Genomic DNA, 71,640 nt, shown 5'->3' on the forward strand with positions numbered 1-71,640 from the left:
CTTATATCTATTCCCTATAACCCTAGCGTCATCGAACCTTAAGTGTGTAGACCCTACGGGTTCGGGAACCATGCAGACATGACCGAGATAACTCTCTGGTCAATAACCAACAGCGGGATCTGGATACCCATGTTGGCTCCCACATGTTCCACGATGATCTCATCGGATGAACCACGATGTCAAGGACTTAATCAATCCCGTATACAATTCCCTTTGTCTAGCGGTACTATACTTGCCCGAGATTCGATCGTCGGTATCCCGATACCTTGTTCAATCTCGTTACCGGCAAGTCTCTTTACTCGTTCCGTAACACATCATCCCATGATCAACTCCTTGATCACACTGTGCACATTATGATGATGTCCTACCGAGTGGGCCCAGAGATACCTCTCCGTCACACGGAGTGACAAATCCCAGTCTCGATTCGTGCCAACCCAATAGACACTTTCGGAGATACCCGTAGTGCACCTTTATAGCCACCCAGTTACGTTGTGACGTTTGGCACACCCAAAGTATTCCTACGGTATCCGGGAGTTGCACAATCTCATGGTCTAAGGAAATGATACTTGACATTAGAAAAGCTTTAGCATGCGAACTACACGATCTTGTGCTATGCTTAGGATTGGATCTTGTCCATCACATCATTCTTCTAATGATGTGATCCCGTTATCAATGACATCCAATGTCCATGGTCAGGAAACCGTAACCATCTATTGATCGACGAGCTAGTCAACTAGAGGCTTACTAGGGACATGGTGTTGTCTATGTATCCACACATGTATCTGAGTTTCCTATCAATACAATTCTAGCATGGATAATAAACGATTATCATGAACAAGGAAATATAATAATAACTAATTTATTATTGCCTCTAGGGCATATTTCCAACAGGTGCAACATGCACACTGTGCAAGGCAGCGGGTGCGAGAGGTGGCAGCAGCCATCGTGGCGGATGTTGGCGAGGCGGAGTCACACTCTTCGACGCTGTGTATGGTGCACGGCCACCCCGGACGCCGCAAACCTGTTGTGGTGCACGTAGCTGGTTCCGACCACGACGAATCCATCATCGATCCCACGTCCACCGGAGACGTGCAAGCGACATGCTCCGACAGGAAGAGTAGCATGGTAGGCAGTGACTCGAGTCATGTTAACCACTATGTGTCTCATGTCCTACTCTATCTCGCCGGTGACCGGAGCAACACCTGGCATGACATTTTAACATGGATGGCGAGGAGGTGGGGTCGTTCGGTGGGAGGGAGGAGATCGACCAAGGTAACATGAGGGATTCCCTTTTAATGTTAGAGATATGCAAGATATAAGATTTTATTTTTTATTAGGAAAAATTGTGACTGTGATGCAATAGTAGAGATAATAATAGATAAGAAAATGATGTATGGCACGGGATTAGCAATTTGTTATTGAGAAATAATTGATTTTATTTTGGATGGTTATTGAGACAATTTCTATGGCTATCTTTTAGAAAAGTGATTGCACATATATGGTGTGAGTTTTGAAATTATTGATTTACGTAATATTTACGTGATTTAGTTGAATCGGCACCTACCATGAAAAATCAGAGTTGAGAGGTGGTGATGGGAGGTGAGGCAAAAATAAGTGAAAATAAACCATGTATGATTACTTCCAAACTTTCTGATTTATGATCGACGAATGGCAGTCATTAACACACGATCTAGTAACTGATTTCTCCCAATAAACACGGGATTTTATCTTGCGTCGTTAAAGACACTAAAGCGCTAGCTAGCTAGGTCTGATTGATTTGGTAAAGATTGCAAAATCAAAATATTGATTTCATTCCAACTATTACTTAATCTGTTCTATTCGTTGCCGGCATAAATACACGCCGACAGTCACGGTGAGGGTGAGGGTGAGGTGACAGGTGAGTAGGACCGACGACAGTCACGGTGAGGGTGAGGGTGAGGTGAGTACGACCGACGACAGTCAGTCATATGGCGATGCATCCTCAGGCTGCTCAACTCCTCGCCCTCATCCTCCTCCTGTCTACCGGAGACGGCATCCTCGCCGTCGGCACTCCGTCCACGATCATCACAAGGACATGCGCCGCTGTCGGCCGATCCGGTGGGCAACTGGGTTACGAGTACGACTCCTGCGTGGGCGCACTCTCGGCCGACCCGGCGGCCGCGTCCGCCAAGGACACACGTGAGCTCGCCGTCGTGGCCACCAGCCTCACCATGGCCAACGTCACGTCGACGGTGCTCGTCGTCGAGGACCTCGTCAAGAACCTCGGCGGCTGCCTCCGCTACTACAGGGAGATGAACAGGACCCTGGAGGGCGCGCTGGGTGACCTCCGTGCCGGGCGCGTCGAAGCGGCGTCCGACAAACTGTTGGAGGCCAACCAAGATCCCGACAGGTGCGACCTGCTCTTGTTCGAGGGGAGCGCGAACAAGAACCCATTGGGCAAGGAGAACATCTACGCCGACTGGCTCTCCCAACTGGCATATGCGATTGCTACCTTGCCGGCGCCGGATCCTCGGCACCGACGTCAAGTTTAACTCTTGGTCTCATGCGGCTTATTAATCTAGCTACGCAGCTAGATGGTGATTGATTTGATTTCCCGTTTTTCGATCGATCGCATAAAATGAAGGAAAACGCTTGTGTGCGGCGCGCCTGCCGAACTCACGCGCGCGGCGCTACACCCACCAACGCCAAAGTGCCACGTGTTCTGCAGGCCCACGCACATCCCTTCCTTGTTTCTCCTCTCTCCCGCACGCTCCGCCATGGCCATGCTCCTCCTCTCTTCCTACGCTCGCCGCCATGGCTGCGCGCTCTCCTACCACCCCCCTTCCACTCACTCAACGATAACCCACGCCCCACGGCTCTGCCAAACGCCCTCATCTCCATGGCTCGTCCAAGCTACCACAAGGCCGACTGGACACGCGCGACACAGGCAAGGGGCATGGTTGCATCCAGCACGGCTGCGAGGTGCGACCCAGCGCGCGATGCAGCTGCATCTCGCACGGGTGGCGAGCTGCAACGGTCACCATGGGCTAGCTGGGGAACCTTGCTCACGTTTGCTGCAACTGTTGAAAGAAAAAGCTTCAACTGTGCAAGGGAAAAGTTTCAACCAGCAATAGAGAAAGCTTCAACAGGGCATTGCGCAGTGGAAAAAACTACAAATGTTGACAAAAAAAGCTTCAATAATTGACAGGTAAAGTTTCAACCGGCGATAGACGAAGCTTCAACCGGGGCACCGTACAATGAAAAAAGCTACAACATTGACAGAAAAAGCTGCAACTTGTATGGAAAAAGTTTCAACCGGCGTTTTGATAAAGCTTCAAATCGGGCACAATGAAAACCAAAAAAGTTTCAACCATTTGCCTGAAAAGCTTCAACTGTATGTGAAAAGATTCAACCAGCATTTGAGAAAGCTTCATTCGAGTACAGCGAAAAGGAAAGGGCTTCAACCATTTGCATGAAAATCTTCAACCATTCGCCTTAAAAGCTTCAACAGTATATGTGGAAAAAGCTTCAGCCAAGGGAACGCCGATGGTACGAGCAGACAATGGCGAGAGGTGCGGCCGGCAGCACGGTGCTGCCGCGACGGACGCGCTACGGCAACGGGGGCGGGGCTAGGTACTGCAAGGTGAGAGGCACCGGCCGTCTTTGCGTTGTTTTAGCTACAAGGGGTGATGGCGTCCCCTTGGAACCGGGCGACAACCGGCAACAATGCGGAGGGCGGCCAACTGCGATCTGTCAGGGGGGGCGAGGGACGACCTGCTGCGAGGTCTGCAGCCCGGTGGGGGCGGCGCACGGTTCGGGAAAATACACAGAGAGGGAGGATGTGGGGATCTCGCGATGGTGGAAGATGAAGACGACGACGGGCGTGGGCCAGCTGGCAAATCGAGCGGTCACACGCACGCTAATCGTAGAACTGCGGTACGACCAGCCCAAATTTGGGCCGGTACGCCGCCTACCACTGCCCTAAACTCTATGTGACAGATAAGGGCATCTCCAGCCGTTCGGCCCCCCAGGGCGCCTAAATAGAGCGGCCTGGTGGCGTGCCGGCGCTAGTTCGGCCCTTGGGGGCGACCTAGCTCCCAGTCACGCCCCCAAGCGCCGGCCCCAGTATGTGGGAAATTTGAACTAGGTCGTTCCCGCTCACAAAAGACGCCACAAATCCGGCGATCGGACGTAGTCTGGCGTTACAAAAAACAGAGCGCCGCACGCTGCAAGTTCGCGTGCGCAACGAATCACTCGGCGGGGTCGGCTCCAGGCGTTGGCGGAGTCGGCATGCGCGGGATCGGCGGTGTCGGAACTGCTTCGGTGCTGGGCTGTGTCGGCGCGGCTTCGGTACTGCTGGGCGGCGATGTAGAGGCGTCGTTCGGGCTTGGCGTCCGTGTGGCCGTGGGCGCGGGAGTTGGCGTCGTCGGCATCGTCGGCGTTGCCGTCTGCATCTGGTTCAGGATGAGGCCGCGCTCCGCCATGTACCACGCCCTGAGCTGCTCGTCGTTGCTCTGGAGCATGTCCGCCCCTCCCATCAGAAAAGCTATGTTGGTGTTCCTCTTCTTTGCGGCGACGTTCGTCCGGAGCAGGTCGACGTTGGTCTGAAGCAGGTCGAGCTTGATGGCGCTGTTCGTCATCAGCGACGACCACCGCGCCTCGGTCTTCTCTTCACGTAGGACGGCCCGGGCCTGGGCGTCGGCGAGGCAATGCTCGATGGACTTCTGCACTCGCGCGGTTGCCGCGTCGGCATTTTTCCCCTTCTTTGCCAATTTGTGGCCATCCGGCCGCCCCTCTGACGCGCCCGGAGTCGTCGCGTCCGGCTTGTATGTCTCCTTGGCCTTGTCGAGGGTACGTCGGACTTCCGCCCACTTCTCGCACTTGTCAATGCGCTTGTAGACGTGGAGGTACTTGAAGTCGGCGTCGAGGTTGTCGCGCCGATCCATGATGAACATGCGCAGCAACTGCGCGGAGGAACAAACAGTTAGCGGGCGGCGGGCGTAGACGACGAAGAGATGCGGGCGAACGGCGTGCGTACCTGATCCTCAACGCTGGCGCCGCTCTCCGGGCGAGCCGCGACCTCCTCGACGATTCCATGCCATTTGTTGCACGCCCCCTAGATATGCCTCCAATGGTTCGCCATCGCCTTGGAGCCGCGCTGCATGTAGATGCCTTTGAAGTAGGGGTCGACGAGCTTCTGCTCGTCGAACTCGGCCTTGATGCGGTCCCAGTAGGTCTCGAAGCTCTGGTTCGTGCCGGTGGTCGGGTCGAGGCAGACGACTTTCCATGCTTCGGCGAGGCATTCCTCCTCCTTGGACGTCCACTTGATGTGTGGTTCGCCTGGCCTAGCCGCCCGCTTCTTCTTCTGGCGCCTCTTCGTCGGATCAGGAGCCGGCTCCTCCTCCTCCTCCTCGTCCTCCTCCTCCTCCTCGGGTTCCTGCGCTTCGTGCGCGTCCTCGCCGTAGACGTAGCCGAGCTCGGCCTCCATGTCGCCGCTGAGATCCACTACCTCGTCCTGGGTGGCGAACCCGGGAGACGCGGCGGCCGCGGTCGATCCTGTCGCGATGATGTCGTCCATGTCGGCTCTTGTGTCGTCGGTGTCGCCGAGGTGCGAGAAGGGCAGCGGTCCACGACGGAGATGGGGCGTCGGTGTGGACGCGTAGGCGGGCGGCGAGTAGTTGTATGGAGGGTACTGCACGCCGACGAAGGCGGGCGAGGGTGTGCACGTCGCGGGGTGGCCATGGGGGAAGATCACGTTTGGGTTGAACCCACCGTGCGCGTCGCCGTCGGCGTAGCCGGGCGACGACGATCCCCATGGAGATCCGACGCCTTGCTGTCCCCAGGGCGCGTACTGGGCGTGGCTGACGACGGGTGGATTCATCATCCCCGCGTGATCGACCGATGAGGAGGAGGACGCCGCGCGTGCCGCGTTGTCGCGGGCCTTCTTGGCGATGGCCCTGTTCCGCCGGTCGGTGGTGACTGCGTCACGTCGCTGAACTTCCACCCTCCACTCGGCGTTCGACATGCTCGGTGGCTTCAATGGCGGCGCCCTCGGCTTCCTCTGCTTCGGCTGGGCCACGGTGCCAGTCGTGGTTGCCGCCGCGCGCGGCATGGCGTACTTCTTCGACGGCATGGCGGCGACTGGAAGGCGAGCGGGAGGGGGTTTGGTGGGAGAAAAGGAGGGAGTGGCGGGAGGAAGGCGAGCGAGTGGGAGGGATGCGAGGGAAAAGCGTCAAGAAACGACGGGAAAAGACCCTCGGGTCGCCGCCAGGGCGGACCCACGCGCCTTTTTCGCTTGTGCCGGCTCCCCAAGCGCCCCTCAGGGCGTCGGGTTCGGCCTGGGTCCACAGGCATCAGTTTTAATCCGAGCCGGCGAAAAACGGGCTTCTGGGAGCGCAACTGGGCCGTTTTTTGGCGCCGGCACGGCAAAACGTCTGAGAAAGGCCTGTTGAGGCCGCGGCTGGAGATGCTGTAACATCTCATATTTGTCTCAAAAAAAATAACATCTCATACGGGGATTGTTACTCGTTTCATATTTTGTCTCAGAGGCAGCATATGAGTGCCCCTACTCCCTGCACAGTGCGACGAAGAGACGTGGAAACGCCCACGCAGGCGCACGCCTGGGCCAGGCCCATGTCCGGCTTTTTATTTTCTTTCAGAATTTTTTTTGTTCATTTAAAAATCATCATGATGGTCAAAAATATTTATAGCATATTTAATGTTTTTTTAATATCAGTACAGACACAAGCGCTCATATACACGCGCATACACTCACCCCTATGAACACACACGTACACCCTACCCCTATGAGCACCTCCGAAAGACTAAGCAGTCACCATTGAATGCGCATCGCCGGAAATTCCTGGTGGGCTGGGGATACCACAGTCCCTTTAACCATCCAACCACAGGTTAGTTTGTGCATATTTAATGTTGTCCATTGTGTATTTATACACATTTTGTCACATATCTATAAAAATATTCGTCGCACACGTATCTATTTGAAAAAGGTTGTCGCATATTAAAAACAATATTCTTCGTGTATCTAAGAAATGTTCATCATATATCAAAATGTTGGAAATGTGCATCACATATCTAAGAAAATATTCATCATGTTTTTGTAAAAAGCGTTGCAAAAATGGTTATCACGTCTTTAAAAAAATTATGTATAGAAAAGGAAGACATAAAAAGAAAAAAGAAAAGGGTAAAATACTCGAAAGAAAATAAGAAGATAAAAAATTGTAAAAAAACAAAAGAAGCCAAGGAAAAATTAATAAAAGAAAAGTTAGTAGCAAAATTAAAAAAAAACGGAAGGGGCGTGCTAAGCGTCAACCTTATAATTTGGGGGGATAATCAATCGCCCCATAAGCCATCCGGTCTACTCCTATCTATGATCCCCACGCCACCAGACATTTCAGCCATCGTCCTCCCACCACCGTGCGCGCACAGGGGAGAAATAGTCTAGGGCAGCGAACTCTAGCGAGTGTTGCGCTTGCTTTGCGGCAATTGGCGGCGATAGGCCTGCAGCAGGGCGCGTCCGTAGCGGGGCTCCTACAAGATGAGTATCAGATCTTGGCTCTCAGCGGTCGACGCTACGATAAAGGCTCCGCTGCACTGGTATCCACTGTTGGTGAATGTCCACGACACTATGCTCTAGATTACATCAAAGCGTCTATCGTTGTAGAAGTCAGCTCATCTTGAAGCGGCGATGGTCAGTCCCATTTTGTACATGACTTGATACTAGACGGGGAAGAGAGTGCCCTAGTGCTATAGGCAGGGCCGGCCCTGGGGCATGGGCAGAGGGGCGACGGTCCAGGGCCCAGGCCGAAGGGGGGCCCATGATGTAGTACACATATAGTATAGTCCAGAAAAAAATAAACAAGGAAAAAATTATGAGAGGAAGAAAACAAGATGGGCTCGGCCCATCGGATCGCCTGGTAATGCGTAGCAAGGCGTCGCACACGCAAGTCACAGCCGCTCGATACACGCATACGTGTGAAACAAATCAATCAGAATGTCTGGCTTTCCCTTTCTTCTCAAAAATAAAAAAAATCTGACTTTTCCCATTCGTCGCTCGTCGGTTCTTCTTGGTCGTCTCATCTGCCTGTCGCTCTGTCGTTCCTCGCTCGGTGCCTCAGCCGCTCGTTGTCTCCACGGCACGCAGCAATCCGATAACTCGGCCTTCCAGCAATATGGCAATACATATGTATGCAAACGCAGGTCCGTACCCAATATTCATGTTCGGATGTTCCTGATCCATTCGTCCATCCCTAATTTCAGTAGTTTCTTTAGTACGTATATTAAACTATTCATCCCATGAAGTATCTATTTTTTGATGTATAATTTTCTAATTCAATCTTTCATAGTATGTATTCAATCATCTTAATTTTTTGTCATTCTGTGTACATGTCTAGGGTTCTGATCATCCGATCTATAAATTTCTAATTCGTTGTCTACTCTTTGCTTCGTAATATTAGGACATTAGCATGCCATGTTGCCTAAGAAGCATTTGTCGGGTGCTGAAAAAAGAAAAAAAAGAAAGAAATACATTTGAAAATTCAACCACTGAAGGGTTCTTTGACAAAGTATTTTACATCTTCAAGTATTGTTGATGTCAGTGAAGAACATAGGCAAGGAACTAATCCCGAGCATGAAAATTCAGATGTTAAGGTCAATGAAGATTGTGAAAGTATACAGAGAAGCAAATAAATTTGTTTCCTATTTGAGATAATCATGTCATGTTTGTTTTATTTTGCATTGTCCAACAACTATTGTAGTCAAATTTCAAACTAAAAATGTGTGGTCGAAAGTTTACTTTTAGTATTATGCAAATAAAGTTATATATATATGTATCACGCAAACACATACGTATAAATATGGTATTAGGATTTAAAGGGCCCATGTCGTCGAGTTCGTCTAGGGCCTCCCGAAACACAGGGCCGGCCCTGGCTATAGGTTAGGTAAGTGCTCCAAGGCCCACGATGGTATTGTTTGGAAGCCATTGCGGGTGCGAACGAGTATCACCCTGGTGCCGCAAGGCGCCTTGTTGGTGTTGCAAATTTTTAATTGTTCCATGGAGCCGTGCCCGTTGTCGTGCCAACTTCTTCCGATGTGGTCGTCCTTGCTCCCGTCGCGGTCGTCGGCTCGAGGATGGCCGCCGCCTGCACCCCTTCCGCCAGTCAGCCAAAGTCGCAAGCGAAGGGCCCGGCAAGGAAGAAGGCAGTTGCGGCGCGAGGTCGGGCTCATCCTCGACCCCTCAGGTGGGCCATGATGTTGAAGATGGTGATCGTGGTGCTATGGCCGGTGGTGGTGGCAACAATCTTTGCAACAATCATATTTGCTTGATTTGACCATGGCCGCTTGTGGCTTGATATTGCGCATTCATAGGGACAAACTTGCTATCTCTTGATATTGCGTGTGATTTTGAATATAAACTATTAAGGCATGCCTATTTTATATGAATTCCGTGCATCCATATGAATTCTAGTTCATGTCAATATTTGACCGCACAAATATTTACCATAAAACATTTTTTTATGGATGGCCTATATAACGATTTTGCAAAATGGGAATATAGCGCATCTGCTAAAGTTGTTCGTACTATAACTTGCCTTCCGGTGGGCCGGTGCTAGCTCCTCCCGCTCCACCTGCCTGCCGGGCGCTCTGCTTTCCGTCGTGTGTTTGCGACGCGTGGTAGCAACTAGGAACAGAGCAAGAGCAGAGGAGTGTCTGCTGTTACATACACCTGAACTGCGTAGGAGCAGCTCTCGTGACACTTTACACCAAATATAAACTTTAACCTTGCTTCTACATACTGCTCTCTTTCAGTGAGTGTTATTGTTACCAACACAACAAGCACCAGTTTGATCATTATCCTGCATGCTCCACTCCACGCATCCCAAACATGGAGCAGTAGATTTATCTAACTTGCACATGTATGTTACATCTTCGGTTTGTAGGCAATATCCTCGTCTTATCCTACGAATATTTGATTTTATTTTGAAAGGTATTGAGAAAAATCTTATGCCTGTCTTTTAGGAAGGTGATTGGACATATATAGTGTGATTTTCATAGTCTTAATTATATAATATTTGTGTGATTTAATTGAATCGGTACCTGCCACGGAAAATCAGAGTGGAGGGATGGTAGTGGAAGGTGCTGCGAAAATAAGCCAGCAATGTGAAAACAAACCGTCCACACCGCCCTACCAACTACCCTTTTAGCAGCAGAGATTACTTCAAAAACTTTGCGTTTTGATTGGTTGAACCGGTCATCCTCGGGGTTTGTATGTCCCCACCATCCATCTTATACCAGAACCTATGACTCTGGATTTATGATCGACGAATGGCAGTCATTAATGTAAAATCTGATACTCAAGCGTTGGCTAAGACCGGTCGTAATGGAAATATCATACTTAGTACTCCCTCTGTCCGGAAATACTTGTCGGACAAATGGATAAATATGGATGTATCTAAAACTAAAATACATCTAGATACATCCATTCTTACGACAAATATTTTCAAACATCATGCATATTAACTAGGCAATTTTGATAAGATGTTATAGAATTAAATGAAGAAAATGAAAGTTGAGTATCGTATCATGATACCGTATCATAATAAATGATATACTACTACATGTCATGCATGGTAATAAATAAAATATACATGATACTAATATATGATAGTACAATGCATTAGGGAGGTAGTATCAATACACTTTACATGATACTACTAGTATATGATACTCCCCATTATAACCAGCCTAAATCTGATTGATTTGGTATTAATGGAGTAACTAATTTCTCTCAGTAAATACGGAATTTTATCTTTCGTTGTACTCCATCCGTTCCTAATATAAGTCTTTTTAAATATTTCAATATAGACTACGTACGGATGTATATAGACTAATTTAGATTGTAGATTCACTCATTTTGCTTTGTATATAGATCACTCATTTTACTTCGTATACAGTCCATTCCAGCTATTACTTAATTGGTTCTATTGGTTGCCTGCATAAATACACGCCGTCACGGTGAGGTGAGTAGGATACGACAATAGTCATATGGCGATGCATCCTCAGGTTGCTTTACTCCTCACCCTCGTCCTCCTCCTGGCGGCCGGAGATGGCGGCCTCGTCGTCGGCACTCTGCCCGCGATCATCACAAGGACATGCGTCGATGTCGGCCGCGGTGGGCAAGTGGGTTACGACTCCTGCGTGGAAGCGCTCTCGGCCGACTCGGCGGCCGCGTCCGCCAAGGACGCACGTGAGCTCGCCGTCGTGGCCACCAACCTTACCGTGGCCAACGTCACATCGACGGTGCTCGTCCTCGACGACCTTGTCAAGAACCTCGGGGAGTGCCTCCGCTACTACAGGGACATGAACAAGACCCTGGAGGGCGTGGTCGGTGACCTACGTGCTGGGCGCCTCAAAGCGGCGTCTCAGAAACTCTTGGATGCCACCGAGGCGCCCAGCTCCTGCGACATGCTCCTGTTCGAGGGGAGCGCGGAGAAGAACCCGATGAGCAAGGAGAACAACGACGCCGAGTGGCTGTCCCGAGTGGCATATGCGATTGCTAGCTTGCCGGCGCCGAATTCTCGGCACTGACGTCAAGTTTAATTCTTGGTCTCATGCAACTTATTAATCTAGCTACGCAGCTAGCTGGTGGTTGATGTGATTGCCATTTACTCGGTCCATCGCATAAAATGAAATTGCCATTTGATGTCCAGCGTGTGTGATGTCAATTCCATATACAGAACGGCTCTAATGTGACAGATAACATCTCATACGGGAATTGTTGTTGATCCACATTTTGTCTCCAGACAAGACAGGCTGCATGAGTGGGGACCTCCTGTTCGGCCCTCTCTGCGCCAGTTCAGGACTGCTGGCACCCACGCACGACGCCGACAGTATATTTTCATTTACAGAACCACAACTATTGCAAAATTGCTTTAACTGCAAATTCTACATCATCATTTTCACATCATATAATACAATATGTTAAATGAAGGTTAATCTTGACAAGACTCGGCAGGCAACCTATAATTATTGTCGACAAGTACTACTTTTCTATGCAACTTTATCTATGATCTGCCATCGCTTCACTCACTATTGCCTATATAAAATAAGTTGTGAGGATAGTAACTATAAAATTAAATGCACCATTTCATTCTCCATTGCTCCAACTATCCACCCCTCTCCTCCACCACCCCCACTCCATTGCACAACTGCATCTGCAGCCATAAATTTCCTGTGGTAAAATTCGAAACATATACTCCCTCCGTCACGGTTTAGAAGGCACAGTTAAATTTGCGTGCGTTTCCACAATAGACAAAGTTTAGGGCGCATTGCATTTATTTCTAATAGCTAATTAGTACTATTTCTATATGCATGCGTAGTGTGAATGCTATTTTTTAGCCCATCTTTATATGCATGCGTAGTGTGAATGCTATTTTTTAGCCCATCTCATAACCAATAGATAACCACCTAGGTTCCAGAGAATTTTCAACCGCGCCTTCTAAACCGTGACGGAGATAGTAATATATTTTTCATAATCCATACACATGTCCATGATCTTACTGTAGACATGTTCAGAATAGACTCTGTGTATGCCGTCCATGCTTGCTTTCCTGTCCCCAAAATAAGTGTTGGGTCTCACAACACAACATAATGTAGAACTCAGATGGTCAAACCAGAATACTTCATTTCTGAACTCGTGCAGTGCTGGCGACTACATAGCTCAACAATCGCCATAGTAGCATATGGCATGAGGCACTTGCAGATTTGAACAGTGGCAGGCTGAAAGCTATACACATAACAAAATAAACATGAGGAACTTCTTAAACAAATAACAAGAGTGTGCAAAGGACTGAAGGTGCAATGTTCAAACACATCGTTCCAAGTCAGCCACAACCAAGGTCAGTTAATTCATTTTGTGGCAAACCGAAGTCCATTAAGTAGTACCGTGTGAGCAAAACTTCATGCTACATGGATTCAGCTCCAAAGAAGAGTACTATTATACTCTATATGAGGACGCGATCCCGCAAGATTTCAAAGGATGAAGTCACGTGAATGGATCGCCTATATAATATATGAAGCATTAACCGGTAACATGTCAATTTAGTATACCTCGAAGAAATACACATCCAGTATGGGCTCATGTATCCGGATGCTATAGATCCTAAACTTTTACAGTATATGTTGACTATTAGGCATGAACAGACATTACAAACTCAAAGTTCTATAACCGCAAGACAACTAGCTCCAAATCATATTACATGGTCTTCTCTAGAGAAAAACAAAATGCTAAACCAAACTTCCGTAGAACAGCAAGAGGTGCATGAGGTCAGCCCAATAGTTGATCCATCATCATTTGCACCATTATAAGAATATACTTGATGAAAACTGAATAATCCTATCATGTTTGATGCTAAGGATTTTATCAAACATAAGTCAGGTCTTTACCATGTTTCGACCCATTAATGCCATAAGAGCACTATCATCCATAACTGTTTTTACCATGTTTGCCAACCTCGCGTGAACAAAAATTGCCATGAAAAAGATTCGGGTTGCCATGCTTAAACTCCAAATGTTCAGGATTTATCATTTCCGAAAAAGTTTACTCAATATGGAATTATGGTTTGCATTTGAGATCACAGCAGTGGCATCTGGCGTCGCCCTATGGATTGCAACTGCAACAACACCTGGTCAGAAAATGACAGCTCAATTCTTTTGTAGTACGATTTTCTATTAAAAAATTGGAGGTTTTCAAAAGTAAAAGACTTTATTTACAGTCCAAACTCCAAAAGTTTGAATTCCCCAAAAGTTTTATACTCTAAACGTCCTACTTTTCAAAAAAGGTCTCGAATTTCCAGAAGTTTGATATTTCAAATGCTCTGAAAACCTTGAATTTGTTTTGTAACTTTTAAGCTAGGGGTGCTGCAATTTCTGAAAGCATAAAAAAAAGGTTTGACCAAGCATTGACTTCCTAAAAGAGAGGTACACGTACACCTCCTTTCCCTAGCAGGCAACCGCCAAGTAACAATGGCCCACACACAAACTTCTCAAAATTCTGCTGTGCTCATGACAGTATGAAATGAACACAATAATACAGTGTGGCGTGTACATCTACAACAGTTGAGTAAAAACTGACAAATAAATCCTTGCTCAGCTCTGTACAGACGCCTTGGGTTTCTTCTTTTTCCTTTTCTCGCCGCCGTCCGACCTATCTGACCGCTTCGACTGCTCCTGCCTGATCTCCAGGAGCTTCGCCTTGGCGTCCCGGAATGGCGCATCTGATCTCATCGTCAACAGTTCCTGAAAGATTTATGTGCATGAAACAAATCGCCGAAAAGTCAAGGCCTGGTTGCACTGAAAATTTCAGGATAAAAATACCTCAACTTGCACTAAAATGTTAAAATACAAAGGTGGCATCTTATCTTACCTTTATATGATCCATCGCGGCGAGATTGAAACCTATGGTATCCTTGCAGTCCTGGAGGATGTTTAAAATCAAATAAGGGCATGACCTCAGATTGCTGCAAAGCGGCTATCTATTTTCTAGAGGAGGTGATTGCAGGTTATTTACCTTCACTCTACCGTAAAGAATATCCTTCAGTGCTGTCAGTATCGATCTTGCAGCCGGTGTGGTAGTTAGCTGGTTGTGGTGTGTTTGAAGCAGCACAAGGCAAACCCGACAAACAAGCTCAACCTGCATGGTCACGACAAAAGAGATCAGGATTTGTGCATATCAAGTTATCGAGAGAAATCTGCAGCAGGTCACACAAATTCAAGCAGCAAATCAACAACGAATGCCATGTCTAAGTTTAACTAGCCCAAAACTTGGCAAGCGCGCACTAAACAAAATCAAACTACTTCATGTGTGTCCTGGATAGTGGAGGATACTATCATAGAAAGTGCAACTCCAAGAGGACAGCATGAATATGAATTATGAAATATCATATGTAGCCACAATCAAGAGAAATTGAAAAAAATATTTGATACAGAAATGTGAGGATCAGAAATTAAGAACACGGACAGGAATTTTGCAAGTTAATACAGCACTAGGATTAAATATCGAAGTATCAATATCACTGTACCTTCAATGGGATTAGAGACCACTCCTTCAAGTAAGCCATGAGCTTTAGTGCATCTGAGAATGGCAACGACTGCTCAAGGGAAAAAAAGGAAAATACGAACATGTTATCAGATGACGAATGATTATATGCAGAGAAATACCATTCGCTTGGTTGCTAAGTTGATGGTTCGTCATAAATAATAACTTGAAATCAGTTGAATAGCTCTCATGTAGACACATCATGAGATATCAATTCCTAACTGAAGAAGCACATCATGAAAAATCAGAGCTCCAACTGAAAGACACTCAACTGAACTACGATATGATGCACAAAGGGCAATGACTTGTCTGTATTGTTGACATATTCAACTTTAGTTTCGACAAGATGACGAACACACAGACGAGGATCATAAGGGGACACATTTCTTACATAAAGGTCACGCACATGATTGTTGCACTATATAAGTATATAATATATGTCTACTTCACAATGAACTACTGATGAGGACTCAAAAGGCTGTAACCCGCAATAAATTCGGGTAAGATCAATTTAAAATATAGTAATCCATGACAAATTAACAAGAATCTTACCAGAAGGGCTTGTTCCAAGTCATTTGGGCGGACACTTGACACTGCATTCAGAACATATTCTGAAGGTGAATGCCCTTGCATTATAACATTAGGCTTAGATTTAGTTCCCTCCCCATCATTTTTTAACTCCTGACAATCGCAAAATACACAGCTGACGTTAATGTCCATTTGGTAACTTAATGTTTGTTAATGCACTCGAGTACTACCTTCTGCTCATTAAGACGTTTTTCTTCTTCCTCAGCAGTGTCAAGTGCATCAATAATTGAATCAGCAGCAGTTACTGTCTCTTTTGTTTTCTTACCAGGAACACCCACAGAACCCTCATCAGGAGCATCATCTTTCTGCCCATATCTATCTTCAACCGCATTGTCTAAATCAGCCTCAAAAGTTTCCTCCAATCTTTTCTCCCTCTCTTCCTGCAAATTTTGGTGCGTGTGGGTTCAAGAATTAGAAGGCAAATCTCGGGCTTGATAGAATACCTCAATATATTCAACATGGAAACTTCATTCAAGGCAATTCATAGAATACCTCAATGAAAAGCTGTTCTTCGGTACGATCCCAACGCCGAATAGAGCGATCATGAGAGCCTGTTACGATAAAATCACCACGACTGCTAATCGCAAGGCACCAGACTTCAGCATGGTGTCCTTCAAGCGTTAACAAAAGCTCAAATTTATCAGCGTCCCAGTACTTCACAGTACGATCTTTCCCCACACTGAACATGTAATGAGTTTTAGGAACAAACTTAACATCCATCACACTGCAAGAGGGAACACAAAAAAACCTGTAAGGATTCTGCCACTATTCAGAGCATGAGATAAAACCAAAAGGCAAGAAAGGACCTGTCTGTGTGGGCAAAGATGGACTTATGGCAGTCACCAAAATCCATACCCCAAATCTTCAGATTTTTGTCTGCAGAACCAGTAACTATTAGAGCACCATCGGATGATATGTCCATGCAGAGAACTGGAAGCTTGTGCCCGTAAAGTGAAAGACAAAACTTTAGTGTGTCCAGAAAGAAGACCTGCATAAAATGTGAAATATTAGGGGAAGCAATAATTGAAGCCAGGCTTGTTTCTAGATTGCTTTTCGATTGCTACAATTTTGCAGGGCGCCAATTGGCATCTCAGAGAAATCGTCAAATCACTCAACAATTCTCCAAATCCAAAGCAAAATTTAGATGTTCAGGTACAACGGTTGAAATGAACACCTAGCTAGTGGCATTTATCCCTTATCTTTCTTTTAGCTGATACAGAGGTTGTGCTCTAAATAGTAAATACATGAATAGCAAAGTTAGCACGAGTAAGTATATTTCAATAATATTTCTTCTCGCTTATATTTCCTTTCTTTACATTGTCAGGAGAAATGATTGGCAGTGACACAAATATAAAAAAAAAGGATGGCGGATGGCAGATCACCTCATAGAAGCACAGAAAATTATGTGCTCAAATGTATTAACACGCTGAAAAGCACAAGTCAACAGATATTCACTTATGTGTACATCGACTTGATACTATTCTCCTCAACTATGAAACATGTGGTCGAAATACATCAATTCTAAGCAGTAAATGATGAACCTTTTTTTTAAGCAAGTAAATGCTGAACTTTGTGTGTGTGTGTGTGGAAGGGGGTTGGGGGGGATGCGAAGCTCAAGACCATGATCATAATGAGTATAAGAATACAACCTTCACTGTGCAATCCAAAAGAGCAACAGCAATATGCTTCCCAGTTGGACCGATGGACACTGCAAGGACATCGTCATTCATTTTCAAGGTTCTCACATTTGTTACACTCAGATACTTTGCGTCCTGAAACAAAAGAATAACATTATGAATATCTGCAGATAAATTTAAATCCTAGTTTCCAATGCAAGAATTTCACAGCACACATTTCAATCCACAAGCTTTTTAGCAGAGCTGTGGGGTATCGTTGGTAACACAAAAATATGTTGAGAATTGCTATACAAATAATGGATACACACATTACCATTGAAATTGATACAAATAAGAACAAAAAGTGAGGGATAAAAGAATTTCTTTTGGCATGGAACTTATCTTCTACGGTTTTACAAAGTCATTACTTAAGACAAGGAAGCCTCCAACTTATTTAGTTCATGGATAGAGCTATAGAAGCCAATAACATATATCAACATGAAAAACAGATGGGACAAGCAATCACATGGTTTCACATTTTTAGAAGCTAAATTAGGAAATTAGTAATGACATGTCTTCATGTGGACGACTCATTTCATAAAACTGGTGGTAAAAGAGAAATAAAAATAAGAGAAAATCATGAAATATCAAAAATGTTATTCAGTGCACAATTACTACAATAGACTCCATGATAAGAAATAGACTGAAGACTCACCGAATCAGATTTCTGCACTAACTGGTATTCCCAGAACTTGACATCGTGATCAGCACTTCCGGTGACAAAACCCCGTGCATTAACAGTTCCATCCTCATCTGGAATGAGTACAATCGATCGTATGGAACCAGCGTGAGCTTCTATTACATCAATCGAGTTCCCACTGTTAATATCAATAATCTCCAAGGTACCAGTCTTTGTGCCGATAAGGCCATACCGATTCCCAGGAACAAATGCACTGCACAACCCATATCCAGAGTCAACAGTCCTAAGACAGTCACCTGTACTAGGATTCCAGATTTTAACAGCATTGTGACTAGTTGACATTAGGAGGTTGTCCTCTGAGTTAAGTGCAAGACTCCTGATGTCAGAACGATGCCCATGTATCTCAACTGAGTACATCTTAGACACTTTCTCAATATCCACCGAGTACGTCTCAAGCACGTTATTGTTCAGAGACAAAGACAGGGTCGCAAGGCAGCCTTTTGGTGGATTGCTTGGAGAAAATGCAACAGAGCAAATTTTCTTGCTGGTCCGCAAAACTTGGAGGAGCTTAAATACATCGGTAACCACAACAGTGGGATTCTGAGAGTCTTGAGCTGGCAAAGGATCTATGACACTACCATTCCCTTCCGCCGCCGCAGCTTTCGCTGAAGCCTTCTCCTTCTTCCTGTGCAGCCGCCTCTTGGCCTTCCGTGTGGCCTCTGTTTCATCAAGAATCCTATAGATATCAGCAGTTTTCCCCGCCACCTGGCATGCCACAAGACTGCCATCCTTATTGAACCTAATGGTCTGAATTCTTTCTTTGCTCTGCCTCGGAATTTCGCCAAACAGCTTGAGTGCATCCCATTTGTTCCAATCTTCGCCCTCTTCAGCTGATTGCCTGATTCTAAACACCCGGAGCTCTGGATCGGCCGAGCCAGACACCAAAAACTTCTCGCTAGGATCAACATCCATGGACCATATCTCGCTGTGGTGGCCACCTACAATTTGAAGGCAGTGCTGTGTGTCGAGGTCCCAGACCCGGATGAACTTGTCCTTGGAGCAGGTCACCAGCTTCTTCCCCGAATCCAGGAACACTAAATCCGTTACCTGCAGCAAGCAATCCACAAATTAGCATTGTTGGCTACGCCAGCAAATGGAGATAGAGAGCATATCCAAACCTGATCACGGTGGCCACGGAGCCGGAAGAGGCCGGCCTGTGCAACGACGTCCCAGAGGATAACATCGCAGTCCTTGCTGCCGGAGGCGAGGACAGCGCCGGAGGGAGCGAAGCGTATGGCAGAAGCAGCAGAGCGGTGGCCGTGGAGCGTCGCCTCGCAGGCGCCGGTCTCGGCGTCCCACAGCCTGATGCTCCCGTCGGCATGGCCACTCGCAACCTGAACAAGCCAACAGAGAGGAAAAATCAATCCAGCTCGTTCAGAAACGCGGGGAGCAGGAAAAGGGGACGAATTTCAGGCGAGGCGAGAGGGGGGGAATACCGAGGAAGCGGAGGCGGAGGCGGCGGCGGGGGAGGAGGCGACACAGGAGACGGCGAGGGAGGCGGAGGAGGAGGATGGGGTGAAGGTGGCGGAGGGGAGGCCGCGCTTGAGGTCCCAGGCGGCGAAGCGGTCGAGGGCGGCGGCGAGGAGGCGGCGGCCGGAGGGGTCGTAGACGACGTTGGACTCCGGGGAGGCGACCACGCCGAAGGAGAGCGCCGGCTCGTAGCGGAGGTAGGCCTTCACCATGGCGCCCGGCCGCCGGCGGCGTGGGAGGGGAGAGTGGTTGTGGGGGTTAGGGTTTAGTTGGGGCGGGCAGGAGGGCGCCCGGCCCGGGGGTTTTAAGGGATCTCGCAGTTTTAAATCTCGTTTATTTTTTTCAAAAAAAATGAGTTGAAATTTCATTCGTTTTTAGGGGAGATTTTCATTTATATGATGCTCACAAGTTTGTCCTGTGTACATTCAAATAATAATAATAATAACTTCATTTATAATGAATAAATGAAACTTCAGCAGAATAAACTTTGTTGCATATAAAGGACAACAGCAATATCAAATATGTTTATTTCATATACTACTCATCCCTTCATCATCCTCTCTAGCAAACATGCGGCTAGGGTTTCTCCCTCCCGGCGACGGCGCCACCGATCTGCCTTGTCTCATGTGGTCTTAGGACGACGAAGGTGCAGTGGATCCTAGCCATTGTCGACGGGAGGGCTTCATTTTTTATGTTTCTTTGCGTTTTTGTTAGGGTTTGTGTCCTACTCAGGAGGCGACACAGCGACAGCTCCCTGAATATGGAATAAGGTTCTCCCCTTCTAGCCCTGTTTCGGTGGTGCGCCTAGCATCATCGAAAAGCGTGTGGAGGTGAGTCTTCGTCGGATCTGTCTTTGGTGGATCTGCTCGGATCTTGTCTTTCTCATCTACGCTCATGTGTCTTCATATTGGATCCTTCCGATCTACGCTTCTATTCATCGGCGGTGGTTGTTGTTCTATGGGGCCTTGGCACTACGACTTTCCGACTATCTACTTCAATAAGTTTTGCCAACTCCGGAGAGGAAGGGGCAATGATAGTGACGCGCTTTCGGCTCGCTTCAGGGCTTGTATTCGTCCTAGGTGGTCTACGGATCTGAATGTAATTTTTTATTTTTGATGTCCGTTGTATTACCATGATTAAAAATGAATTGATTAAAAATTCTCGTCAAAAAATAACAAAGTGAAGATAAAAAATGTATAAAACAATAATAATGCATTTATACAAGGAAAAGGTGAAAAAATGGTCGTTTATTCGATGAGAAGTTTCCCTATCCAGAAGCGGGAACAAACCGTAAAGTTTCTCTACCGACAATAATCTAATGCAAAGATATTTCAAAAATCTGCTAAAGGTATGATCTGTTTAAAAATGATAGGTACATAAGTTGTCAATTGCATCACATCCATTGGCAGGATAATCATCTGTTTAAGAACACTGACATCAACTGGAAGGATTTGCAACCCCACAAAGAAAAAGGATTCGCATGCCAAAGATCCTTGATTCGAGTTCTTTCAAACCATGTTTAATGTCGACTGTCATTTTATATGGTCATATGAAGCTATATCCACCTTTGATATCAGTGTACTTACCTTTTTGATGGCTAAGAATACCATCATTCCTAAATGCTAAACAGTCGCTCAAGACAAATAGAACAAATATCAAAAATATTTTATGAATTTTCATACATAATTATTTGAAATATAGCTGTCCATTGGATCTTATTCGTGGGCCAAAAATTTCTTTTTCCGAGAATCTACGAGGATAGCAACAACAATAGTCTCATTACCAAGAATAATAAAATTAAACAAATGATATAATTTATACAAAAACTGTCAGAAATACAAGTCGTCACCCCTCTGCTCGAGAATTGGGCATTGTCCATTATGTTCAAACCATCTTGATGATTTGTGAACTATTATTTGATATGGAGATAACATCATCTTCGATCCAAACACATTTCATTTCCTTTGTGCTAAGAAACCTTCGCCCCTGATTGCTAAGCAAACGCTCTAGACATAGATCAATTTATGTAACATTTGGTGTCTTTTCTTTATTTCCTTCCAGAGCGGTGCGAGGTGTTTTTTCTTTCTTTTCGAGAGCAATGTGTGGTGCTTTCACACGAAGACGCGCGGCTGTTTTGACGCGAACACGCCGCTCGAGCGCTCTCTTTTCACGCTAGGAATCTTTCCAAGAGGTTGGTCCTTAGGCGTGACTTCCTCTGGAATCGGCGCCTTGGGAACCCAATCCTGAGGAATTTTGAGAAGGCAATCCTGTGATCCAAATGCACTCCGTAGAAAACAATCCTGAGGTTTACAATCCTATGAAAATCTTGTGAAATCAATCCAAAGAAGGCCTGGTGCTAAAAATGCAAAGGGGTGTGCAAAGATCACAGAGGCTTAGTAGACTAGCACATAATGTTGAGCACCATAATTTGTTTTTAAGCATATCATCATATGTAAAAAGTTCAATCAATTTAAAGAGAAACCACTCTACATTTCCATCTCCACCGGTCATCTCATCACAGAGCAGAGCAGAGCAGAGGAGCAACCCTAGCTGCAGCGCAGCGTATCCCCCCCCCCCCCCCCCCCCCCCCCCCCCCCCCCCCAAGATGGCGGCGGCGCCGACGACCTTCTCCGGCGAGGTGTGGGCGGAGCTGCGCCTGGCGGACGCGCGCGACGTGCCGCACATCCACAGCCTCATCCACCAGATGGCGGAGTTCGAGCTCCTCACCGACCTCTTCGCCGCCACCCACGAGCTGCTGGCCTCCACCCTCTTCCCCACGCCCCGGCCGGCCCCCTTCGCCTCCTTCACGGCGCTCATCCTCGACCTCTCCCCGTCCCCCGCACCGGCCACCGGCGACACCGTCGGCTCCCGCCGCCTGGACCTCCCCGCGTCCCCCCCGCTCGCCGACCCGGAGGCCGGCGCCTTCCCGTCCCCGCGCGGCGGCGGGCGCGTCACGGCCGGGTTCGTCATCTGCTTCCCCAACTACTCCACCTTCCTGGCCAGGCCGGGGCTGTACGTGGAGGACATCTTCGTGCGCGCGCCGTGGCGCCGCCGCGGGCTGGGCCGCATGATGCTGTCCGCCGTCGCCGGCCGGGCCGCGGAGATCGGGATGGGCCGCGTGGAGTGGTGCGTGCTCGACTGGAACCAGAACGCCATCGACTTCTACGAGGGGATGGGCGCCGAGGTGTTCAAGCAGTGGCGCATCTGCCGCCTCACCGGCCCCGCCCTCGACCAGTACAAGGGCGCCGGCGGCCAGGCGGAGGAGGAGCAGGACGCCGCCGGGAAGGCCGGTCAGTAGGAGAGGAGAGGACAGATCTGGGCTCCCGAGACTGGTAATAATAAAGGCGGTGGATTTTGCCTCCACTCGGTGATGTATTCTTCCTTGCTACTGATAGTGATTTAGTGCATTGCTATGTTCTTCATGGAGATGAATTATGGACCTGCTCTTGCCTTCCTTGGAATATGTGTTGAACTGAATCTGAAACTGGAATTGTTCCCTGTTGCTATCATATTCTGCGTTGGAATGCATGATAGGAGCTGGATGAGCAACACACTCCTAGTCCAAATTCTGAAGGGGTTCATCAGAGAATTACATTGATCGAAACTCTCGCACCCCTGAAAACGTCTAATAAAACTGAAAAATCAGAGACCCCCTTGTGAGAAGTGACGCCGTGTTGGCCTGTTGGATCTTAACTTTCATTTGATGAGCCATTATAGAAGGTCAAACATCGGTCTTGCAAAGTAGAGATTTTACTGAAACAAGGTCCCCAAGGCTTGGCTTGTGATCTGCACCTAATGATTACTCCCTCCGTCTCAAGATGAGTACAGCTTTATACAGTTAGTACAAAGTTAAGACACTTATTTTGCGACGGAGGAAGTACTTTTCATGATAACTGGAAGTCACAATGTTTCTGCCATAATGAACAGATTGCGTGTCGATGTTGCGTAAGTGTACAAGGCTACAAGCTGAAATTAACGCCGATGTTGCATAATAAGTGCATACTACAAGGAAAACTGATTCTTGTTTCTCATGTAGTTTCATTTCTATGTAGATTGTTTCTGAATCTGCATTGATGATGCTCTTACGGGAGGCAGCAGTGGAGAATTTTCTGCAATGGGTGAAAGCCTCAGGTCGTTTTCTCGGAGAAGAAAAGGTGAAGGATGCAAGCGTGATTGAGGGTAAAGATTATGAATTCAAATATCAGCCGTTGGTGTCATCCGATGAAGGAATCAGGTTCCATGCATGTGTTGTATACTTACTAAGATAAGATGTGGCTAAAGAGTTGATGATCAGGTTCAATTGCATGTCTAATAAAATATTTTTGTTTATAATCATCCTATCAATGGAAATCCCGGTAAAAGAAAGAACAACAACGAAGGATCTTCATCGACTAACTGGCGACGATATTGGGCCGGGATCAAGAGCTAAATTATTGAACTCTGAAGACGTGAACAAAGTCATCATCGGAGCCTCAACCTACCGGCAGCATCTCATCAACAGAAACCTATCTAGCAACGATCGACGATGGTCTTGATGGGCCCGATGTTGGGCTCGCCGAACAGGGCGACGCCCTGGCGGGTCCTGAGCGTCGCGTACTCGCCGGCCGCGCGGGCCTTGTGCGTCGTGTACTCGCCGGCTGCGCGGGCCTGGCTCTTGAGGCTGGCCCAGTAGCGCTTCGCCGCCGCCGCCGCCGCGCCCTTGATCCCCTCCGTCGTTGTCCATGGCCCCGCTCCGGCCGGCGCCGGAGCCGCCTCCTCCTTGCGCGCCAGCGCCTTGAGCATGGCCTCCTCCTCCGCGGCCATGGGCGCCGCCGCCTTGAGCATGGCCTCCGCCGCCCCCTTGGTGTCCATGGCGCTCGAACGTCGCGGCCGGGCTTGGTCGTCAAGAAAATGCTATGGAACCCACCGGTGTATCGAGAAGAGGAGAGGTTTGGATATTGCCGCTGTCGCTGATGCTGCTATGGGGTGTGGGCGGCGAGCTGGAGTTATATAGGACAGGAGCATAGCATGCGCTTGTTTCTTGAGGAGAAAGCAAAGCTCGCGGCTTGGAGCAGGGTGCAAGGATAGAAACAGAGACACAGAAGTAGCTCCCGTTCCGTCTGCACCCGGGAAAGGAAATCATCGTGATCCGAACTCCGAAGTGGCCGTTAGTTATATCCAATCCAATCCAAGAAGGTTGGTTAACGGGGCGCTCTCTTTCTCTTCCTCTTGTTCGGTTCGGTTTCTGTTTCTGTTTCCTTCTTTCTTTGCCCCTAGTCCAAGACGGCCAGCGCCCCCTCCCCTCCCCTGCATATAAGCAGGCACGATCCCGCAGCCCCATGGCCTCCAAAGCAACGCAAGCACAAGCAGCGACATCGTCTTCTCATCTTCACGTAGATACAGACAAGTTTTTGATCTCGCTTTTCGGGGCCTGATGGAGAACAAGGGGGCGGCTGCGCCGGCGGTGCCGGAGAAGGAGGCGCAGGCGGTGGCGGCGACGTCGTGCTTCAAGAGGACGGTGGGCGAGGACGCGTCGCTGTTGGAGCTGGCCAAGGACCAGTACCGGCAGTTCGCGGAGGCGCAGGGTCGGGACCACTGGGAGTGCATCAAGAACAAGGTCAGCTCCATGTTCGCCGACCCCATCTTCGGCGGCTTCAAGCCCGACTCCACCGCCAACACGCCGCCGCCGCCGCCGTCCGTCGAGTCGCAGTAGATTGTCGTCGTTCGTTCGCCTGCCGTCGTCCGTCTAGATGACCTATATACCGTTGCTACTTTATTATGAGGATCACGGGCATTGTTTTTAGTTGTGGGGAACTTCTATCCTCAACTCGAGGAGCTGTATATTGTGGATTTTGAGTTTATTAAATTCTTCAAGTGATTATCTCGAAGAAGAGCACCTTTTTTTTCTTTCTCAATGTGATTTTTTGCTATATATCTTGTTTTCATGCTGGTTGTGATGCTGGATTTTAGGAATTTCGTGGTATTATGTTTTATTTTCTACTTCTTGAATATGTTAGTGCTCCTTATATGGCTCGATTCAGAAAAAAATACTGGATTTTTTTAGTGGATCTGGATCCTTGTGAAATCCTAAGTTTTGCACTTTATTTTAAAAGAAACTTCTCATCCACCCAAATCTCTTTACAAATGAATTGCTTTTCATGTGGTTCTCTAATAATCCTAGTCTTAACCCATAGTGTTAAAAGAGGACGTATATGTTTTGCCAGACCTGGACAAATCGCTGAAAACGGTGCCTCGCTTGAGTTTCGTCCCAGGAACCAATAAAATCCAACGAAAATGCATCACCTCACATGGTTTAACGATATATAATCACTTGTAGAGGGTGCCATTGTTTCCCAGACAAAATGGAAGTCCACAATTGTAAGGTCGTCCCCAACAATGCTGCTTCACCTACCACAAAACCAAATCCTAACTACTCGCATCATGATCCTCAAGGCAAGTAAAACAACTTCCAGGAGACGAAACGAACCCAGATGATCTCGACATTAATAAACGTTAGCATAGATTTAGATACACTCAGAGGGTGTTTGTTTTCAGGAACTTATTGGTTTAGAGATTTAAAAAAGTCCTGTCCCATCTAAACCAAACAGGAGGGACTTTATAGGGACTTAAAGTGGGCATTTGGGACTTATGAAATAAGACTCTCAAGGAGGGACTTATAGTTGTAATTGTTGGCTGCATAAAAACCTCCTCACGCAACTCGCCATTGAGAAAAGCGTTCTGAACATCAAGTTGAGAGATAGACCACTGACGAACAGAAGCCACGGCAAGAAGAGTGCGGACAGTGGTCATGTGGGCCACAGGAGCGAATGTCTCATCATAATCTCACCCCTGCTCCTGCTGAAAACCACGGGCCACAAGACAAGCTTTGTAGCGCTCAAGAGAACCATCGAAGCAAGTCTTAATCTTGTAGACCCACTTGCAGGTGATGGGACGGACACCGGAAGGAAGGGGAACCAGATCCCATGTGCCAGAGTGCTCAAGAGCAGCAAGCTCTTCAGCCATCGCAAGCTGCCATTCGAGCTAAGTCATGGCAGTCCGATAGGAAGTGGGCCCAGCAATAACAGAGAGACCGTACCGATCAGGGGAGTAGCGATCAGGCGGGGGGCGAGGCCGAGCACGGAGGTTGTGAACCGGGGGAGGCGTGAGAGGAGGTGCACCAGAGGTGGAAGGCTCGTCAGAGGAGACATCCTCAGTACGAGATCGGCGAGTATAGTGGAGAGGAAACGGTGAGAGAGGGCGACGGACTGGAGATGATGGTGGAGAAGTGGAGGAGGAGGATGGACAAGACGGGGTCGGTGGTGAATTTGAAGGAATGAGAGGTACCGGAGGAAGAGGTGACACATGAGGCACATAGCAGGATGCATCAGGAAGGAGAAGGAAAGAAATGTCGTCCACAGATAGACTCGAGGAAGAAGAACATGGGTAGTAAGAACGAGACTCATCAAAAGTCACATCACGTGAGATGTGCAAGCGACGACCCACTGGATCCCAGTATCGATATCCCTTGTGCTCATCATTGTAGCCAAGGAAAACACACTCAACCAACTGAGCAGTCAGTTTGGTGCGTTCTCGGGGGGCAAGAAGAACGAAGCACACGCATCCAAACATACGAAGAGCTGAGTAGTCAGGAGAGCGACCAGTGAGACACTCCATAGGAATGCCACCCTGCAGAGCAGAAGATGGCTGAATGTTGATGAGATAGGTGGATGTGGAAACAACCTCGGCCCAAAAGTGGGGTGGAAGGGAAGCAGCAATCATCAGCGCACGAGCCGTCTCAAGCAAATGACGATGCTTTCGTTCGGCAACGCCATTCTGAGCATGAGCACCAGGACAAGAGAACTGGGCAAGAGTACCCTGTTCCGCGAGAAAACCACGCAACAACTGAGAGATATATTCTTCAGCGGAGTCAGCACGAAAAGTATGAATGGGCGTGGCAAACTGGGTGTGAACCATGGCAGCAAAACGTTTGTATATAGGGAGAACCTCGCTATGAGATTTCATGAAGTAGAGCCAAGTGTAGCGAGAGAAATTATCAATAAACAAAACATAGTAGCGATGACCACCTTTCGAATCAAAGGGAGCAGGACCCCAGACATCAGAATGAACTAAGTCAAAAAGACGCTGAGATACAGATTCACTAGTAGGATAAGGTAACTGAGTCTGTTTGCCAACTCTGCAACCATTACAATGTAAGGAGACATCTCCAGATACAGACCCTAAGAGGCCCTGACGAACTAACGAAGACAAGCGAGAGCCACAGATGTGACCAAGGCGATGATGCCACTGCTGGAAGGACGCAGATGAAGAGGCAGCAAGAGCATGAGAGCTGGCAGAAGTGGTGGTAGCGGAAGGAACACAAAGCCAGTCAACCTCCCAAAGGCCCGCTGACTCACGGTGCCGGGGGCCAGCACCAACCAAAGCCTTGGTGCGACGATCCTGAATGGAGCAAGAGTCGGTATCAAGAATGACACGACAACCAGAATCAGTAAGTTGGGCAGCGGAAAAAAAGATTCATGGTAAGGCGAGGAACATGTGAAACACTCGGAACAGAAAAAGATGGAGTGAAAAGAATACCACGACTAGCAACAGGAAGAGAGGCGCCATCAGCAGTAAGAACATTAACAGGCGAATCAAGAGGTCAGAGAGAAGACAACGTGGAAAAATCAGAAGACATATGAAAGAAGGCTCCAGAATCCAGAATCCACGAAGATGTACCTGACTGTGTAGATGCCGGTGATGGTGAGGAAGGGGATGCAGTCACAGCAGCAGTAGAAGTAGTCGACGAGGAGCCTGAGGAAGCAAGAAGACGCTTGAGGCGAACAATGTCCGGGTCAATGAGTGACAGAGTCGAGGAAGACACAGGAGTCCCGCTGAAGGAGGGGCGCCTCTGGTCTCGCTTCTTCTGGAGACAATCAGACTCTGGGTGACCTGGCCGGGAGCAGTAACCACAGACAGTGTCACATCGCGACATGCCCTTCTCAGCATAAGGAGGACGGCTCACCCCTCCTGGAGGAGTAGGCAGGAGAGGCGGAGCAGTGAGGCGAGCAGACGAGGCAGGAGCCCGAGCGGTCAGTACTGACGGAACCAGAAGCAACCCAGCAGAGCGAAGCCGGGTCTCCTCAGCACGAAGCTCGGCAAGTATCTCTGAGATAGGAACACGACCACGAGCAAGCAAGTGAGCACGGCGAGGCTCAAACTTAGACCGGAGGCGAGATAAGAACTCATGGACCCGCTGAAACTCCAGATCAGACCGAGTAGTCTGACAGCAACGACATGTTCCACAAACAACTGTCCGAAGAGAGTCAAGCTGGCACTAGATGGCAGAGCACTGTGAATAGAACTCATCAACAGAAGAATCACCTTGCTGAAGTGCGTGCTCCTGACGCACCACAAATAGGTAGAGAGCATCACCAGAGGGCTGATAGCGCTGACAGAGATAAGACCACATCGCTGCAACTGTGCCAAGTCCCGTGAACTCGGAAGCAAACTGAGGGAGGACACTCGCAGTGAGAACAGCAGCAGCTCGAGCATCATCATTGCACCACTGAGTGTAAGCAGGCGGATCATCCCGGTACACAGAGAGCATCAGAATAAGCGGATACCTGCTGATCATAAGCATCAACCGCAGCATCATCCAGAGCCTTGGCAGCATCCTGGTCAGCCTGAGAAGCATCAGCAGCAAGGACCGGCGGCACCAGTGGGATTGGGGCCACGGGCGCAACAGGGCATGGCGGACAGGGGACCTCGCCAGAAAGAACACCCCACAGAAGAAGATCACGCATATGAATGCGCATGAAGCCTGCAAACTCGGCATAGTTGGTGCCATCAAAGATCACCGAGCATCGAGGAACAGCCACATAGCCTGAAGATGACATACTAAGATATCCCCCTTTTTATCTCTCTCTCCTTTTTTTTGGTCAACAAATAGAAGGGACCCGATCTAGATCGGGCCAAGGCGCACACGAGCACAAAACGCGAGCAGACGTGCCTCTCGATCCAGAAGCAGAGCGAGGCAAGAGGGCAGTGGCGACGTCCAGCCGGTCGATCCAGAAGTAGAGATCGAGCCGGAGGGAGGCAACAGGGCGCAAGCCAGGAGGCTGCGGGGTGCGGGCCGGGCGCTGTTGGGGAACATAGTAATTTCAAAAAATTTCCTACGCACACGCAAGATCATGGTGATGCACAGCAACGAGAGGGGAGAGTGTTGTCTACATACCCTCGTAGATCGGAAGGGGAAGCGTTATAACAATGCGGTTGATGTAGTCGTACGTCTTCATGGCCTGACCGATCAAGTACCGAAACTACGACACCTCCGAGTTTTTGCACACGTTCAGCTCGATGACGATCCCCGGACTCTGATCTAGCTGTATTTTTTTTCTTTCTCAATGTGATTTTTGCTATATCTTGTTTTGATGCTGGTTTTGATGCTCGATTATAGGAATTTCGTGGTATTATGTTTCTTTTCTACTTCTTGAATATGTTAGTGCTCCTTATATGGCTCGATTCAGAGAAAATTACTGGATTTTTTCAGAGGATCTGGATCCTTGTGAAATCCTAAGTTTTGCACTTTATTTTGAAAGAAAATTCTCATCCATCCAAATCTCTTTACAAATGAATTGCTTTTCCTGCGGTTCTCTAATAATCCTAGTGTTAACCCATAGTGTTAAAAGAGGACGTATATGTTTTGCCAGACCTGAAAAATCGCTGAATACGGTGGTGCCTCGCTTGAGTTTCGTCCCAAGAAGCAATAAGAATCCAACGAAAATGCATCACCTCAGACTGTTTAACGATATATAATCATTTGTAGAGGGTGCCATTGTTTCCCAGACAAAATGGAGGTCTGCAATTGTAAGGTCGTCCCCAACAATGCTGCTTCACCTGCCACAAAACCAAATCCTAACTACTCGCATCATGATCCTCGAGACAAGTAAAACAACTTCCAGGAGATGAAACGAACCAAGGTGATCTCGACATTAATAAACATTAGCATAGATTTAGATACACTCAACTAAGGCCATTTCAAACCAAAAACCGATCCCCTAAAAAATAGAGGATCCGGCCAAGTAAACCTTAGTGGACTAAGTTTTGGTAAACATAAATTTGCAAGAATTCAACTGAAATTTGCATACATTTAAACATAAGTTCAACCTAGTCTTGACAATTGAACATTAAACATAAATTCAAACTTAAACTACACTAAACTTAAACTAAATTAGACTACTCATCATCATGGGCCATAGTGGAGGTTGAGGCAATCTTTACTCGACATGCCACCACCGGTAACATTCTTCACGAAGATGGCCGCTCTGCCTCTACGAGTTCGGGTGCTCCCGGCGGAGGTCCGGCATGTACCCTTGTCTGCGACCTCTGTTGCAAGGTGCTCCCTCGCCTCCCGGTTCCCTCGAGCCGTCGCCGGATCCACCACACCTGGCGTCAACGGGACGAGGTGGGCAGGCGCCGTCCCAAAAGGGAAATTGAGCCTCGCGGCGGAGTCGTGGAACTGGACTTGCCACCGGTCGTATTCGAGCGCCATCATGTGGAACGACTCGATCCACTTCCTCTTGTGGGTCTCCCGGTCGGTGATCTCCGCCATTCATGTTCCCCACGTGCACTGCCGGATGCCGATGTATGTCCTATGCGGCTCCCGCTATGGGGGGGGGGGGGGGAGTCGGCGAACCGAGTGGGGGCCGAAGCATCGACCGTGCAGTGACGGCTAGAGGATGCGCCTCTTGAAGGCGAACCACGGGCGTGACAGTGCGGATCCGCGCTGCAGATTGACGGCGGGGACCTCCGGCCACCGCGTCCGGCCATTGGAAGGAGGGGGAGGCGGCGAACGACAAGGGAGGCGCCAGCGGCGGGGCGGAGGGGAGGAGGAGGGGAAGAGAGAGTGTGATATCTTTTACTCGGCCGGCAAGCGGTGAAGTAAATATAGGGAGAACCGCGGCGGCCGAGGATAATTTATCCTCCTATGAGGCCAATTGGGGATCGGTTAGGTCCTGGTTAAAGAAGTAAAACCAGAAGTTTACTACTCTACCAATTATTGGGTACTAGTTAGTCCCGGTTAGAGGAGTGGAAGCAGAATTTTACTTCTCTAATCGGCTATTGGGAACCGGTTAGAAATGACCTGAGGAGCATAGTATTAGACTAGATATTCTCGCAAAAAAAGAGATTAGTTTAGATACATGACTCAACTAAGGGAGATTTCGGCATCATCGCATCGATAAAACTTTATCAAGGCGACTACACACATAAGTGAACTGACTGAGAAAAAGAACTTTTACCCCCGAATCTATCTCTACTTCCTAGACTACACTTGGCACATTGGTAGCGAAGGGGATTAAAACAAGGAAGGAACAGAGAGAAGGAGTAGTTCCCGTTCCCGTTTGCACTTGGGAAATCATCATCTCATCGGAGAAGAGAAGAAAAGTGTCCGTTTTTACTTGTGATCCAGTCCAGTCCAAAGCTAAGAATCCGTGTTTACTTCTGCCATGGTGATGATCCGGACTCGTAGTTTCTCGTGTGGTCGACTTGTGTTCTTATCCAATTATTATTTCCACTCGGACCCTTCTTCCTCCTCAAGATAGGCCGACCTCCCCTGCATATAAGTAGCCACGCCCCCTGGCCACCAAACCAACGCAACCGCAACCATCAACATCGTCTTCTTCTCTTCACGTAGACAAGTTTTCAATCTCAGTTTTTAGTTCTTCATGGAGAACAAGGGGGCGGCTGCGCCGGCGGCGCCAGAGAAGGAGGAGGCGCAGGCGGCGGCGGCGGCGACGTCGTGCTTCAAGAGGACGGTGGGCGAGGACGCGTCGCTGTTGGAGCTGGCCAAGGACCAGTACCGGCAGTTCGCGGAGGCGCAGGGTCGGGACCACTGGGAGTGCCTCAAGAACAAGGTCAGCTCCATGTTCGCCGACCCCATCTTCGGCGGCCTCAAGCCCGACTCCACCGCCAACACGCCGCCGCCGTCCGTCGAGTCGCAGTAGATCGTCGTCGTTCGTTCGCCTGCCGCGGTTCGTCCTGCAGTATATCGTTGCAACTTTATTATGAGGATCATGGGCCTTGTTTTTAGCTGTGGGGAACTTGTATTTGTATCGTCGTATTAAACTCGAGGAACTATATATTGTGGATTTTGAGTTTAATTGAATTAGTCAAGTGATTATCTCGAAGAGGAGCTATATCTTGTCTACATGATTCTTTGTTTTGATGCTTGATCCATAGGAATTTTGTGGTATGATGTTTTTTCTACTTCTTGAAAATATGATCAGTGCTCCCTTCTTATAGGGCTCGATTCAGAGAAAATTACTGGATTCTTTTAGAGGATCTGGATCCTTGTGAAAATTCACTTTGTTTTAAAAGAAAATTCTCATCCACACAGTTTTTCCTGTGGTTCTCCAGTGTTGAAAGAGGACGTATGTCACTCCAATGCTATGTGTTTCCCAGACCTGAGAAAAATCATGTTGAATACACGGTGCCTCGCACGAGTTTCGTACGTCCCAGGCAAAGCAGCAACAAGAATCCAACGAAAACGCAACACCTGAGACTGTTTAACGATATCACTTGTAGCGACAAAAAGGTAGGCCTGCAATTGGAAGGTCGTCCCCAACAATGCTGCTTCACCTAGCACAAAACCAAATCCTAACTACTCGCATCATGATGATCCTTCAGACAAGTTGAGCTCCAAAACACTACTTCCAGCAAACAAAACAAGATGATCTCGACGAACGGTAGCAAAGATTAGTTTAGGGAGCATGATTACATTAGATCATAATTTAAAAAACCAGACCGGACCGGCGATCCCAGTGGTTTTTAAGCAAATCAGACCGTTCAAGCAATCGAACCGGAAAAAACCGTTTGAACCGGGCGGTTCAAAAAAAAACCCAGACAATTTGATGTCATTTTCAGAAAAGCCTCTCAATCGACTTGTTTTCGTGTGAACAAGGTGAGGGTGGAATCAAAAAAGAAAAGAAAAACCCTCTTTTGATAGGGTTTCGGCCGAATTGGGACTCTCGATTTTGTCCAATCGTGTGTGCCGCCACCACCATTGCTTGGCGCCGCAACGCACAACAACGCCGCCTCTCTCTCGCTGCTCCATGTGGCAGCACCAGGCCACCAGCTCGCGTCGCCACTCACGCTCCCACCGTCTTGCGCCACCTCCGTTGATAGCTGGGGAGAAGGGTTGCTGCTGTCTGGTCGAACTTGTTTGTCCAACTCCAATCTCCCTCCGCTGCATTTAAATCGACCAGGCCTTCCTCCGGTCCAGAGTCCAGACCAGGAGCAGCCGAGCAGGAGCTCTCCAGAGCTCTACCTTTGTTACCACTTGATTTTGATGTTGCTTACTGCAACTACTTGATGTCGTTTAATTACCTTGGTAAATGCTAGTGCGCATAGTTTGCAGCTCTTGTACCAATGTATGCGCTGGAGGTGTGGTTTGTACTCCCCCTATTCCTAAATATTTGTCTTTTTAAATATTTCAACAAGTGACTACATACAAAACAAAATGAGTGAATCTACACTCTAAAATATGTCTATATACATCCGTATGTGGTAACTATTTGAAATCTCTAAAATAACAAATATTTAAGAACGGAGGGAGTACCAGACTAATCCTGCATGCAAGGTCTGTCCCAGCCCATGTGCGTCCACCTGCTGTGCTCCCCGTGATTTTAGTCAAGGATGAATTCGTCCAAGCAAGGCTCAGGCTGCATATACGCACTACATAGCGGAATTTTGGCAAAAAACTAATACACACTACAAAAGGGAATGGAGGAAGTACTACATTACTATGTGGAACGCAGCCCGAACGTGTTTTGTGCCTTGGATCATTAGCACGAATCTTGGAGCAAGGTGATTAGCCACATCAGGTTCTTTTCTCGTTCAGGAAAAACGCACATCGCCGCGAACGGCGTCCCCTACCCCACTCCGCTGCCCCCCCCCCCCCCCCCCCCCCCCCCCCCCCCCACCCCGGAGAACCGATTATAAGCCCCCCTAGTTCATCTGCCTTTGTGCCTTTGCTCACACACCCCTTTCTTTGTCTGCCTTGCTTATGAGCCCCCTTGTTTGATTTGCCTCTTGATTATAAGCCCCTTTTGCACGTTTAAGCATTAATTCACCACCTGATTCCGAATAAGTTGTTATATAGATGAACAAAAGACTGAAATATTCTCCCTTATCTTCTCTTCACGGGATTTGGCTGCGGATCCTCTGGTCTGTTTGGGGGCGACGAAAGCCACAAGAGGAGGGGGTCGAGTCGGGGCGCACGGAGAGAGAGAGCTGGATTCAGTCGGGGACGGGCAATGGCGGTGGAGGCAGCACGGAGGGAGAAGCCGTAGTGGCGCTGGAGGCATCAAGGAGGATCCGGCCTTCCCCCGCATGCACGGATGTCGTTGAGCTTCACGGGAATGGCAGTGGAAGAGCTTGGGCAGGGGCTGCCGTCGGGAGGAGCTTGAGCTGGGGTTGCCGATAGAAGAAGCACGAGCGGGACGTTTAGGTCCCTCGTGGGAGGCTTGACCGAGGTGTAGGGACGACCGCACAGAGGTTGTCCAGCTCATGGGAATGGCATCAGTGCACGCAGAGGGGTGAGAACTCTCAGAGAATCGTTGTTAGTTGCTTAATGATCCAACTAAACATGAAAAGGGGGCTATGGTCAATGTTGAGTATAATGTTTATTAGGAAAGACGAGATAGATTAGGATTTGTTCTGGCTTGTTTTGTACTCCAACTAGATCATTGTACTCATATATATATATATATATATATATATATATATATATATATATATATATATATATATATATATATATATATATATATATATATATATGCCCACGAGGCTCAAGCAATACAATGAACTATTCCACCAATCCTCTTTCTTCCTTCTAACATGGTATCTATCGCAAGTTGATCCTAAACCCTAATTGCCGCCGCTTCCGCACTACCGCGCCGCCCTTGGGGCGGTCGGCCTCCACGACCGCCGCCGGGGGCCGCGCCGCCCTTACCTAGGGTTCGTCCGCCGGCCGTGTTAACCGGCTGCCCTAGAGAGTCTTTTTCCCGAGCCCTTACTCCGGGGTTTTCTCTCTCCCGCCGGTCATCTTGATCGGCGTTTTCTTTTTGGTTTTCCGATCTTTACTTGATCGGTTTGCGTCGCCCGCCGCCGCCATCGACACCCCGCGTCTCTACTCCGACACCGGCGCGACCGGCCGGCTGCTTCACTGACCCGGCGGCCTCACGCGACAGGCGGCCCCTCAAGATCGTCGTCCGCGCGCCGGCCTGCCCGTCGCCTTGCGTCGGCCATCACTGCCCTGCTCCGACCGGGACACCCATGTCGCCTATACCCGGCGGCCTCGCGCCATGCGGCGGCCAATCATAGCCGCCCGCCGTCGCCGGCTTCATCTCGGACTCCGTCGCCACCCCGTCTCCACCGAGCGGTGTCCCCGACCACGCACGCGATCGGATTGATCACCCGCCCGCCACCATGATCCGCCCCATCTACGTCGTGCGACCGACCTGGCCCGTCGGTTGCGCGCGCCACCGCAGGCCCCGTGAAGACTGTCCCAAGTTCAGCGTGCCCCTCTACCGATCGAGCAACGGGCTGCCGCTGCGTCGCCCCATCAGGCTGCAGCGCCGCCGCCCCGTGGTTTTCTCCCGGCTGCACCTACCCACGTCACCACTGCATTGCCCCTTCGGGCCGTAGTGCCGCGGCCCGCGGTCCACCGCCGCCCAGGGGCCTGATAACCCACAAGTATAGGGGATCGCAACAGTTTTCGAGGGTAGAGTATTCAGCCCAAATTTATTGATTCGACACAAGGGGAGCCAAAGAATATTCTCAAGTATTAGCAGCTGAGTTGTCAATTCAACCACACCTGGAAACTTAATATCTGCAGCAAAGTGTTTAGTAGCAAAGTAATATGATAGTAGAGGTAACAGTGGTAAAAGGTAATGGTAACAAAAGTAATATTTTTGGTATTTTGTAGTGATGATAACAATAGCAACGGAAAAGTAAATAAGTGAGAACAATATATGGAAAGCTCGTAGGCAATTGATCGGTGATAGAGAATTATGCCGGATGCGGTTCATCATGTAACAGTCATAGCCTAGGGTGACACAGAACTAGCTTCAGTTCATCAATGTAATGTAGGCATGTATTCCGAATATAGTCATACGTGCTTATGGAAAAGAACTTGCATGACATCTTTTGTCCTACCCTCCCGTGGCAGCGGGGTCCTATTGGAAACTAAGGGATATTAAGGCCTCCTTTTAATAGAGTATCGGACCAAAACATTAACACATAGTGAATACATGAACTCCTCAAACTACGGTCATCACCGGGAGTGGTCCCGATTATTGTCACTTAGGGGTTGCCGGATCATAACACATAGTAGGTGACTATAGACTTGCAAGATAGGATCAAGAACTCTCATATATTGATGAAAACATAATAGGTTCAGATCTGAAATCATGGCACTCGGGCCCTAGTGACAAGCATTAAGCATAGCAAAGTCATAGCAACATCAATCTCAGAACATAGTGGATGCTAGGGATCAAACCCTAACAAAACTAACTCGATTACATGATAAATCTCATCCAACCCATCACCGTCCAGCAAGCCTATGATGGAATTACTCACGCACAGCGGTGAGCATCATGAAATTGGTGATGGAGGATGGTTGATGATGACGATGGCGACGGATTCCCCTCTCTGGAGCCCCGAACGGACTCCAGATCAGCCCTCCCGAGAGAGTTTAGGGCTTGGCGGTGGCTCCATATCGTAAAACGTGATGAATCCTTCTCCCTGGTTTTTTTTCTCCCCAAAAGTGAATATATGGAGTCAGGGTTGAGGTCGGTGGAGCGTCAGGGGGCCCACGAGGCAGGGGGCGCGCCCCCACCCTCGTGGACAGGTGGAGGCCCCCTGACGTGGATCTTCCTTCCAGTATTTTTTATATATTCCAAAACAATTCTCCGTTGATTTTCAGGTCATTCCGAGAACTTTTATTTCTGCACAAAAATAACACCATGACAATTCTGCTGAAAACAACGTCAGTCCGGGTTAGTTCCATTCAAGTCATGCAAGTTAGAGTCCAAAACAAGGGCAAAAGTGTTTGTAAAAGTAGATACGACAGAGACGTATCAACTCCCCCAAGCTTAAACCTTTGCTTGTCCTCAAGCAATTCAGTTGATAAACTAAAAGTGATAAAGAAAAACTTTTACAAACTCTGTTTGCTCTTGTTGTTGTAAATATGTCAAGCCAGCATTCAAGTTTTCAGCAAAGATTATGAACTAACCATATTCACAATAACATTTAGGTCTCATGTTTACTCATATCAATGACATAATCAACTAGCGAGCAAGAATAATAAATCTCGGATAACAACACTTTCTCAAAACAATCATGATATGATATAACAGGGTGGTATCTCGCTAGCCCTTTCTGAGACCGCAAAACATAAATGCAGAGCACCTTTAAAGATCAAGGACTGACTAGACATTGTAATTCATGGTAAAAGAGATCCAGACAAGTCATACTCAATGTAAACTAACAGTAATGGATGCAAATGACAGTGGTGCTCTCCAACTGGTGCTTTTTAATAAGAGGGTGATGACTCAACATAAAAGTAAATAGATAGGCCCTTCGCAGAGGGAAGCAGGGATTTGTAGAGGTGCTAGAGCTCGGTTTCGAAATAGATATGAATAATATTTTGAGCGGCATACTTTCATTGTCAACATAACAACCGAGAGATCGTGATATCTTCCATGCTACACACATTATAGGCGGTTCTCAAACAGAATGGTAACGTTTATACCCCCCCTCCACCAACAAGCATCAATCCATGGCTTGCTCAAAACAATGAGTGCCTCCAACTAACAAGAGTCCCAGGGGAGTTTTGTTTATAGTTATTTTGATTTGATTTGCATAAAGCATGGGACTGGGCATCCCGGTGACCAGCCATTTTCTCGTGAGTGAGGAGCGGAGTCCACTCCTCTTGAGAATAACCCGCCTAACATGGAAGATACCGACATCCCTAGTTGATACATGAGCTATTCAAGCATACAAAACAGAATGTTTATTTTAAGGTTTAGAGTTTGGCACATAAAAATTTACTTGGAACGGCAGGTAGATACCGTATATAGGTAGGTATGATGGATGATAACCCACAAGTATAGGGGATCGCAACAGTTTTCGAGGGTAGAGTATTCAACCCAAATTTATTGATTCGGCACAAGGGGAGCCAAAGAATATTCTCAAGTATTAGCAGCTGAGTTGTCAATTCAACCACACCTGGAAACTTAATATCTGCAGCAAAGTGTTTAGTAGCAAAGTAATATGATAGTGGTGATAACGGTAACAAAAGGTAACAGTAGTAAAAACAATGTTTTTGGTATTTTGTAGTGGTGATAGCAATAGCAACAGGAAAGTAAATAAGCGAAGAACAATATGTGGAAAGCTCGTAGGCAATGGATCGGTGATGGAGAATTATGCCGGATGCGGTTCATCATGTAACAGTCATAACCTAGGGTGACACAGAACTAGCTCCAGTTCATCAATGTAATGTAGGCATGTATTCCGAATATAGTCATACGTGCTTATGGAAAAGAACTTGCATGACATATTTTTTCCTACCCTCCCGTGGCAGCGGGGTGATACGTCTCCAACGTATCTATAATTTTTGATTGCTCCATTCTATATTATCTACTATTTTGGTCAATATTGGGCTTTATTATCCACTTTTATATTACTTTTGGGACTAACCTATTAACCGGAGGCCCAGCCCAGATTTGTTGTTTTATGCCTATTTCAGTGTTTCGAAGAAAAGGAATATCAAACGGAGTCGAAACGGAATGAAATCAACTGGAGAAGTTATTTTTGGAAGGAAACTGCTACGTCTTGAGCTTGCGTTGGTTTTCCCCGAAGAGGAAGGGATGATGCAGCAGAGTAGCGTAAGTATTTCCCTCAGATTTTGAGAACCAAGGTATCAATCCAGTAGGAGGCCACTCTCAAGTCCCTCGTACCTGCACAAAATGATAGCTACTCGCAACCAACGCGATTAGGGGTTGTCAAGCCCTTCACGGTCACTTACGAGAGTGAGATCTGATAGATAGAATATTTTTGGTATTTTTTGATATAAAGATGCAAAGTAAAAGTAAAGGCAAAGTAAATAGCAAAACAATATTAAAGTGATGGAGATTGATATGATGAGAATAGACCAGGGGGCCATAGGTTTCACTAGTGGCTTCTCTCAAGAGCATAAGTATTCTATGGTGGGTGAACAAATTACTGTTGAGCAATTGATAGAATTGTGCATAATTATGAGAATATCTAGGCATGATCATGTATATAGGCATCACGTCCGTGACAAGTAGATCGAAACGATTCTGCATCTACTACTATTACTCCACTCATCGACCGCTATCCAGCATGCATCTAGAGTATTAAGTTAAAAACAGAGTAACGCCTTAAGCAAGATGACATGATGTAGAGAGATAAATTCATGCAATATGAAATAAACCCCATCTTGTTATCCTCGATGGCAACGATACAATACGTGCCTTGCTGCCCCTTCTGTCACTGGGTAAGGACACCACAAGATCGAACCCAAAGCTAAGCACTTCTCCCATGGCAAGAACTACCAATCTAGTTGGCCAAACCAAACGGATAATTCGAAGAGACTTGCAAAGATAACCAATCATACATAAAAGAATTCAGAGAAGATTCAAATATTATTCATAGATAGACTTGATCATAAACCCACAATTCATCGGTCTCAACAAACACACCGCAAAAAAGAAGATTACATCGAATAGATCTCCACGAGAGAGGGGGAGAACTTTGTATTGAGATTCAAAGAGAGAGAGAAGAAGCCATCTAGCTACTAACTATGGACCCGAAGGTCTGAGGTAAACTACTCACACTTCATCGGAGATGCTATGATGATGTAGAAGCCCTCCGTGATGACGGCCCTCTTCCGGCGGAGCTCCGGAACAGGCCCCAAGATGGGATCTCGTGGCTACAGAAAGTTGCGGCGGTGGAATTAGGTTTTTGGCTCCTGTTGTGATCGTTTGGGGGTACGTGTGTATATATAGGAGGAAGAAGTACGCCGGAGGAGCAACGAGGGGCCCACGAGGCAGGGGGGCGTGCCCTAGGGGGGGCGCCCCCCACCCTCGTGACCGCCTCTTTTGTTCCTTGGAGCAGGGTCCAAGTCTCCTGGATCACGTTCGGTGAGAAAATGACGTTCCCGAAGATTTTATTCCGTTTGGACTCCGTTTGATATTCCGTTTCTTCGAAACACTGAAATAGGCAAAAAACAGCAATTCTGGGCTGGGCCTCCGGTAATAGGTTAGTCCCAAAAATAATATAAAAGTGGAAAATAAAACCCAATATAGTCCAAAACAGTAGATAATATAGCATGGAGCAATCGAAAATTATAGATACGTTGGAGACGTATCAGGCATCCCCAAGCTTAATTCCTGCTCGTCCTCGAGTAGGTAAATGATAAAAAGAGAATTTTTGATGCGGAGTGCTACTTGGCATAATTTCAATGCAAATCTTTATTAATTGTGGTATGAATATTCAGATTAGAAAGATTCAAGACAAAGGTTTATATTGACATAGAAAATAATAATACTTCAAGCATACTAACAAAGCAATTATGTCTTCTCAAAATAACATGGCTAAAGAAAGTTATCCCTACAAAATCATATAGTCTGGCTATGCTCCATCTTCCCCACACAAAGTATTTAAATCATGCACAACCCCGATGACAAACCAAGCAATTGTTTCATACTCTAACTTTTTCAAAAGTTTTTCAATCTTCACGCAATACATGAGCGTGAGCCATGGATATAGCACTATAGGTAGAATAGAATGGTGGTTGTGGAGAAGACAAAAAGGGAGAAGATAGTCTCACATCAACTAGGCGTATCAACGGGCTATGGAGATGCCCATTAATAGATATCAATGTGAGTGAGTAGGGATTGCCATGCAACGGATGCACTAGAGCTATAAATATATGAAAGCTCAACAAAGGAAACTAGTGGGTGTGCACCCAACTTGCTTGCTCATGAAGACCAAGGGCAATTTGAGGAAGCCCATCATTGGAATATACAAGCCAAGTTCTATAATGAAAGATTCCCACTAGTATATGAAAGTGATAACATGAGAGACTCTCTACTATGAAGATCATGGTGCTACTTTGAAGCACAAGTGTGGTAAAAGGATAGTAACATTGTCCCTTCTCTCTTTTTCTCTCATTTTTATATTTTTTATACGGCCTTTCTCTTTTTTTATGGCCTTTCTCTTTTTTTTATTTGGGCTTCTTTGGCCTATTTTTTATCATTATTTTTCGTCCGGAGTCTCATCCCGACTTGTGGGGGAATCATAGTCTCCCTCATTCTTTCCTCACTGGGACAATGCTCTAAAATGATGATCATCACAATTTTATTTTTCTTACAACTCAACAATTACAACTCGATACTTAGAACACAATATGACTCTATGTGAATGCATCCGGCGGTGTACCAGGATATGCAATATGACAATGATGAATGTGTCATGATGAACTAGATGGTGGAAAGTTGCATGGCAATATATCTCAGAATGACTATGGAAATGCCATAATAGGTAGGTATGGTGGCTGTTTTGAGGAAGGTATATGGTAGGTGTATGATACCGGCGAAAGTTGCGCGGTATTAGAGAGGCTGGCAAAGGTGGAAGGGTGAGAGTGCGTATAATCCATGGACTCAACATTAGTCATAAAGAACTCATATACTTATTACAAAAATTTAGAAGCTATCAAAGCAAAGTACTACGCGCATGCTCCTAGGGGGATAGATTGGTAGGAAAAGACCATCGCTCGTCCCCGACCGCCACTCATAAGGAAGACAATCAATAAATAAATCATGCTCCGACTTCATCACATAACGGTTCACCATACGTGCATGCTACGGGAATCACAAACTTCAACACAAGTATTCTTTAAATTCACAACTACTCAACTAGCATGACTTTAATATTATCACCTCCATATCTCAAAACAATTATCATGCTTCAATATTTTCTTAGTATTCAACACACTCAAAAGAAAGTTTCACAAATCTTGAATACCAAGCATATTATTATTAGGCAAATTACCATGCTATTTAAGAGACTCTCAAATTAATTTAAGTGAAGCATGAGAGATCAATAGTTTCTTCAAAACGAATCCACCACCGTGCTCTAAAAGATCTAAGTGAAGCACATAGAGCAAAATTATCTAACTCGAAGGATATAAGTGAAGCACATAGAGCAAAATTATCTAGCTCAAAAGATACAAGTGAAGCACATAGAGCAAAATTATCTATATCAAAAGATATAAGTGAAGCACATAGAGCAAAATTATCTAGCTCAAAAGATATAAGTGAAGCACATAGAGCAAAATTATCTAGCTCAAAAGATATAAGTGAAGCACATAGAGCAAAATTATCTAGCTCAAAAGATATAAGTGAAGCACATAGAGCAAAATTATCTAGCTCAAAAGATATAAGTGAAGCACATAGAGCAAAATTATCTAGCTCAAAAGATATAAGTGAAGCACATAGAGCAAAATTATCTAGCTCAAAAGATATAAGTGAAGCACATAGAGCAAAATTATCTAGCTCAAAAGATATAAGTGAAGCACATAGAGTATTCTATCAAATTTTAATTCATGTATGGCTCTCTCAAAACGTGTGTACACAAGGATGATTGTGGTATACTAGCAAACAAATACACAAATAATACAGGACGCTCCAAGCAAAACACATATCATGTTGGTGAATAAAAATATAGCTCCAAGTAAATTACCGATGGAAGTGGACGAAAAGAGGGGATGCCTTCCGGGGCGTCCCCAAGCTTTAACTTTTTGGTGTCCTTGGATTATCTTGGGGGTGCCATGGGCATCCCCAAGCTTAGGATCTTGCCACTCCTTGTTCCAGGATCCATCAAAAGAATTCACCCAAAACTTGAAAACTTCACAACACAAAACTCAAAATAGAAAACTCATGAGCTCCGTTAGCGAAAGAAAACAAAAGACCACTTCAAGGTATTGTAATGAACTCATTCTTTATTTATATTGGTGTTAAACCTACTGTATTACAACTTCTCTATGGATTATAAATTATTTTACTAGCCATAGATTCATCAAAATAAGCAAACAACACACGAAAAACAGAATAGTCTGTAGTAATCTGTAGCTAGCGCAAGATCTGGAACCCCAAAAATTCTAAAATAAATTGCTGGACGTGAGGAATTTATCTATTAATCATCTGCAAAATAATTAACTAAATAGCACTCTTAAAATAAAAATGACAGCAGTTCTCGTGAGCGCTAAAGTTTCTGTTTTTTTACAGAAAGTTCAACAAGACTTTCCCCAAGTCTTCCCAAAGGTTCTACTTGGCACAAACACTAATTAAACACAAAAAACACAAACTAAACAGAGGCTAAATAATTTATTTATTACTAAACAGGAGCAAATAGCAAGTAATAAAAATAAAATTGGGTTGCCTCCCAACAAGCGCTATCGTTTAACGCCCCTAGCTAGGCATAACAAGCAAGAATAGATCTAGGTATTGCCATCTTTGGTAGTAGGAAAGAAAAGAGAAAATTTCCTTTCTATGGCATTTATTCTCCTATTTTGGGAAATCACATGACCATTAATGGATGAAGTAAGACTAAGCACGTTACGGAAATTTGCATCTATACTAGATTTCATCTCTTTAATAATTTCATTTTGATAGAAGCATAAGAGGGTGGTAGATTCAACTTTATCATTCATGGGGTGCCCAAATATAGCTTTCATCTTTTCATAGGTATCTATAGCATCCCCTTCAAGAAAACCTTCTTCAAAAATAGAATCTAGAACTTGTTTGAAAGAAGTAGGTAGTCCAATATAGAAACCTCTTAAATAAACCACAATTTGATATTGTGGTATGTAGCTAGCCCTAATCCTCAATAATCTATCCCAAGCATCTTTTAAAGACTCATCAACTAAATAACGAAAAATTCCAGAGTCATCTTCATCAAGATCATTTAAATTCTCATTAGTAACCCCGGTGGGTCTTTCGATAGCATCATTATTCTTGAGCTTAGAGAGGATAGAGGGGTCATCCAAGGTACTAAGACCCTGGAAAGGACCCTTTGTTCTTTTTGATTCGGCCATGGTAACAGAAAGGCAATCGGAAAGGGAGAGAGGGAGAATAAAACGGCAAGGGTGAATTGGGGGGGAGAGGAAAACGAGAGGCAAATGGCAAATAATGTAATGCGAGAGATAGGGATTGTGATGGGTACTTGGTATATTGACTTTTTGTGTAGACTCCCCGGCAACGGCGCCAGAAATCCTTCTTGCCGCGTCTTGAGCTTGCGTTGGTTTTCCCCGAATAGGAAGGGATGATGCAGCAGAGTAGCGTACGTATTTCCCTCAGTTTTTGAGAATCAGGTATCAATCCAGTAGGAGGCCACGCTCAAGTCCCTCATACCTGCACAAAACGATAGCTACTCGCAACCAACGCGATTAGGGGTTGTCAAGCCCTTCACGGTCACTTACGAGAGTGAGATCTGATAGATAGAATATTTTTGGTATTTTTTTTATATAAAGATGCAAAGTAAAAGTAAAGACAAAGTAAATAGCAAAACAATATTAAAGTGATGGAGATTGATATGATGATAATAGACCAGGGGGCCATAGGTTCCACTAGTGGCTTATCTCAAGAGCATAAGTATTCTACGGTGGGTGAACAAATTACTGTTGAGCAATTAATAGAATTATGCATAATTATGAGAATATCTAGGCATGATCATGTATATAGGCATCACGTCCGTGACAAGTAGATCGAAACGATTCTGCATCTACTACTATTACTCCACTCATCGACCGCTATCCAGCATGCATCTAGAATATTAAGTTAAAAACAGAGTAACACCTTAAGCAAGATGACATGATGTAGAGAGATAAATTCATGCAATATGAAATAAACCCCATTTTGTTATCCTCGATGGCAACGATGCAATATGTGCCTTGCTGCCCCTTCTGTCACTGGGTAAGGACACCGCAAGATCGAACCCAAAGCTAAGCACTTCTCCCATGGCAAGAACTACCAATCTAGTTGGCCAAACCAAACGGATAATTCGAAGAGACTTGCAAAGATAACCAATCATACATAAAAGAATTCAGAGAAGATTCAAATATTATTCATAGATAGACTTGATCATAAACCCACAATTCATCGGTCTCAACAAACACACCGCAAAAAAGAAGATTACATCGAATAGATCTCCACGAGAGAGGGGGAGAACTTTGTATTGAGATTCAAAGAGAGAGAAGAAGCCATCTAGCTACTAACTATGGACCCGAAGGTCTGAGGTAAACTACTCACACTTCATCGGAGAGGCTATGATGATGTAGAAGCCCTCCGTGATGACGACCCTCTTCCGGCGGAGCTCCGGAACAGGCCCCAAGATGGGATCTCGTGGATACAGAAAGTTGCGGCGGTGGAATTATGTTTTTGGCTCCTGTTCTGATCTTTTGGGGGTACGTGTGTATATATAGGAGGAAGAAGTACGCCGGAGGAGCAACGAGGGGCCCACGAGGCAGGGGGGCGCGCCCTAGGGGGGGCACCCTCATGACCGCCTCTTTTGTTCCTTGGAGCAGGGTCCAAGTCTCCTGGATCACGTTCGGTGAGAAAATCACGTTCCCGAAGATTTTATTCCGTTTGGACTCTGTTTGATATTTCGTTTCTTCCAAACACTAAAATAGGCAAAAAACAACAATTCTGGGATAGGCCTCCGGTTAATAGGTTAGTCCCAAAAATAATATAAAAGTGGAAAATAAAGCCCAATATAGTCCAAAACAGTAGATAATATAGCATGGAGCAATCAAAAATTATAGATACGTTGGAGACGTATCTGAAACCTACCGGATAGACTTGGACCCTACGTCAGAAGATGAAAGAGGAGCTCACGAGGGTAGGGGGCGCGCCCACCCCCCTGGGGCGCGCCCCCCTGCCTCGTGGGGCCCTCGTGGCTCCTCCGACGTACTTCCTGCACCCATATATATCGCCGTACCCTAAAACTTCTAGAACGCACAATAGATCGGGAGTTGCGCCGCCAGAAGCCTCCGTAGCCACCAAAAACCAATCTAGACCCGTTCCGGCACCCTGCCGAAGGGGGCAATCCTTCTCCGGTGGCCATCTTCATCATCCCGGTGCTCTCCATGACGAGGAGGGAGTAGTTCTCCGGTCGGGGCTGAGGGTACGTACCAGTAGCTATGTGTTTGATCTCTCTCTCTCTCTCTCTCGTGTTCTTGAGGTGATACGATCTTGATGTATCGCGAGCGTTGCTATTCTATTTGGATCCTATGATGTTTCTCCCCCCTCTACTCTCTTGTAATGAATTGAGTTTCCCCTTTGAAGTTATCTTATCGGATTGAGTCTTTATAGATTTGAGAACACTTGATGTATGTCTTGCCGTGCGTATCTGTGGTGACAATGGGATACCACGTGATTCACTTGATGTATGTTTTGGTGATCAATTTGCGGGTTCCGCCCATGAAGCTATGCATAGGGGTTGGCACACGTTTTCGTCGTGATTCTTCGGTAGAACTTTGGGGCACTCTTTGAGGTCCTTTGTGTTGGTTGAATAGATGAATCTGAGATTGTGTGATGCATATCGTATAATCATACCCACGGATACTTGAGGTGACATTGGAGTATCTAGGTGACATTAGGGTTTTGATTGAGTTGTGTCTTAAGGTGTTATTCTAGTACGAACTCTAGGGCTGTTTGTGACACTTATAGGAATAGCCCAACGGATTGATTGGAAAGAATAACTTTGAGGTGGTTCCGTACCCTACCATAATCTCTTCGTTCGTTCTCCGCTATTAGTGACTTTGGAGTGACTCTTTGTTGCATGTTGAGGGATAGTTATGTGATCCAATTATGTTAGTATTGTTGAGGGAACTTGCACTAGCGAAAGTATGAACCCTAGGCCTTATTTCCACGCATTACAATACCGTTTACGCTCACTTTTATCACTTGCTACCTTGCTTTTTATTATTTCAGATTACAAATACCTTTATCTACTATCCATATACCACTTGTTTCACTATCTCTTCGCCGAACTAGTGCACCTATACAATTTACCATTGTATTGGGTGTGTTGGGGACACAAGAGACTCTTTGTTATTTGGTTGCAGGGTTGCTCGAGAGAGACCATCTTCATCCTACGCCTCCTACGGATTGATAAACCTTAGGTCATCCACTTGAGGGAAATTTGCTACTGTCCTACAAACCTCTACACTTGGAGGCCCAACAACGTCTACAAGAAGGTTGTGTAGTAGACATCACGGGGTCCTTATGAAAACTAAGGGATATTAAGGCCTCCTTTTAATAGAGAACTAGAACAAAGCATTAACACATAGTGAATACATGAACTCCTCAAACTACGGTCATCACCGCTAAGTATCCTGATTATTGTCACTTCGGGGTTAACGGATCATAACGCATAATAGGTGACTATAGACTTGCAAGATAGGATCAAGAACACTCATATATTGATGAAAACATAATAGGTTCAGATCTGAAAATCATGGCACTCGGGCCCTAGTGACAAGCATTAAGCATAGCAAAGTCATAGCAACATCAATCTCAGAACATAGTGGACACTAGGGATCAAACCCTAACAAGACTAACTCGATTACATGATAGATCCCATCCAACCCATCACCGCCCGGCAAGCCTACGATGGAATTACTCATGCACGGCGGTGAGCATCATGAAATTGGTGATGGAAGATGGTTGGTGATGATGATGGCGACGGATTCCCCTCTCCGGAGCCCCGAAGGGACTCCAGATCAGCCCTCCCGAGAGGTTTTAGGGCTTGGCGGCGGCTCCGTATCGTAAAACGTGATGATTTCTTCTCTCTGATTTTTCTCTCCCCGAAACTCAATATATGGAGGTGGAGTTGGAGTCGGAGAGGCAACAGGGGGCCCACGAGGTAGGGGGCGTGCCCTAGGGGGCAGACGCGCCCCCCACCCTCGTGGCAAGGTGGTGGCCCCCCTGGCCTTCATCTTTGGCAGGTATTTTTCTTATTTTCTAAAAAGTGTCTCCGTGAAGTTTCAGGTCATTCCGAGAACGTTTGCTCCTGCACATAAATTACACCATGGTAATTCTGCTGAAAACAGCGTCAGTCCGGGTTAGTTCCATTCAAATCATGCAAGTTAGAGTCCAAAACAAGGGAAAAAGTATTTGGAAAAGTAGATAAGTTGGAGATGTATCAACTCCCCAAGCTTAAGCCTTTGCTTGTCCTCAAGCAATTCAGTTGACAAACTGAAAGTGATAAAGAAAAACTTTTACAAACTCTGTTTGCTCTTGTTGTTGTAAATATGTAAAGCCAGCATTCAAGTTTTCAGCAAAGATTATAACTAACCACATTCACAATAACGCATAGGTCTCAAGTTTACTCATATCAATAGCATAATTAACTAGCGAACCATAATAATAAATCTCGGATGACAACACTTTCTCAAAACAATCATAATATGATATAACAAGATGGTATCTCGCTAGCCCTTTCTGAGACCGCAAAACATAAATGCAGAGCACCTTTAAAGATCAAGGACTGACTAAACATTGTAATTCATGGTAAAAGAGATCCAGTCAAGTCATACCCAATGTAAACTAATAATAATGAATGCAAATGACAGCAGTGCTCTCCAACTGGTGCTTTTTAATAAGAGGATGATGACTCAGCATAAAAGTAAATAGATAGGCCCTTCGCAGAGGGAAGCGGGGATTTGTAGAGGTGCCAGAGCTCGGTTTTAAAACAGAGGTGAATGATATTTTGAGCGGTATACTTTCATTGTCAACATAACAACCAAGAGATGGCAATATCTTCCATGCTACACACATTACATGCAGTTCCCAAACAGAATGGTAAAGTTTATACTCCCCCTTCCACCACAAGCATCAATCCATGGCTTGCTCGAAACAACGAGTGCCTCCAACTAACAAGAGTCCCACGGGGAGTTTTGTTTGCAATTATTTTGATTTAGTTTGCATAAAGCATGGGACTAGGCATCTCGGTGACCAGCCATTTATCTCGTGAGTGAGGAGCGGAGTCCACTCCTCTTGAGAATAACCCGCCTAACATGGAAGATACAGACATCCCTAGTTGATACATGAGCTATTCGAGCATACAAAACATGATATTTATTTGAAGGTTTAGAGTTTGGCACATACAAATTTACTTGGAACGGCAGGTAGATACCGTATATAGGTAGGTATAGTGGACTCATGTGGAATAACTTTGGGGTTTAAGGGATTGGATGCACAAGCAGTATTCCCGCTTAGTACAGGTGAAGGCTAGCAAAAGACTGGGAAGCGACCAGCTAGAGAGCGACAACAGTCATGAACATGCATTAAAATTAATCAACACCGAATGCAAGCATGAGTAGGATATAATCCACCATGAACATAAATATTGTGAAGGCTATGTTGATTTTGTTTCAACTACATGCGTGAACATGTGCCAAGTCAAGTCACTTAAATCATTCAGAGGAGGATACCACCCTATCATACCACATCATAACCATTTTAATAGCATGTTGGCACGCAAGGTAAACCATTATAACTCATAGCTAATCAAGCATGGCACAATAAACTATGATCTCTAGTTGTCATTGCAAACATGTTTATTCATAATAGGCTGAATCAGGAATGATGAACTAATCATATTTACAAAAACAAAAGAGGTCGAGTTCATACCAGCTTTTCTCATCTCAGCCAGTCCATCATATATCATCATAATTGCCCTTCACTTGCACGACCGAACGATGTGAATAATAATAATAGTGCATGCGCATTGGACTAAGCTGGAATCTGCAGGCATTCAACAAACAGGAGAAGACAAGGCAATATGCGCTCTTTTGTCAGATAAACAATAATGCATATAAGAGCCACTTCAACAATTTAATCACGGTCTTCTCCTATCGACCCCCAAATAAAAGAAAAGAAATAAAACTATTTACACGGGAAAGCTCCCAACAAGCAAAAGAAGAACATGAAATCTTTTTGGGTTTTCTTTTTAATTACTACTACAAGCATAGAAAGTAAACTAATTAAAAGCTACAACTAATTTTTTTGTTTTTCTTAAGGTTTATTAAACACACAAGAAGAAAGCATAAAAAGGAAAATAAACTAGCATGGATGATACAATGAAAAAGTATGAGCACCAACATCTACCAATGAGTGTGTGAGCATAAATGTAATGTCGGTGAGAAATACATACTCCCCCAAGCTTAGGATTTTGGCCTAAGTTGGTCTATGGCCACGGCTGGCCTGGCTGATATCCATAATAATAGTTGGGGTCGTACTGTGATGCAGACGAGGAAGACTCCAATTGCCACTGGCTGACAATCATCTCCGAATCCCACTGGTAATTAGACTGTCGTGAAGGATCAAATTGTGGTTCCGGCTCTGACTCCTCGGCTGGTGTAGGGTTCCGGTAGGCGTGGATAGCCGTCAACGGAACAATGTGCGTGCCTACATTCAAATCAAACAAAGAAGGAGCGGGCAAGGTAATAGTCTCAGGATGATGTTTATTAAAGAACAATTGATATTTAAGCTCTCATTCCCTATTCTTAACAATAAAATCATGTGCTACAATACTTTTATAATCTAAATAAACACGAGGCCGCACCTTTTCTTCCTTCTCATAATGCCTAATAGGTATGTTAAAATGTGCAGCTAGGCGTGTAGCATAGATGCCTCCAAAGATGGGGCCCTTGGTACGGTTCAGACTTAATCGTTTGGCAATAATGCCGCCCATACTAAAAGAGTTATCACCGTATAAACCGTGGTGCAAAATAATAATATCAGGGATACTCAGGTTTCCACAGTTTCCACGACCAATTAAGCAACGACTAGCAAATAATGCAAAATAACGTAAAACAGGAAAGTGTATGCTAGTGATTCGTGCATCGGAAACCTTCCTTGTTTCCCCTACAGTGATAGTATCGATAAATCCCTCCACATCATCACGATGTGGTTCTTCTATCTTGCCCTCAAAAGGGACTAAACAAATCCGACAGAAATCATAAAATGACATCTCCTTATGCTAATCATATAAATAAAACTCCACCGTAGGTGGTGAGTTCCTAGAATGGAAATGAAAGTTTTGCACAAAGATATTTGTGAGCAAGAGATACTGATCGCATTGGTCGTGGAGGAAAGTGGTAAGGCCTGCAGTCTGAGCCAATTCATGAAAATCTTCATAAATCCCGACTGCTCTTAAGAAATCCTCGGAAGGCCATTCACACGCCTGAACCTCCGCGGTGCGAGGCAGATTATATTTAGGCTTCGGTGCCTTTTCCTTCGAGCTTTGGCTCGATGAGCCCCTCAAGAGTCTCCTCATCATTTTCTGAAAAATTCTGAAATTTTTTAGTAACTTCAAAATAAAAGTAAACCAAACTCAATAATATTGATAGCAACTACTCCTACAAGTGCCTATCGCCTAAATCATGCATCAAAACTACTTTTGACCATATAAATTTGACATGCAAGCTCAAGAACAGGGTCACCTAAGTAGCAAAAATTTCCAATGAATAAAGCACTAGAACAAAAACTAATTGGACCAATGGAGGAGTCACATACCAAGGAACAATCTCCCCAAGCAGTTTTGTGAGAGGTGCTTTGAGCTGGATATTCATGTTTGTGAGAGGAAGATGAAGTATGTGGGTGCAGGAATAAGTGGAGGAGGGCCACCGTGGGCCCACGAGGCAGGGGGCGCGCCCTAGAGGGGTAGGCGTGCCCTCCACCCTCGTGGGCAGGTGGTTGACCCCCCTGGTGTGTTCTCAGTTCCATAAATCCTCAAATATTCTTGAAAAAATCATATTTAATTTTCAGGGCATTTGGAGAACTTTTATTTTCGAGGTATTTTTATATTGCATGGATAATCAGATAATAGACAGAAAAATATTTATTTCTATTTTATTTAATATAAATAACAGAAAGTAAAAGTGGGGTACAGAAGGTTGTGCCTTCTAGTTTCATCCATCTCATGATCATCAAAAGGAATCCACTAACAAGGTTTATCAAGTCTTGTTAACGAACTCACTCTGAATAACATGGAACCGGAGAAATTTCGAATAACACTATGTTACCTCAACGGGGATATGCACATCCCCAATAACAATAATATCATATTTCTTCTTGACAGTAGGAAGAGGAAATTCAAAACATCCAAATATAATCAATGGAATTTTTCCAATAGAGTTGATACTATGAACTTGAGGTTATTTCCTCGGAAAGTGTACCGTGTGCTCATTACCATTAACATGAAAAGTGACATTGCCTTTAGTGCAATCAATAACAGCCCCTGCAGTATTCAAAAAGGGTCTTCCAAGAATAATAGACATACTATCGTCCTCGGGAATATCAAGAATAACAAAGTCCGTTAAAATAGTAACATTTGCAACTACAACACGCACATCCTCACAAATACCGACAGGTATAGCAGTTGATTTATCATCCATTTGCAAAGATATTTCAGTAGGTGTCAACTTATTCAAGTCAAGTCTACGATATAAAGAGAGAGGCATAACACTAACACCGGCTCCAAGATCACATAAAGCAGTTTTAACATAATTTCTTTTAATGGAGCATGGTATAGTAGGTACTCCTGGATCTCCAAGTTTCTTTGGTATTCCACCCTTAAAAGTGTAATTAGCAAGCATGGTGGAAATTTCAGCTTCCGGTATCTTTCTTTTATTTGTAATAATATCCTTCATGTACTTAGCATAAGGATTTGTTTTGAGCATATCAGTTAATCGCATACGCAAAAAGATAGGTCTAATCATTTCAGCAAAGCGCTCAAAATCCTCATCATCCTTTCTCTTGGATGGTTTTGGAGGAAAGGGCATGGGTTTCTGAACCCAAGGCTCTCTTTCTTTACCATGTTTCCTAGCAACAAAGTCTTTCTTATCATAACGTTGATTCTTTGATTGTGGGTTATCAAGATCAACAGCAGGTTCAATTTCTATATCATTATCATTACTAGGTTGAGCATCATCATGAACATTATTATTGACATTTTCACTAGTTTCAGTTTCATTACCAGGTTGTGTTTCAGCATCAGAAATAGAAATATCATTTGGATTCTCAGGTGTTTCAACAATAGGATCACTAGAAGCATGCAAAGTCCTATCATTTTCCTTTTTCTTCTTTTTAGAAGAACTAGGTGCATCTATATTATTTCTCTGAGAATCTTGCTCAATTCTCTTAGGATGGCCTTCAGGATACAAAGGTTCCTGAGTCATTCTACCACCTCTAGTCATAACTCTAACAACATTATCATTATTCTTATTATTCAATTCCTTGAGCAAATCATTTTGAGCTTTACGTACTTGTTCTACTTGAGTGGTAACCATAGAAGCATGTTTACTAATAAGTTTAAGTTCACCTTTGACATTAGCCATATAATCACCCAAGTGTCCAAGCATATTTGAATTGTATTTTAATTGTCTACGAAAATAAGCATTAAAATCTTCTTGCTTAGCCATAAATTTATCAAACTCATCTAAGCATGGGCTAGCAATTTTAGTGAATGGGATTACAACTTTATCATATCTATAGAGAGAATTTATCTTTACTACCTGTGTCGGGTTATCAAGACCATGAGTTTCTTCAATAGGTAAAAGATTTTGATTATATGTTTCTTCAATAGGCGGTAAATTAAGACGATGTATTTCTTCAATAGGAGGTAAATTCTTAACATCTTCAGCTTTAATACCTTTTTCTTTCATAGATTTCTTTGCCTCTTGCATATCTTCAGGACTGAGAAATAGAATACCCCTCTTCTTCGGAGTTGTTTTAGGAATAGGTTCAGGAATTGGCTCCGGAGGTGTCCAATTATTTCCATTTGTCAACATATTATTCAATAGAATTCCAGCTTCATTCGGTGTTCTTTCCCTGAAAACAGAACCAGCACAACTATCCAGGTAATCTCTGGAGGCATCGGTTAGTCCATTATAAAAGATATCAAGTATTTCATTTTTCTTAAGAGGATGATCAGGCAAAGAATTAAGTAATCGGAGAAGCCTCCCCCAAGCTTGTGGGAGACTCTCTTCTTCAATTTGCACAAAATTATATATTTCCCTTAAAGCAGCTTGTTTCTTATGAGCAGGGAAATATTTAGCAGAGAAGTAATAAATCATATCCCGGGGACTACGCACACAACCAGGATCAAGAGAATTAAACCATATCTTAGCATCACCCTTTAATGAGAACGGAAATATTTTAAGGATATAAAAGTAACGAGTTCTCTCATCTTTAGTAAACCGGGTAGCTATATCATTCAGTTTAGTAAGATATGCCACAACAGTTTCAGATTCATAACCATGAAAAGGATCAGATTCAACCAAGGTAATTATATCAGGATCAACAGAGAATTCATAATCCTTATCAGTAACAAATATAGGTGAAGTAGCAAATGCACGGTCAGGTTTCATTCTAGAATTTAGAGATTGCTGACTCCATTTAGCTAATAATCTTTTAAGTTCAGTTCTATTTCTGCAAGCTAAAATAGCTAAAGAAGCATCTTGATCAAAAACATAACCCTTAGGAATGGCAAGTGGTTCTTCATCATCACTTTCATCAGTATCATCAGATTCAATATTTTCAATTTCTCTAGCCCTAGCAAGTTGTTCATCAAGAAAAGCACTAAGTGGCATAGTAGTATCAGGCATAGAGGTAGTTTCATCATAAGTATCATGCATAGCAGAAGTGGCATCATCAATAACATGCGACATATCAGAACGAATAGCAGAAGCAGGTGTAGGTGTCGCAAGCTTACTCAAAACAGAAGGTGAATCAAGTGCAAAGCTAGATGGCAGTTCCTTACCTCCTCTCGTAGTTGAGGGATAGATCTTGGTTTTTGGATCTCTCAAGTTCTTCATAATGATAAGCAGATATATATCCCAAGTGACTCAAAGAATAGAGCTATGCTCCCCGGCAACGGCGCCAGAAAATAGTCTTGATAACCCACAAGTATAGGGGATCGCAACAATTTTAGAGGGTAGAGTATTCAACCCAAATTTATTGATTCGACACAAGGGGAGCCAAAGAATATTCCCAAGTGCGCCCTCCACCCTCGTGGGCCCCCTGTTGCTCCACCGACGTACTCCTTCCTCCTATATATACCTATGTACCCCCAAACGATCAGATACGGAGCCAAAAACCTAATTCCACCGCCGCAACTTTCTGTATCCACGAGATCCCATCTTGGGGCCTGTTCCGGAGCTCCGCCGGAGGGGGCATCGATCACGGAGGGCTTCTACATCAACACCATAGCCCCTCCGATGAAGTGTGAGTAGTTTATCTCAGACCTACGGGTCCATAGTTATTAGCTACATGGCTTCTTCTCTCTTTTTTGATCTCAATACAATGTTCTTCCCCTCTCTTGTGGAGAACTATTCGATGTAATCTTCTTTTTGCGGTGTGTTTGTTGAGACCGATGAATTGTGGGTTTACGATCAAGTCTATCTATGAATAATATTTGAATCTTCTCTGAATTCTTTTATGTATGATTGGTTATCTTTGCAAGTCTCTTCGAATTATCAGTTTGGTTTGGCCTACTAGATTGATCTTTCTTGCAATGGGAGAAGTGCTTAGCTTTGGGTTCAATCTTGCGGTGTCCTTTCCCAGTGACAGTAGGGGCAGCAAGGCACATATTGTATTGTTCCCATCGAGGATAACAAGATGGGGTTTTCATCATATTGCATGAGTTTATCCCTCTACATCATGTCATCTTGCTTAAGGCGTTACTCTGTTTTTAACTTAATACTCTAGATGCATGCTGGATAGCGGTCGATGAGTGGAGTAATAGTAGTAGATGCAGGCAGGAGTCGGTCTACTTGTCTCGGACGTGATGCCTATATACATGATCATACCTAGATATTCTCATAACTATGCTCAATTCTGTCAATTGCTCAACAGTAATTTGTTCACCCACCGTAGAATACTTATGCTCTCGAGAGAAGCCACTAGTGAAACCTATGCCCCCGGGTCTATCTTTATCATATTAATCTCCTACTACTTAGTTAGTTCCTTTGCTTTTTTACTTTGCCTTTATTTTACTTTGCATCTTTATCACAAAAATACAAAAAATATTATCTTATCATATCTATCAGATCTCAGTCTCGTAAGTGGCCGTGTAGGGATTTACAACCCCTATTCGCGTTAGTTGCGAGGATTTATTTGTTTTGTGCAGGTACGAGGGACTCGCGCGTAGCCTCCTACTGGATTGATACCTTGGTTCTCAAAAACTGAGGGAAATACTTACGCTACTTTGCTGCATCATCCCTTCCTCTTCGGGGAAAACCAACGCAGTGCTCAAGAGGTAGCACAGGGTCACCTAAGCAGCAAAATTATGCAATGAATAAAGCACTAGAACAAAATCTAATTGGACCATTAGAGGAGTCGCATACCAAGAAACAATCCCCCAAAGCAGTTTTTTGAATGGGGCTTTGAGCAAGGAGATCGAAAATGGTAGCAAAATGAGCTTGGACTCGAGTTTGAGCTGGTTAGTCATGTTTGTGGGAGGAAGAAGGAGTGTGTGGTAGCTGGAATAAATGGAGGGGATCCACCATGGGCCCATGAGGCAGGGGGGCGCGCCCAGGGGGGTAGGGCGCGCCCTTCACCCTCGTGGCCAGGTGCTTGCTCCCCCTGCTGTGTTCTCAGTGCCATATATTCTCAAATATTCCAGAAAAAACATATTTAAATTTCAGGGCATTTGGAGAACTTTTATTTTTGGGGTATTTTTTATTGCATTGATAATTCAGAAAACAGATAGAATATACTATTTTTGCTTTATTTCAACTAAATAACAGAAAGTAAAAAGAGGTTACAGAGAGTTGTGTTTTCTAAATTCATCCATCTCATGCTCATCAAAAGGAATCCACTAACAAGGTTGATCAGGTCTTGTTAACAAACTCATTCCAAATAACATGGAACCGGAGAATTTTCGAATAACACTAGGTTACCTCAACGGGGATATGCACATCCCCAACAATAAGAATATCATATTTCTTCTTGACAGTAGGAAGAGGAAATTCAAAACCTCCAAAAATAATCGATGGAATTTTTCTGATAGAGTTGATACTGTGGACTTGAGGTTGTTTCCTCGGAAAGTGTACCGTATGCTCATTACCATTAACATGAAAAATGACATTGCCTTTGGTGCAATCAATAACAGCCCCTGCAGTATTCAAAAAGGGTCTTCCAAGAATAATAGACATACTATCGTCCTCGGGAATATCAAGAATAACAAAGTCCGTTAAAATAGTAACGTTTGCAACCACAACAGGCACATCCTCACAAATACCGACAGGTATAACAGTTGATTTATCAGCCATTTGCAAAGATATTTCAGTAGGTGTCAACTTATTCAAATCAAGTCTACGATATAAAGAGAGAGGCATAACACTAACACCGACTCCAAGATCACATAAAACAGTTTTAACATAGTTTCTTTTAATGGAGCATGGTATAGTTGATACTCCCGGATCTCCTAGTTTCTTAGGTATTTCAACCTTAAAAGTATAATTAGCAAGCATGGTGGAAATTTTAGCTTCCGGTATCTTTCTTTTATTAGTAACAATATCTTTCATGTACTTAGCATAAGGATTCATTTTAAGCATATCAGTCAAACGCATATGTAAAAAGATAGGTCTAATCATTTCAGCAAAGTGCTCAAAATCCTCAGCATCCTTTTTCTTGGATGGTTTAGGAGGAAAAGGCATGGGTTTCTGAACCCATGGTTCTCTTTCTTTACCGTGCTTCCTAGCAACAAAGTCTATCTTATCATAACATTGATTCTTCGATTGTGGGTTATCAAGATCAATAGCAGGTTCAATCTCTACTTCATTGTCATTACTAGGTTGAGCATCAACATGAACATCATTATTAACATTATCACTAGGTTCATGCTCATTACCAGATTGTGTTTTAGCATCAGAAATAGAAATATCATTGGGATTCTTAGGTGTGTCATCAACAGGTTCACTAGAAGCATGCAAAGTCCTATCATTTTTATTTCTCTTCCTTTTAGAAGGACTAGGTGCATCAATATTATTTCTCTGTGAATCTTGCTCAATTCTCTTAGGATGGCCCTCAGGATACAAGGGTTCCTGAGTCATTTTACCACCTCTATTCATAACTCTAACAGCATTATCATTTTTCTTACTATTCAATTAATTGAGCAAATCATTCTGAGCTTTAAGTACTTGTTCTACTTGAGTGGTAACCATAGAAGCATGTTTACTAATAAGTTTTAGTTCACCTTTAATATTAGCCATATAATCACCCAAGTGTTCAAGCATATCAACATTGCGTTTTAATTCTCTACCAAAATAAGCATTGAAGTTTTCTTATTTAACCATAAAGTCATCAAACTCATCCAAGCAAGGGCTAGCAAATTTATTAAATGGGATTTCAGCTTTATCATATCTATAGAGAGAATTTACCTTTACTACCTGTGTCCGGTTATCAAGACCATGCACTTCTTCAACAGGCGGTAAATTAAGACCACGTATTTCTTCAATAGGAGGTAAATTGTTAACATCTTCAGCTTTAATACCTTTTTATTTCATAGATTTCTTTGCCTCTTGCATATCTTCAGGACTGAGAAATAGAATACCCCTTTTCTTCGAAGTTGGCTTAGGAGTTGGTTCAGGAATTGGATCGGGAACTGTCCAATTATTTTCATTAGTCAACATATTATTCAATAGAATTTCAGCTTCATCTGGTGTTCTTTCCCTGAAAACACAACCAGCACAACTATCCAGGTGGTCTCTGAAAGTATCGGTTAGTCTATTATAAAAGATATCAAGTATTTCATTTTTCTTAAGAGGATGATCAGGCAAAGCATTAAGTAATTGGAGAAGCCTCCCCCAAGCTTGTGGGAGACTCTCTTCTTCAATTTGCACAAAACTATATATTTCCCTTAAAGGAGTTTGTTTCTTATGAGCGGGGAAATATTAGCAGAGAAGTAATAAATCATATCCTGGGGACTACGCACACAACCAGGATCAAGAGAATTAAACCATATCTTAGCATCACCCTTTAATGAGAACGGAAATAATTTAAGGATATAATAGTAGCGAGTTTTCTCATCATTAGTGAACAGGGTGGCTATATCATTTAATTTAGTAAGATGTGCCACAACAGTTTCAGATTCATAGCCATAGAAAGGATCAGATTCAACCAAAGTAATTATCTCAGGGTCGATAGAGAATTCATAATCCTTATCAGTAACAAAGATAGGTGAAGAAGCATAAGCAGGATCATATTTCATTCTAGCATTCAAAGTTTTTTGTTTCAGCTTAGCTAATAATTTCTTAAGATCACTCCTATCATTGCATGCAAGAAAGTCTCTAGCAGTTTCTTCATCCATAACATAGCCCTCAGGCACAACAGGTAATTTATATCTTGGGGGAGAGTCTTCATCATCACTTTCATCAATATTATCAATTTCAATAATTTCATTCTCTCTAGTCATAGCAAGTTGTGCATCAATGAATTCACCAAGTGGCACAGTAGTATCAAGCATAGAAGTAGTTTCATCATAAGTATCATGCATAGCAGAAGTGACATCATCAATAACATGCAACATATCAGAATTAATAGCAGAAGCAGGTTTAGGTGTCACAAGCTTACTCAAAACAGAAGGTGAATCAAGTGTAGAGCTAGATGGCAGTTCCTTACCTCCCCTCGTAGTTGAGGGATAAATCTTGGTTCTTGGATCTTTCAAGTTCTTCATAATGATAAGCAGATATAAATCCCAAGTGACTCAAAGAATAGAGCTATGCTCCCCGGCAACGGCGCCAGAAAATAGTCTTGATAACCCACAAGTATAGGGGATCGCAACAGTTTTCGAGGGTAGAGTATTCAACCCAAATTTATTGATTCGACACAAGGGGAGTCAAAGAATATTCTCAAGTATTAGCAGCTGAGTTGTCAATTCAACCACACCTGGAAACTTAATATCTGCAACAAAGTGTTTAGTAGCAAAGTAATATGATAATAGTGGTAACGGTGGTAAAAGGTAATGGTAGCAAAAGTAATATTTTTGGTATTTTGTAGTGATGATAACAATAGCAACGGAAAAGTAAATAAGCGAGAACAATATATGGAAAGCTTATAGGCAATGGATCGTTGATAGAGAACTATGCCGGATGCGGTTCATCATGTAATAGTCATAACCTAGGGTGACACAGAACTAACTCCAGTTCATCAATGTAATGTAGGCATGTATTCTGAATATAGTCATACATGCTTATGGAAAAGAACTTGCATGACATCTTTTGTCCTACCCTCCCATGGCAGCGGGGTCCTATTGGAAACTAAGGGATATTAAGGCCTCCTTTTAATAGAGTACCGGACCAAAGCATTAACACATAGTGAATACATGAACTCCTCAAACTACGGTCATCACCGGGAGTGGTCCCGATTATTGTCACTTCGGGGTTGCTGGATCATAACACATAGTAGGTGACTATAGACTTGCAAGATAGGATCAAAAACTCTCATATGTTGATGAAAACATAATAGGTTTAGATCTGAAATCATGGCACTCGGGCCCTAGTGACAAGCATTAAGCATAGCAAAGTCATAACAACACCAATCTCAGAACATAGTGGATACTAGGGATCAAACCCTAACAAAACTAACTCGATTACATGACAAATCCCATCCAACCCATCACCGTCCAGCAAGCCTATGATGGAATTACTCACGCACGGCGGTGAGCATCATGAAATTGGTGATGGAGGATGGTTGATGATGACGATGGCGACGGATTCCCCTCTTCGGAGCCCCGAACGGACTCCAGATCAGCCCTCCCGAGAGAGTTTAGGGCTTGGCAGCGGCTTCGTATCGTAAAACGAGATGAATCCTTTGTTGGAAATATGCCCTAGAGGCAATAATAAAATGGTTATTATTATATTTCCTTGTTCATGATAATTGTCTATTGTGCATGCTATAGTTGTGTTATCCGGAAATCGTAATACATGTGTGAATACATAGACCACAACATGTCCCTAGTGAGCCTCTAGTTGACTAGCTCGTTGATCAATAGATGGTTACGGTTTCCGGACCATGGACATTGGATGTCATTGATAACGGGATCACATCATTAGGAGAATGATGTGATGGACAAGACCCAATCCTAAGCATAGCGCAAGATCGTGTAGTTCGTCTGCTAAAGCTTTTCTAATGTCAAGTATCTTTTCCTTAGACCATGAGATTGTGCAACTCCCGGATACTGTAGGAATACTTTGGTTGTGCCAAATGTCACAACGTAACTGGGTGACTATAAAGGTGCACTACGGGTATCTCTGAAAGTGTCTGTTGGGTTGGCACGAATCGAGACTGGGATTTGTCACTCCGTATGACGGAGAGGTATCTCCGGGCCCACTCGGTAAGACATCATCGTAATGAGCTCAATGTGACTAAGGGTTGGTCACGGGATGATGTGTTACGGAACGAGTAAAGTGACTTGCCGGTAACCAGATTGAACGAGGTATTGGAATACCGACGATCGAATCTCGGGCAAGTAACGTACCGATTGACAAAGGGAATTGTATATGGGATTGCTTGAATCCTCGACATCGTGGTTCATCCGATGAGATCATCGTGGAACGTGTGGGAGCCAACATGGGTATCCAGATCCCGCTGATGGTTATTGGCCGGAGAGTTGTCTCGGTCATGTCTGCATGGTTCCCGAACCCATAGGGTCTTCACACTTAAGGTTCGATGACGCTAGGGTTATTAGGAAGACTTGTATGTGGTTACCGAATGTTGTTCGGAGTCCCGGATGAGATCCCGGACGTCACAAGGAGTTCCGGAATGGTCCGGAGGTGAAGATTTATATATAGGAAGTTGTCATACGGTCATCGGAAAGGTCCGGGGGCATATCGGTATTGTACTGGGGCCACCGGGGGTCCACCGGGAGGGGCCACCTCTCTCGGAGAGCCTCATGGGCCGTAGAGGAAAGGGAACCAGCCCCAAGTGGGCTGGGCGCATCCCCCCTTGGGCCCATGCGCCTAGGGTTGGGGGGGAAACCCTAGAGGGGGCTCCCCCCTTGCTTGGGGGGCAAGCCACCCCCCTTGGCCTCCCCCCTCTAGATCTCATCTAGATGGGACGGCCCCTTCATCCTTCCCCTATAAATAGAGGGGCAAGGGGAGGGCTACACACCACATCAAAGGCGCAGCCCCTCCCCTCCCCAACACCTCTCCTCCTCCGTTAAGAGCTTGGCGAAGCCCTGCCGGAGTACTGCTGCTCGACCACCACCACGCCGTTGTGCTGCTGTTGGAGCTCTCTTCCTCAACCTCTCCCTCCTCCTTGCTGGATCAAGGCGCGGGAGACGTCTCCGCTCCGTACGTGTGTTGAATGCGGAGGTGCCGTCTGTTCGGCGCTAGGATCATCGGGGATTTGGATCACGACGAGTACGACTCCATCAACCCCGTTCTCTTGAATGCTTCTGCTCGCGATTTACAAGGGTATGTAGATGCACTCCTCTCCCTCTCGTTGCTAGATGACTCCATAGATTGATCTTGGTGATGCGTAGAAAATTTTAAATTTATGCTACGATCCCCAACATCCTTCTCCCTGGTTTTTTCCCTGAAAGTGAATATATGGAGTCAGGGTTGAGGTCGGTGGAGCGTCAGGGGGCCCACGAGGCAGGGGGGCGCGCCCCCACCCTCGTGGATAGGTGGAGGCCCCCCTGACGTGGATCTTCCTCCTAGTATTTTTATATATTCCAAAATAATTCTCCGTTGATTTTCAGGTCATTCCGAGAACTTTTATTTCTGCACAGAAATAACACCATGGCAATTCTGCTGAAAACAACATCAGTCCGGGTTAGTTCCATTCAAGTCATGCCAGTTAGAGTACAAAACAAGGGCAAAAGTGTTTGGAAAAGTAGATAAGACGGAGACGTATCAGGGCCGTCCGCTCCAGGCCGTCCCCGTGGCTGCACCGACCCTCGCTGGAAGTGCGTTATATCGACTAGAGGGGGGGTGAATAGGCGATTTTTATGAAATTCTTCACTGAGGAATTTGCTGGTGAGGAAATTCCTTAGCGAAGAACTACTAGCAATGGAACAAGTACTCAAAAGTAAACATAACAAAATACAAGCATAGTCATCATGATGAAATGAAGACAGGCACAGAGTACAGGAAGCGTAATCACAGGATAACACAGGATGAAGACAAACAGACTGAAGAAATTAAACTGAGGAAATTGAGAAAGTCTTCAGTCAAAGTCTTCAAACACACATATGAACAAGCACACAACACGGTTATGAGGAAATGAAAGAGTTGAGGAAATAGAACCAGTAAGCTTGATGAAGACAATGATTTGGTAGACCAGTTCCAACTGCTGTCTCAGTTGTACGTCTGGTTGGAGCGGCTGAGTATTTAAACTTGAGGACACACAGTCCCGGCCACCCAGTCAAGGACACTTAGTCCAAGACACCCAGTCCTCACCGTATTCTCCTTGAACTAAGGTCACACAGACCTCGTCAAATCACTCGTGGTAAGTCTTCAGGCGACTTCCAAACCTTCACAAACTTGGTCACTCGGCGATCCACAATTCCTCTTGGATGCTCTAGACCATGACGCCTAACCGTCTGGAAGAAGCACAGTCTTCAAAGGTAACAAGCGTCGGATCCACTCAGGATCAATCTCTTCAGTGATGCTCAATCACTTGGGGTTTGTAGGTGTTTGGGTTTTGGGTTTTTGGTTTTTCCTCACTTGATGATTTTCGCTCAGAGTCCTCGGAGGATGGGTTGCTCTCAAATGACAAGTGCCAGTTTCTCTCGGAGCAGCCAATCAGCTAGTGGTTGTAGGGGCGGCTATTTATAGCCTAGGGAGCAGCCCGACATGATAAGACATAAATGCCCTTCAATGATATGACCGTTAGGTGGATAGATATTTTGGGACAGCTGGCGCATAGCACAACAACGGTCGGAATTTTAAGTAGCAAAATACTCAGGGCTATCATGTTCCTCACTGTGTAGGCAATCCGCACTGGCGAATTCCTAACTCCTCAGTCAGGACAAATCCTTAGAGACCAGAAGAACTTCGTCTCTGTCACTGAAGAAATTGACTGAACTGTATGAGATTTCCAATGGCTTCACTCGAAGGGATTGGTAGATGTAGGATTTTGAGTTGAGAATCACATGGAAATTTTTCCTAAGTATTTCCTCGACCCCCTTTAACAGTACGGTGTTTCCTATGACTCAAGAAAGAGAAAAACAAAACTATGAAAACGAAAGTCTTCAAGCTTCATATTCCTCGCATGAATATCAAGTCTTCACGGACACACCAATTTCTTCACTTTCAAAGTCTTCATGAAAGTCTTCAGAAATACCAAAATCTTCAGTCGAAGATATTCATTTTTAGGGGTCGACTTTTCCTGTAAATATCAAACTCCTCATAGACTTATAGACCCGTGTACACTCACAAACGCATTAGTCCCTTAACCTATAAGTCTTCAATACACCAAAATCACTAAGGGGCACTAGATGCACTTACAATCTCCCCCTTTTTGGTGATTGATGACAATATAGGTTAAGTTTTCAACGGGGATAAACATACGAAGTGTAACTACTGATATTGAGGAATTTGATTGCAAGATATAGAAGAACTCCCCCTGAAGACGTGCATAGTGAGGAATTTTCTTTTGAAGCAATGCACACGTGAAGAGTTGAATCATGGAGATCTCCCCTTATATCTTGTAATTCATACACGCATTTAACATATAATATGAAGAATTTGAAATGCATGATGAAATATGGTGCCTGATGAAATTCAGCATGCGTGCAATAATATTTAACGAGGAATAAGCATGCAGAATAGTGCATCGAAAGTATCAGAGCACAGTGCATCAAAAGTATCAGAGCACCATCGGGTTTAAGATTACAACTTGATCCAATAAAGTTTCAGAAGAACGAGAGTTGTAACTTAGCAAAAAAACGCACATATGGTAGACCCGCTTGAAGACTAACTCATATTTCTCCCCCTTTGTCATTGAATGACCAAAAGGATCGAAAATGAGGACTAACGCCCCTGAAGATAATCATGTTGATGAAGGAGCGCCAGCGTTGTTGGGGTCGTTTGTTGATGTAGGGCCTGCCGCAGTGTCGTCCAAATCTTCATGTTCATCAGTGTCGCGTGATGAAGAAAATGAGCTGGCCACCAGAGAAGGAACTTGGACCTTCTTGAATTTCTTCGGTGGAGGTGCTATTCAGTCAAAATCTTCTTTGAGACCCATGTTCTTCAGATCTTCTTCACCATATAGATGTGATAGGATTGCCCAGGTGCGACCGAAGACTTGATGGAGGTAGTAGTGGTTTTTCTTCACTGCATTGTGTGTGGCAGTCATGTTGTGAAGAAGTGAACCAAACTGACGCTTAACCCATTTGTGATTTTGATCCACCTTTTGGTGAAGACTAAGCAGAAGTTCACGGTCAGTCATCACGCACGGAGCAGTGGCTTGAGGAGTGGACTTAGGTGCATTGGCAGAGTCATGTGTGGCAGAGTCATCATTGGTGGAATAAGATGCAGCTTTGCAAAACTGACCATCCAATGGATGAATGCCTTCATCTATTACAGTTGGTGCCTTGCCCTTTCCATCAACTGAGGAATATGTCTGCTTGAGGACTTCAATTGGGGGCAAGTAGTTGAGGTGATTCTGGAAATCAGCTTTGTAGTTGAGTGAAGACCTTGTTCTGAGGAATCTCATAATCCAAGGTGTATAAGGCTTCAGCTCAAACGGAGACAGTGCAACATTGGCCATAGTCCTCATGAAGAAATCGTGATAATTGACAGGAATGCCATGAACGATGTTGAATACCAGATTCTTCATGATGCCAACAATTTCCTCATCAGATGAGTCGTGGCCTTTGATAGGACTGATTGTCCTCGTAAGAATACGATAGACAGTTCTGGGCACGTACATCAATTCCTTCACGAGGAATTTGGTTCGTGGTGCCTGACCTGGTTTCAAAGGCTTCATCAGCACCTGCATGTAATGATGTGTGAGCTCAGGTTCACTGTAGATGCAGTGAGCTTCTTCAAGGGGAGGACTGAGTGGTAGAGCACGAAGCAATTCAGAGGCTGGTGCAGTGTAGTGAGTGTTTTCAGACATCCAGTCCAGCACCCATGAATTCACATCTTCGGCATCTCCGGTGATGTGCAGTGTTGCATAGAATTGAAGAATCAGTTCTTCATTCCAATCGCAGATGTCAGAGCAAAAGTTGAGCAGTCCAACATCGTGAAGAACACTCAGGACTGGTGCGAAGCACGGTAGAGATTCCATATCCACGTGAGGAATATGCTCATGGTAGAAAATCTTCTCCTTGTTGAACAGCACTGATGAATAGAAATTGGCTTGACTGGCAGTCCAGAAACGCCTCTTCCTAATGCGAGCAGAGTCATATGGGTTGTAGTCTTCGAAGAATACATGCTCGCCGAAGAAATCATCAGCCTTGAACTTTTGCTTGCGTGAGAATGGATCCTTTGGCTTCGGCAGAGGAGTGTCAGTGAGTTGCATCACGACCTTAGGAATCTCAATCGCAGGTTCTTCAGGCTGAGGAATTTCTGGTTCCTCCTCAGTGGCAGTCTGCGTAGTTGGTTGTTCAGCAGCAGCAGTTTCTTCAGCGCTAGTGGCTGGGATTTCCTCATGGACAGATGCAGTGGGATGAGTTTCTTCAGAGCCCATGTGAACAGTTTGTGTGGGGGACTGAGGAATTTGCTGTAGAGGGGTGAACATTGGAGAATTTGGATGCTGACTTTCCCAGAATTCATCACTGATTACGGGTGTGGAGCAGCCAATGTCCACATCTTCATCTTCCATTTCTTCAACGCCAGCCTCTTCAGCTGTGAACTGAGGCATAGGCGAGGAGATGATAGGTGTTGAAGGGATCACATCCACTTCAATTTCTTCATCCAACGGTTCAAACGAAGCAGCAGAAGGAGTTTCTTCATCAGATCCGCTGGGGATCACATATTCTTCATCAAAAGGAACGAGGTCCTTTGATGGCCTGGTTGAGATGGGAACAGTATCAATCGGATTTGCAAATGAGCTTGTCATAGGCTTCATTTTCTTCAGAGCTGAAGAATCTGAAGCAGCTGATGCTGTCCTTTTCTTCACTGCAGCACGCTCTGCAGCCTTGGTCTTCTTCACATCTGATGCAGATGGAAGGATTGGAGTTGAAGTTGGTGCAAGAGCAGCTGAGGAATCTGGTTGATTTTCTTCGGGCACAACTGATGCAGTTGCCCTGAGTTCTTCAGTTTCTTCAGGCACACCACTAGTGGGTGCCCTGGCAATTTCTTCAGCGGCTGGAATGCAGTCATCAGCCCTGGAACTCACATTATCTTCAGCAGCCTAATTGTCATCAGTGGTGCTGGCATTTTCTTCAGTAGGTTGAGCAGATGCTTCAGCCCGAGGAATTTCCTGTTGCGTTGGGGCTGCAACATTGGAAGTGAAGTTATTCGCATGTTTCACAAAACGAACCTTGGCTCCAAGCCAATCAGAGCGATATGCGTCAAAGTTATCACTAAGTTTCTTAATCTCAGTCTGAATAGTGACAAGTTCTTCAGTTGTCATAGAGACAACGTTTTTCTTCAGATAGCGCTCTTTCTTGTACTGCGCTTTCTTGATCTGCCTGGCCTTCTCAAATTTCCACTTTTCTTCTTGAATGAAGTGGGTCAGCATGTGACTCTGGCCATGAGTCAGCTTGAAGTCAGGCAAGGGAGTGTTGGGGTCCTTGTGCCAATCATCAATGTAGTTGAGGATCAGCTTGGGATCCAACAGCAGTGGCACTTCTGATCCTTTGGCTCTAGCGGCCCTGACTTGCCTGTCTCTGATGATTTCTGCAAGTTCATCATCATCAGCTTCGTCTTCAACAGACGGCACTTGGAAAGCGACTTGTTTCTTTTGAGGACTTGGGCGAGGACCTTGTCCAGCAGTGGCATTTGTCTTCAGCAGTGAGGGGCCAGCTGAGGAACTTGGTGCAGCTGAGGAACTAGCTGAGACACCTGAGGCAATGGAGATGCCGGCAGTCCTTTGGCACGAAGCGAGATGCACATGTGCTGAGGATTTGGTCGGAACAGCTGAAGGCTTTGGCGGAGGAGCTGAGGACTGAAGGAAATATGCCCTAGAGGCAATAATAAAGTTATTATTTATTTCCTTATATCATGATAAATGTTTATTATTCATGCTAGAATTGTATTAACCGAAAACATAATACATGTGTGAATACATAGACAAAGAGTATGTCACTAGTATGCCTCTACTTGACTAGCTCGTTGATCAAAGATGGTTATGTTTCCTAACCATAGATATGGTTACATCATTAGGAGAATGATGTGATTGACTTGACCCATTCCGTTAGCATAGCACTTGATCGTTTAGTTTGTTGCTATTGCTTTCTTCATGACTTATACATGTTCCTATGACTATGAGATTATGCAACTCCCGTTTACCGGAGGAACACTTTGTGTGCTACCAAACGTCACAACGTAACTGGGTGATTATAAAGGTGCTCTACAGGTGTCTCCAAAGGTACTTGTTGGGTTGGCGTATTTCGAGATTAGGATTTGTCACTCTGATTGTCGGAGAGGTATCTCTGGGCCCTCTCGGTAATGCACATCACTTAAGCCTTGCAAGCATTGCAACTAATGAGTTAGTTGCGGGATGATGTATTACGGAACGAGTAAAGATACTTGCCGGTAACGAGATTGAACTAGGTATTGAGATACCGATGATCGAATCTCGGGCAAGTAACAAACTGATGACAAAGGGAACAAATGTATGTTGTTATGCGGTCTGACCGATAAAGATCTTCGTAGAATATGTGGGAGTCAATATGAGCATCCAGGTTCCACTATTGGTTATTGACCGGAGACGTGTCTCGGTCATGTCTACATTGTTCTTGAACCCGTAGGGTCCGCACGCTTAAGGTTTCGATGACAGTTATATTATGAGTTTATGAGTTTTGATGTACCGAAGGAGTTCGGAGTCCCGGATGAGATCGGGGACATGACGAGGAGTCTCTAAAAGGTCGAGACGTAAAGATCGATATATTGGACGACTATATTCGGACATCGGAAAGGTTCCGAGTGATTCGGATATTTTTCGGAGTACCGGAGAGTTACGGGAATACATATTGGGCCTTATTGGGCCATACGGGAAAGAAGGAAAAGGGCATCAAGGGTGGCCGCACCCCTCCCCTTGGTCTGGTCCGAATTGGACTAGGGAAGGGGGGCGCCCCCTTCCTTCCTTCTCCTTTTCCCTTCCTCTTTTCCTATTCCATATGGGAGGTGGAATCCTACTAGGACTAGGGAGTCCTAATAGGACTCCACACTTGGCGCGCCCCCTCCTAGGGCCGGCCTCCTCCTCCCTTGCTCCTTTATATATGGGTGCAGGGGGGCACCCCAAAGACACAACAATTGATCATTGATCTCTTAGCCGTGTGCGGTGCCCCCTTCCACCATAATCCTCGATAATATTGTAGCGGTGCTTAGGCGAAGCCCTATGACGGTAGAACATCAATATCGTCACCACGCCGTCGTGCTGACGGAACTCTTCCCCGACATTCTGCTGGATCGGAGTCCGGGGATCGTCATCGAGCTGAACGTGTGCTAGAACTCGGAGGTGCCGTAGTTTCGGTGCTTGATCGGTCGGGCCGTGAAGACGTACGACTATATCAACCGCGTTGTGCTAACGCTTCCGCTTTCGGTCTACGAGGGTACGTGGACAACACTCTCCTCTCTCGTTGCTATGCATCACCATAATCTTGCGTGTGCGTGGGAAATTTTTGAAATTACTACGTTCCCCAACAGTGGCATCCGAGCCTAGGTTTTATGCGTTGATGTTATGCATGAGTAGAAAACAAGTGAGTTGTGGGCGATATAAGTCATACTGCTTACCAGCATGTCATACTTTGGTTCGGCGGTATTGTTGGATGAAGCGGCCCGGACCGACATTACGCGTATGCTTACGCGAGACTGGTTCTACCGACGTGCTTTGCACACAGGTGGCTGGCGGGTGTCAGTTTCTCCAACTTTAGTTGAACTGAGTGTGGCTACGCCCGGTCCTTGCGAAGGTTAAAACAGCACCAACTTGACAAACTATCGTTGTGGTTTTGATGCGTAGGTAAGAACGGTTCTTGCTAAGCCCGTAGCAGCCACGTAAAACTTGCAACAACAAAGTAGAGGACGTCTAACTTGTTTTTGCAGGGCATGTTGTGATGTGATATGGTCAAGACATGATGCTAAATTTTATTGTATGAGATGATCATGTTTTGTAACCGAGTTATCGACAACTGGCAGGAGCCATATGGTTGTCGCTTTATTGTATGCAATGCAATCGCGCTGTAATGCTTTACTTTATCACTAAGCGGTAGCGATAGTCGTGGAAGCATAAGATTGGTGAGACAACAACGATGCTACGATGGAGATCAAGGTGTCACGCGGTGACGATGGTGATCATGACGGTACTTCGGAGATGGAGATCACAAGTACAAGATGATGATGGCCATATCGTATCACTTATATTGATTGCATGTGATGTTTATCTTTTATGCATCTTATCTTGCTTTGATTGACGGTAGCATTATAAGATGACCCCTCACTAAATTATCAAAGTATAAAGTGTTTTCCCTGAGTATGCACCGTTGTGAAAGTTCTTCGTGCCGAGACACCACGTGATGATCGGGTGTGATAGGCTCTACGCTTAAATACAACGGGTGCAAAACAGTTGCACACGCAGAATACTCAGGTTAAACTTGACGAGCCTAGCATATAACAGATATGGCCTCGGAACACGGAGACCGAAAGGTCGAGCGTGAATCATATAGTAGATATGATCAACATAGTGATGTTCACCGTTGAAACTACTCCATCTCACGTGATGATCGGACATGGTTTAGTTGATATGGATCACGCGATCACTTAGAGGATTAGAGGGATGTCTATCTAAGTGGGAGTTCTTAAGTAATATGATTAATTGAACTTAAATTTATCATGAACTTAGTACCTGATAGTATCTTGC

General features: G+C 45.2%; 6 protein-coding genes across 6 annotated transcripts; 4 read left to right on the plus strand and 2 right to left on the minus strand.

The window, feature by feature from the left end:
• The first annotated feature begins 1,875 nt into the window (after window positions 1-1,875).
• On the plus strand, window positions 1,876-2,617 carry LOC125554300 (pectinesterase inhibitor 12-like). The gene has a single exon (XM_048717876.1). It carries the CDS (start codon window positions 1,968-1,970, stop codon window positions 2,529-2,531), a length of 564 nt encoding a protein of 187 aa, XP_048573833.1. The 5' UTR covers window positions 1,876-1,967; the 3' UTR covers window positions 2,532-2,617.
• An 8,419-nt stretch (window positions 2,618-11,036) lies between these two features.
• On the plus strand, window positions 11,037-11,744 carry LOC125554301. Its single transcript, XM_048717877.1, has one exon. It carries the CDS (start codon window positions 11,041-11,043, stop codon window positions 11,581-11,583), a length of 543 nt encoding a protein of 180 aa, XP_048573834.1. The 5' UTR covers window positions 11,037-11,040; the 3' UTR covers window positions 11,584-11,744.
• A 2,180-nt stretch (window positions 11,745-13,924) lies between these two features.
• LOC125552935 (WD repeat-containing protein 3-like) lies at window positions 13,925-19,811 on the minus strand. The gene is made up of 12 exons (XM_048716662.1): window positions 19,492-19,811; window positions 19,174-19,389; window positions 18,011-19,102; window positions 17,329-17,451; window positions 16,486-16,667; window positions 16,172-16,403; window positions 15,850-16,059; window positions 15,644-15,772; window positions 15,075-15,143; window positions 14,564-14,686; window positions 14,420-14,470; window positions 13,925-14,292 (listed from the first exon to the last, which is right to left on the minus strand). Exons 1-12 carry the CDS (start codon window positions 19,735-19,737, stop codon window positions 14,143-14,145), a joined length of 2,823 nt encoding a protein of 940 aa, XP_048572619.1. The 5' UTR covers window positions 19,738-19,811; the 3' UTR covers window positions 13,925-14,142.
• Window positions 19,812-22,092: 2,281 nt separating this feature from the next.
• On the plus strand, window positions 22,093-23,825 carry LOC125552937 (L-ornithine N5-acetyltransferase NATA1-like). The gene is made up of 2 exons (XM_048716663.1): window positions 22,093-22,857; window positions 23,578-23,825. Exon 1 carries the CDS (start codon window positions 22,131-22,133, stop codon window positions 22,821-22,823), a length of 693 nt encoding a protein of 230 aa, XP_048572620.1. The 5' UTR covers window positions 22,093-22,130; the 3' UTR covers window positions 22,824-22,857; window positions 23,578-23,825.
• A 19-nt stretch (window positions 23,826-23,844) lies between these two features.
• LOC125552938 lies at window positions 23,845-24,429 on the minus strand. Its single transcript, XM_048716664.1, has one exon. The coding sequence runs from the start codon at window positions 24,374-24,376 to the stop codon at window positions 24,035-24,037; it is 342 nt and encodes a 113-aa protein (XP_048572621.1). The 5' UTR covers window positions 24,377-24,429; the 3' UTR covers window positions 23,845-24,034.
• A 7,504-nt stretch (window positions 24,430-31,933) lies between these two features.
• On the plus strand, window positions 31,934-32,681 carry LOC125554302. Its single transcript, XM_048717878.1, has one exon. The coding sequence runs from the start codon at window positions 32,230-32,232 to the stop codon at window positions 32,506-32,508; it is 279 nt and encodes a 92-aa protein (XP_048573835.1). The 5' UTR covers window positions 31,934-32,229; the 3' UTR covers window positions 32,509-32,681.
• The last annotated feature ends 38,959 nt before the right edge of the window (window positions 32,682-71,640 follow it).

Source organism: Triticum urartu, chromosome 4 (assembly GCF_003073215.2).
Source record: "Triticum urartu cultivar G1812 chromosome 4, Tu2.1, whole genome shotgun sequence".
Lineage (NCBI taxonomy): Eukaryota > Viridiplantae > Streptophyta > Magnoliopsida > Poales > Poaceae > Triticum > Triticum urartu.

What these genes read in the sequence shown, in the direction of transcription:
- LOC125552938 (XM_048716664.1), bottom strand. Translation starts at nt 24,376, where the DNA reads ATGGACACCAAGGGGGCGGCGGAGGCCATGCTCAAGGCGGCGGCGCCC.
- LOC125552935 (XM_048716662.1), bottom strand. Translation starts at nt 19,737, where the DNA reads ATGGTGAAGGCCTACCTCCGCTACGAGCCGGCGCTCTCCTTCGGCGTG. An exon ending in CCTCCGCCTCCGCTTCCTCG is followed by an intron (nt 19,390 to 19,491) that starts GTATTCCCCCCC and finishes TGGCTTGTTCAG; the next exon opens with GTTGCGAGTGGCCATGCCGA. An exon ending in TTCTTTACGGTAGAGTGAAG is followed by an intron (nt 14,471 to 14,563) that starts GTAAATAACCTG and finishes AACATCCTCCAG; the next exon opens with GACTGCAAGGATACCATAGG.
- LOC125554301 (XM_048717877.1), top strand. Translation starts at nt 11,041, where the DNA reads ATGGCGATGCATCCTCAGGTTGCTTTACTCCTCACCCTCGTCCTCCTC.
- LOC125554302 (XM_048717878.1), top strand. Translation starts at nt 32,230, where the DNA reads ATGGAGAACAAGGGGGCGGCTGCGCCGGCGGCGCCAGAGAAGGAGGAG.
- LOC125554300 (XM_048717876.1), top strand. Translation starts at nt 1,968, where the DNA reads ATGGCGATGCATCCTCAGGCTGCTCAACTCCTCGCCCTCATCCTCCTC.
- LOC125552937 (XM_048716663.1), top strand. Translation starts at nt 22,131, where the DNA reads ATGGCGGCGGCGCCGACGACCTTCTCCGGCGAGGTGTGGGCGGAGCTG.